We start from the raw sequence: 72,089 nt of genomic DNA, 5'->3' as shown, positions 1-72,089 counted from the left end.
CACCAGTAATGCATATAATACAGAGAGCATCAGTGACACCATATAATACAGAGAGCATCAGTGACGCCATATAGTACAGAGAGCACCAGTGACGACTACATAATACAGAGAGCACCAGTGACGCATATAATAAAGAGAGCACCAGTGACGCCATATAGTACAGAGAGCACCAGTGATGCATATAATACAGAGAGCATCAGTGACACCATATAATACAGAGAGCATCAGTGACGCCATATAGTACAGAGAGCACCAGTGACGACTACATAATACAGAGAGCACCAGTGACGCATATAATAAAGAGAGCACCAGTGACGCCATATAGTACAGAGAGCACCAGTGATGCATATAATACAGAGAGCATCAGTGACACCATATAATACAGAGAGCATCAGTGACGCCATATAGTACAGAGAGCACCAGTGACGCCATATAATAAAAAGAGCACCAGTGACGCCATATAGTACAGAGAGCACCAGTGACGCCATATAATAAAAAAAGCACCAGTGACGCCATATAGTACAGAGAGCACCAGTGACGCCATATAGTACAGAGAGCACCAGTGACGCCATATAATAAAGAGAGCACCAGTGACGCCATATAGTACAGAGAGCACCAGTGACGCTATATAGTACAGAGAGCACCAGTGACGCCATATAATAAAGAGAGCACCAGTGACGCCATATAGTAGAGCGTCAGTGACGCCATATAATAAAGAAAGCACCAGTGACGCCATATAGTACAGACAGCACCAGTGACGCCATATAATACAGAGAGCACCAGTGACGCCATATAATAAAGAGAGCACCAGTGACGCCATATAGTAGAGCGTCAGTGACGCCATATAATAAAGAAAGCACCAGTGATGCCATATAGTACAGAGAGCACCAGTGACGCCATATAATACAGAGAGCACCAGTGACGCCATATAATAAAGAGAGCACCAGTGACGCCATATAGTAGAGCGTCAGTGACGCATATAATACAGAGAGCACCAGTGACGCCATATAGTAGAGCGTCAGTGACGCCATATAATACAGAGAGCACCAGTTCTAACCATAATTAACTAACCCCATTATTCCCAATAGCATTTCCCTTATTATACTTCTCCCTCTACCCCCAGGCTCTCACAAACTGCTGTTTTTTTCTATTCCTTTCCCCTCACCTGTTGAAGAGCATGTGAATCCTATTAGGGGGGCCATCATGAGGAGGTAGGGGCTATGTGTGCAACACGGCCTCTGCAAGTCCCCAGCGTAGAGCATTTTTTTAAAAAACAATAAAATAAACTTTATCAAATCAGCTGCAGTACAGTACAGAGTTCAAAAGACGTGTCAGTGTCCTCTCTACACTCTGCACCGATACTCACAGCGCAGACTTGAAACCATCACGCCGCTGCTAAAATCATCCTTCGTTCACCCTGGCTTCCCCCGCTAGCTCCGCCCCCGGGGTGGAACCTATGTGACGTCATGCGGTGCAGGAAGGATTGTGAAGCTCTTCACTGCACCGCTATTTTAATGCCAGGGACCCTGCTTCATGGCAATGTAGGTTTTCTCCCGGGCAGGTAGGGGAGGTGGTGGCTCTGCAGGGTTTGCAAGGTGGCCTGGGAGGACGTTCGCTGGCAGCTTGTGATAGGAAAACATTTTTCCTATCAACGCTGCCAGTCTCCTGTGGGCCTATTTTCATGGGGAGGCCTGGAGCTGCAGCTCCATCCGCCCCATTGTTAATCCGGCCCTGCCAAGCAGTCTCCCATCCATGTATTATCAGATTCTTTAGGTGTTTTTAAACTACCAACACCCTTTTCTTGGTACATTTAATTTTTACACGTATTCTTTTATGTACCAGAAGTTAGAAGTAGAAAAGCTCTAACAGAAACCACCAGCTCATCTACAGCCACAGCACACTGGATTTGCCCAATCTCTCCTGATCATGGAAGCTGAGCAGTGTTGGTCCTGGTTTTAGTACTTGGATGGGAGACCACCAGGAAATACCAGGAGCTGTGTGTATTTTTACAATACCAACACCGTTCTCTTGATGCATTCCATTTTGAAACATTGGGGCAGATCTATTAAGCCTGGTGAACTGATAAAGTGCAAGGTGATAAAGTACCAGCCAGTCAGCTCCTAACTGTCATTTTTCAAACCCAGCCTGTGACATGGCAATTAGGAGCTGATTGGCTGGTACTTTATCACCATGCAAATTATCATTCCACCAGGTTTAATAAATCGGCCGCTTATTCATTTATGTACTAGTAGTTAGAAGTAGAAGAACTCTAACAGAAACCACTAAGCTCATCTACAGCCACACCACACTGTATATGCCCAATATCACCTGATCTTAGGCCTGGTTTGTTCTTGGATGTGAGACCACCTGGGAATACCAGGTGCTGTAGGTAGTTTTATACTACCAACACCGTTCTCTTGATGCATTCTATTTTGAAACTTATTCATTGATGTAGAAGTTAGAAACAGCAAAAATCATCTACAGCCGCATCACACTGGATATGTCCAATCTCATCTGATGTTGGAAGCTAAGCAGTGTTGTGCCTGGTTAGTTTTTGGATTTCAGGTCCTGCCTTCTGGTTTGGCCACGGCACCTCGGAAATTCACCAAGGTCATGGCCGTGATGACGACCCTTCACCATCGGTGGACCAGGGAGGAATCTCTCCTCCCGATAAACATTCTGGAATTGCGGGCAGTGTTCAATTCATTGATACTGGCCCTGCCTCTAGTACAGAACAGGCCTGTTCAAGTACAATCGGACAACGCCACCACGGTAGTGTACACAAATCATCAAGACGGCACTCGAAACTGCATGGCAAAGCTGGAAGTATAAAAAAATCCTCAGTTGGGTAGAACGTCATCTGCCAGCAATATCGGCAGTGTTCATTCCCGGAGTCCTCAACTGGGAAGCGGATTTCCTCAGTCGTCAGGACGTTCACGCTGGAGAGTGGAGAGGCTGCAGCAGAAATATCTGCACTGGTGTCAGTAGGTGACTGAGGCAGGGATGACTGGGAGATAGTGGGTGACTGAAGCATGTATGAGTGGGATATAGTGGGTGACTGAAGCCGGGGTGACTGGGAGATAGTGGGTGACTGATGCAGGGGTGACAGTGATAGTGGGTGACTTAGGCAGGGGTGACAGGGAGATAGTGGGTTACTGAGGGAGGGGTGATAGGAAGGGGTTGGGTAAGTATGGGAAGAAAGTGGGTGACAGGGATAATAAATGAATAAGGCAGGGATGATAGGGAGATAGTGGATGACTGTGGCAGGGGTGACAGGGACAGTAAGAGACTGAGGCAGGGTTGACAGGGATAGTGGGTGACTGAAGCAGGGGTGATAGAGTGACAGTGGGTGACTGAGGCAGGGGTGACAGGGATAGTGGGTGACTGAGGCAGGGGTCGCAGGTATAGTGGTTGACTGAGGCAGCGGTGACTGGGAGATAGTGGGTAACTGAGGCAGGGGTGACAGGGAAAGTGTGTGACTCAGGCAGGGGTGATAGGGAGATAGTGGACAGCATATCTCTGCCTCACTGCAGCAGCACATTCCTGCTTCACTGACAGCAGCACATCCCTGCAAAGTTGACAGCAACACATCCCTGCAACATTGACGGCAGCACATCCCTGCCTCATTGACGGCAGCACATCCCTGCCTCACTTATAGCAGCACATCCCTGCCTCGCTGACAGCAGCACATCACTGCTTCACTGACAGCAGCACATCACTGCTTCACTGACAGCAGCACATCACTGCTTCACTGACAGCAGAACATCCCTGCCTCACTGGCAGCAGCACATCCCTGCTTTACTGACAGCTGTATATAGGGCCTAATTAAGACCTGATCCCTGCTGTGCATATTCACACAACAGGAGATCAGGTCTGAAGTGCGTGTGTGCTGGTGCCACAGTGCACCGGCACATGCCAGAGATGCGATCAGCATCTCTGCCCAGTGAGCGCCTCTGCCTGATTGACAGGTAGAGGCGGTCACTGGGCAGGAGGAGTCGGGCCAGCGGCGTTGTGCCGCCATTTTGTGGGCACAGTCAGGACAACGCAGACATGACCGGACCGTATGGGGGCGGGGGCCGTGACGGCTGTGTGACCCGGACAGCAACGGGCCTTATTTACTAAAATCTCAGATAAATTTTATGGCATTTATGTGCAGTCTAGTTTGCACAGTTGATAGAGTGTTGATCTTGCACTATCAATGTAAGCCTCACATAGGTTTGATACACATGTAAGTTTGTTTTTATTTTACTACATTGTGGTTTGTGGCTCTATACCATGTAATGCATGTCTTTTAACAGTAGTCAAGTCTTCCAATGTGCTTGTTAGTGAAACCCAATACATAGCTTTATTTTATTTTGTTTCTTCAAATATTACATAGTAACATAGTATCTGAGGTTGAAAAAAGACAATTGTCCATCGAGTTCAACCTATTTGTGGTGTCCTATGCATGATGATTTTGCTAAAATTTCTGACTGATGCTGCGGTCAGCCATTGCATTTTATCCCTATTTATAGTAACTATAATGCATGACTATGCACCATACCCCTGGATATCCTTATCCAATAGGAATTTATCTAACCCATTCTTAAAGGTGTTGACAGATTCCGCCATTACAACTCCCTCGGGCAGGGAATTCCAAACACGTATTGTCCTTACCGTGAAAAAGCCTTTACGCTGTATTGTGCGGAATCTCCTCTCCTCTAACCTGAGCGAGTGTCCACGAGTCCTCTGTGTTGATCTAACCAGAAACAGGTCCCGCGCAAGCTCTGTGTATTGTCCCCTTATATATTTGTAGATGTTGATCATATCCCCTCTTAGTCTCCGCTTTTCCAATGTAAACATGCCTAGTCTTTCAAGCCTTTCCTTGTATTCCATCATCTCCATGCCCTTAATTAGTTTGGTCGCCCTCCTCTGTACCTTTTCAAGCTCCAGGATATCCTTTTTGTAGTACGGTGCCCAGAACTGTACACAGTATTCAAGGTGTGGCCTCACTAGTGATTTATATAACGGGAGTATAATACTCTCGTCCCTAGCATCAATACCCCGTTTTAAGCATGCTAATATCTTATTAGCCTTCTTTGCTGCAGTCCTACTTTGGGTACTACTGCTTAGCTTGCTATCTATGAGGACACCTAAGTCCTTTTCCAGTACAAAATCCCCTAATTTTACCCCATTTAGTAGGTAGGCATATGTCTTATAACTTTTTTTTTCAATATATAAACATTTTTATTATAAGATTTTCAATGACACAAGTACATCCAAGTTGCAGATTATGGATTGTGAAGGACAAATCAACCATATAAACAATTTAAGCAATTTAAATTGCATGCAGGTAGTAGAATATCAAACTCCTTGGATGAAAGTTGGTCGTAATAAACTAGGATAGAAAAGAATAAAGTAGAAAATAAGATTTTAAACCTACCGGTAAATATTTTTCTCGTAGTCCGTAGAGGATGCTGGGGACTCCGTAAGGACCATGGGGATAGACGGGCTCCGCAGGAGACATGGGCACTTTAAGAAAGACTTTAGTTCTGGGTGTGCACTGGCTCCTCCCTCTATGCCACAGTTAGAGAAACTGTGCCCAGAGGAGACTGACAGTATGAGGAAAGGATTTTGTTAATCCAGGGCAAGATTCATACCAGCCACACCAATAACACCGTATAACTTGTGATAAACTACCCAGTTATGAGTACGAAAAAACAACACACTGTAGCATCAGTGCAGGACCGATGCAACTATAACATAACCCTTATTGAAGCAATAACTATATACAAGTATTGCAGAAGTAGTCCGCAATTGGGACGGTCGCCCAGCATCCTCTACGGACTTCGAGAAAAAGATTTACCGGTAGGTTTAAAATCTTATTTTCTCTAACGTCCTAGAGGATGCTGGGGACTCCGTAAGGACCATGGGGATTATACCAAAGCTCCAAAACGGGCGGGAGAGTGCGGATGACTCTGCAGCACCGATTGAGCAAACATGAGTTCCTCCTCAGCCAGGGTATCAAACTTATAGTATTTTGAAAAGGTGTTTGAACCTGACCAAGTAGCAGTTCGACACAGCTGTAGTGCCGAGACCCCTTGGGCAGCCGCCCAAGAAGAGCCCACTTTCCTCGTGGAATGGGCCTAGACCGATTTCGGTAACTGCAATCCAGCCATAGAATGCGCTTGCTGAATCGTGTTACAAATCCAGCGAGCAATAGCCTGCTTTGAAGCAGGGGCACCAATCTTGTTGGTTGCATACAGGACAAACAGCGCTTCAGTTTTCCTGACTCTAGCCGTCCTGGCCACGTAAATTTTCAAAGCCCTGACCCCATCAAGTAACTCGGAATCCTCCAAGTCACGCGTAGCCAAAGGCACCACAATAGGTTGGTTCATATGAAAAGATGAGACCACTTTTGGTAGGAATTGAGGACGGGTCCGCAATTCCGCTCTATCCACATGGTACACCAAATATGGGCTTTTATGTGACAAAGCCGCTAATTCCGACACTCGCCTAGCCGAAGCCAAGGCTAATAAAATATCTCACATGGAAGGTGGTCATGTTAACTCCACCGTTTTAAGTGGTTCAAACCAGTGTGATTTTAGAAAACTTAATACCACGTTAAGGTGCCACCGGAGGCACAAAAGGAGGCTGAATATGCAGCACTCCTTTTACAAAAGTCTGAACTTCTGGAAGAGAAACCAATTCTTTTTGAAAGAAAATGGATAAGGCCGAAATCTGGACCTTAATAGAGCCTAATCTTAGGCCCAAATTCACTCCAGTTTGTAGGAAGTGAAGGAAACGGCCCAGATGGAATTCTTCCGTAGGAGCATTCCTGGCCTCACACCAAGAAACATAATTTCGCCATATACGGTGTAATGTTTTGACGTTACATCCTTCCTAGCCTTTATCAGCGTAGGGATGACCTCAACCGGAATGCCTTTCACTGCTAGGATCCGGCATTCAACCGCCATGCCGTCAAACGCAGCCGCGGTAAGTCTTGGAACAGACAGGGCCCCTGATGCAACAGGTCCTGTCTTAGAGGAAGAGGCCACGGATCTTCTGTGAGCATTTCCTGCAGATCCGGATACCAGGTCCTCCGTGGCCAATCTGGAACAATGAGGATTGTTCTCACTCCTCTTTGTCTTATTATCCTTAACACCTTGGGTATGAGAGGAAGAGGAGGAAATACATAGACCGGCCGGAACACCCACGGTGTCACTAGGGTGTCTACAGCTACTGCCTGAGGGTCTTTTGACCTTGCGCAATACCTCTGTAGCTTTTTGTTGAGCCGGGACGCCATCATGTCTATCTGTGGCAGTTCCCACGACTTGTAATCTGTGCAAAGACTTCCTGATGAAGTCCCCACTCTCCCGGATGTAGGTCGTGTCTGCTGAGGAAGTCTGCTTCCCAGTTGTCCACTCAAAGAATGAACACTGCTGACAGTGCGCTTGCGTGATTCTCCACCCAGCGAAGAATTCTGGTGGCTTGTGCCATCGCCACTCTGCTCCTTGTGCCGCCTTGGCGGTTTACATGAGCCACTGCGGTGACGTTGTCTGACTGGATCAGAACCGGTTGGTCGCGAAGTAAGGTCTCCGCTTGACGTAGGGCATTGTATATGGCCCCTAGTTTCAGGATGTTGATGTGAAGACAAGTCTCTTGACTTGACCAAAGACCTTGGATATTTCTTCCCTGTGTGACTGCTCCCCAACCTTGGAGGCTTGCCTCTGTGGTCACCAGGATCCAGTCCTGAATGCCGAATCTGCATCACTCGAGAAGGTGAGCACTCTGCAGCCACCACAGGAGTGATACCCTGACCCTGGGGGACAGGGTGATCAACCAATGCATCTGCAAATGTGACCCAGACCACTTGTCCAGTAGGTCCCATTGGAAAGTCCTCGCATGGAACCTGCCGAATGGAATGGCTTCGTATGATGCCACCATCTTTCCCAGGACTCGAGTGCAGTAATGCACTGACACAAGTTTTGGTTTCAATAGGTTCCTGACAAGAGTCATGAGTTCCTGGGCCTTTCCTATCGGGAGATAAACTCTCTTCTGGTCTGTGTCCAGAATCATGCCCAAGAAAGACAGACGAGTCGTAGAAACCAACTGCGACTTTGGGATATTGAAAATCCAGCCGTGTTGCTGTAACACTTTCAGTGAAAGTGATACGCTGTTCAGCAACTGCTCTCTTGATCTCGCTTTTATGAGATCGCTCAAGTACGGGATAATTGTGACACCTTGCTTACGCAGGAGAACCATCATTTCCACCATTACCTTGGTGACAATTCTCTGGGCCGTGGAGAGACCAAACAGCAACGTCTGAAATTGGCAATGACAGTCCTGTACCGCAAATCTGAGGTACGCCTGATGAGATGGATAAATGGGGACATGAAGGTATTGATAAAGCTAAATATTTATCTTACTTAAAACCCTTTAAGAGGTCTAAGAACACTGTATGCTATTAACGTATGGAATACCGTAAGGGTACGCACGTTGCGTAACAATCGCTTAGCCGTAGTCGAGACGCTCAAGCGCCACGTTCGCTCACGGCCAAGTGATCACAGGCAGGCACGCTATTGGCTGCCGACTAACGTAATGATTCGCTATAGCGTAGCGGACGCTCGGGACCACGAGGAGATCACCAGCGGCGCAGACGCTCACAATGTTAAACCTTTATAACTATACCATAAAACAGTGTATTATACAGTAAACCTTGGTGTAGTAATAAGATGAGAATGCAACACTGTGTAAGCGGGTTTACACTAAAGCTGTTTGAGCGATAGAGACGCTCCTATTATCCACTGCAATATAATGAACACACAATTCCGGTCTACGGGTCTAACGCCTTTTAAGGAAATGGATGAACGTTCAAAAGAATAATACAATACAAGTCATACACTACCAATATAACATAGACTACCTAACCAGATAACTACACATGAAATACAATATCAGTACAATAACTATATAAGAGAAACAAGAGAGAAAGAGAAGAGAGAGTGAGATATGGCTCAGAATAACAAGAAAGACAATATGATTGCGGAGAAAACTTACGCACAAAGGGGAACGATCGCATGCGCCTCTGGATATCCAGCTCCCGATTATCAGCAATGAGAACCGTTGAAGAGTGAGAGCTGGATATGATCGGCTTATCTATTTATGCCCCACACACAATACAATTCAATGGTCCCTACAATCTCATTGTTCATTGGACACAGGAATTCGTCTTCGCATTATAACAAAAGGTCATAGGTTGATTCATACAGGTGGGCTGTGACTATTTCCAACTGCTCAGGTGGGTGGGAAACTAGGTTTCCCGCCGCATGGATAAGTAAGTGCAAATAATAGTAAAAGTACATAAACTTCTTATGTCCATAACTATTCGCACGAGCGATTAATCCGCTTCAAACCAACACCGGAATATTGCTAATTAAATACTCTTCCGATGGATACTAAACACCACTGTATGACTCATGTCTGACCCTTCGTACCAAACAAAGAGGGATCTCTATGTCCATGAACATGCTATATTAACTAAACTTTCAGAATCTATCAAAGGGACCATGATCTACAAAATACATTATATGGTTAAAATATATATTGATTGAGTCGCCCGCTAGACGCATACAAACTCTACCGTAAATCCGCATATCGTGCGCCTGCGGGTGCACGCGAAGGCGAGTATGCGCACGCACGGGAGAGCTCTTGCACGCGCAGCGGGAGCTCGCATGAGGTGCAAATATGGCAGTGTGCATAGTGATATTTTTCTGACTTTGACAGTCCACCCTTTGGCAGTCAACAATAACTGCCACTTCCTAAAACATTTCAAAACGAGAAAAATATATGTCAAGTGTAAATACATTTCCATGATTGGGTAAGGGAGGAGAGGAGAAGGTAGGAAAAGGGTATGACCTAGTGAGATAGCAGAAGCATGTGTGTATGAATCCATGTTTGGGGGGGGTCATGTATCATCGTGCCGTACGTGTTTTAAATCAAGCTTCGAGGTATTGCGAAGTATACATTTGAATTCCTTCTTATCCCGTATTAAGGGTCTGTGGATGGGCTGCCAAACTCTACCGAGCTCTTTTCGGCTGTGGTTGTACAAAATGGGGAAGCACATTTTAGTTGATGATACATGAATGGGGGAATATGTGATTGCTGATATCTGTGCTGGTATTCCCTATCGACTATGTGTGTCATTACCTGAAGGTTGTAGAGATGAAGATAAGACACAATTATGGTAAATGCAGTGGTATTCTATGTCAGGTTAATAAACATTTGTCGGTTGAAGTCTTGTTCGGTGTCTGTTGAATGCAGTCTTCTTTGGGCTTTTGCCATTAGGTGTGAGCAAAAGCTTTGTCAATGTCCATAGACTTACAAAAGTGTTGGGCTAGCGTAATTTTAAAATTTCTAGGGAAACTGGGGGTCTATGGCATAGTTCATCAAATATCTGTGTATAAGGTTGTCAAAACTTCTTCTTTAATCCATCAGTTGTCTGTATACAGGGTCATCAAATTCCTCGTCCAAGTGGGTCTTTTTACCTTGGAGAAAACGGAAAAACAGGTGAAAGAAACGGACCGTATAATCGCATTTTCATCACATCATTGTCTCTACCGTTGGGTCATATATCAAATCCATTGGAATTACAATTTCCTCACTCCTTAAACTCATCACCCTAGTACTTCGTTTACACTTCGTTAAAGCCTGACCGCATCTAAATATCAAGCCAATCGATATGACAACACCTAAGATACATAGGAGAAACTTCCCTACATCCATTATGACTCCTTGAGCCCATTCTCCTAAACCAGAGAACCAATTTCACGGGTTCAACCATGACACCCAACCAGTCAGCTCATTACCCACAGCAGCAAGGGTGAGATTGTGTCTCCTGCGAAATTCCCACTTTAATTGGAGAATGTCGTCCATCTTTTGGTCTATGACCTCGACCGGATCCTCGGTACTATTCGTTATATATGTGCAGCATTTCACGCCGTACTGAGTTGCCAGTGTGACACAATATCCACCTGTCACTGCCGTGAGATAATTGAGAACCATTCTATGCTGAACCAGTTCTGTTTTATAAGCTTGAAGCTCTCTTCCAGTATACCTAAAAGTGTCATCATACATTTCTGTGATATTGTCTAACAAATTTGCGAGCGCAGATATGTATTTATAATTCAGCACGCCTCTGGCGGTGCGAGTGATGTCTAACGCGAGTAGAACCTGAATCCCGGTGGATTCATGGATCATGTCAGAGGCCGGATGCTCTGTTCTTTCTATCAGGTGCCGTTTAACTACGTGTTCGTAATGAGTGTGAGTATAAGGAGCTTGGGCAACACGGTGTATATCTTTCATTTTGGCATGTGATACAGTCATTACCTCAGGCAGTACTTTTCCAATATAACACAATCCTTCAGAGTTTGGGGCAAGCCACTTATACGCCTTCCTCCCGCATATGAAATATGCATCATCGGGGAGAACATATGGGACGGAATAGGACATAACCATATTACACATCTTCCATGTGAAATCTCCTAACCCTAATTCTCCCATCTGTCTAGTACACGTATCAGTTTGTACGATATGTGCACAGTATCCTGGTGATACCTCTCCAACTCTCATAATCCTACTTCCTAGGGTATACCTATATCGGAAAGATTTTTCTCTACTGGCTATGTGGCGTATAAGCTCTGTATCTGTCGGCATTCTATCTGCTCTATATGAAAAGGTCATGGTTTGGTTACTCCATGACACTTCCCAATTTCCCGGCTTTCGGGGATTGGAAATGTTAAAACATATTAGGGATCTATCCACATGATATTGGTGGAGCTTCAAACTAGGAGGACTGGAGATATTAAACCTCCTGTCCACCGGCCTCCCACCACTTAGCTCAAGTACCTCCCCTATCGTTAAAGGAAACGGTACTAAGCCTGATTTACTATGGCCTTGAGGTACTTGAGAGCATACCCAACAATCTGTCTGATTTAACACATTACCCACTAAGGAGTGATAGTCACTCAATGGATGCCGGTCCATGTGGATATTAAAACTGGATTGGCATTTCTTGATGCACCCATCCTCAATTATATTGTCACAATGCCTACAGATACAGTTTTCTTCAGCTAACAATCCTTCACAATATTTACAAATAACATGGCTGCTAGATCGTTTCCGGTACTCGCCTTTGCTTGGTCGTTGTGTTGCTATTGGAAATTTACACCTCCGTCTCAGTCATCAGAACCTTTCTGGATCCTTTCTCGACCTCACTGGTACTCTCGCCGGAACAGACTGCTCTGGTCAACATCATGGTCAACAGGAAAATCCGTATCACAGTCTCTTGGGGCAAGTCCATCTTACAGGAGGAGAAAAGGAGAAATTTGTAATGGGGGTACAGAAAAACAGTTTGAGGGGGAGAGAAACTTGTTACGATAATTAGTTCTCTAGTCTTGTTGTTCTTCTTGTTCTGCTGTCATCTCAAAGGTGCTGTCTCTCAGTCTTCCAACCGAACATTCTGGTGATACAATATTCCTTCCAAATCAGCGATCTTTCTGTAAGGAGCAAAAATCTTGCATTACCATTTGTCTAACTGATGTGTGACATACCATCTTTAAAACATGAAAACATGAGTGAGAAGAGAGAAAACAAAAAAAAACAAAAAGAGAGAGAGAACAATTTATCTATATATATATATATATATATATATATATATATAACATAACACATCAATAAACAACAACAGGAAAAAAAAAATTTCAAACATTTTAAAACATTTTCAGATCATCAGGCTGTCATATCTACATGTCCAATGGTTTCCTTGCGCAGTCCCTCCCCCCAGCACCTCCATACTCCACCCTCTGTATCTGGCCAGGATACATTGATGCGGATAGGTCATGCTGGGGTTTGGTAGACTTCTGCAAAGACCAAGCAGACATGCAATGTTTGAGTCCTACCAATAATCGTCAGAGATGGGGAGAGAAAAAGAAACATTCCACAGATACATTTACAACGTTTCACCCGGTCATTCCTGTGTCTTCAGGGAATGACCTCCCAATTTATTAACTATAACCTCAGGCTTACCATCAGTCCTAATGATCACCTTTTATAATTTGGTGTGTCATATTCATGCTCATATTCATGTCTAGGGGGTCTGACTTTATGTGGGCTGTTGCAGTTACTGGCATAATGCCCTTCTCTTTTGCAAAGATCACAAACCCTGGGCTTCCTCCAAGTGTCAGTGACCTGAGGTCTTGGTTGATTTGATGCCTCCTCAAACGCTCGGATGCTCATCACCATCAACCGTTTTCCCTGTACTTCCCTGATTCTTTGGATACCATGATTATGTCGTTGTCTAGGGGGCTGATGTGACTTTTGTCTACTTCCTGATCTACAATCTCTTGCAAAATGACCTTCCTTCTGGCAATTGTAACAGACTTCCACATTTGAATTTCTCGCAGGGGTTTGGGGCTTATGCTGGAGTGGTCTTGTGGTTAGGGCCTGTATACTTGCGGCCATTAACTTATCACTTTGTGACTCCCTGTGTCTGGTGATATTTCGATCATGATCAATAGCGGCCTCTCTTAATGCGGCCACCGAGATATTTCTCCAGTTTGGGTTGGTGGTCTGTACCCTTGTTCTCAATACCTCCTTTAAACCATTCATTAATACCTTAACCGCTATTTCTCTATGCTGTGCGCATGTTTTGATGTCTGTGATCCCAGTGTTCCTAGCCATTACTTGCAGTGCTCAATTGAAATAATTGGAAATACTTTCCCTTTCGTTTTGTCTTATGGAGAAAATTTCATTCCACTTGACAACGGCAGGGAAATATACCTCCAACTGTCGGTTAATCTGCTTAATACATTCCTGATTGTGTTCCTCCGTTTGAGGTACTTCCGTGTCTAATTTACAATCAGCAATAAATTTCGCAGGGTCAACACTGGAGGGCAAACATGCCCTCAGCACTGTCCGCCAATCTTTGTTGGTGGGTTCTGTTGAGTTTCCTAGTTCTTTAATGAACCTTTGACATGCGACTAGATTTTTCCTAGGATTAGGAAATTCAGACATGATTGATCTCAATTCGGTCCGGGACCAGGGACAGCGCATTGCACTGTCCTGGACGGGAATGGTTCCCTGATCATCAGTCTTCCCATTGGGGACTGTGATCACCCTGACAGGACTAAACTCAATTACATCACCTTGTTTTGGTCTTTCAGTATGGGGTACATTTGTTTGTGCGTGATATAAAACATTGTACGTACCTGTGGACACGACCTCACCTGACCCTCCGTTAGGGGGTTTGATTATTGCCTTTACCGATTTGGTCGCGTCCACCTGGATGTCTTGTGTGATGGCTGCTGGAAGAGGTGCCGACATCGTGCTGGGCTCACTTTCTTGTTTGTATTCCTGAGGGAAGTTTGACATGGGGTGCGACTTGCACGGGTTAATAGTTGTACATTTAACAGTATTACAATTATCATTGTTATGTTTATTACACTTATTCTTATCATCTATAATACAGTTGCTAAGTGCGTTTTTATTGTTCAACATTGTGCCTTTCTCCGCAACCATAATCCTCTCCATTGCCATATCTCTCCTCCCAAGATGAGAGTCAGATATGTCAGTTAACTCTCTTTGCATTTCACTTTCCTGTTGCCATAATTTTAAACAATCATAATGTTTGATCCGTCTCTTTGCTGGTTTAATAAGACCTATCCTTCTCCTTAGATTTTGTAACACTTCTGGGCTAAAGCTGCCTACTCTTGGGAACTTCTCCCCGTCATGTACCGTCATTCTCTCCCATTCATCACATAAAACCTCTGTGTGTGAACCGTATTTTTCACACATTACATACCTTGCCGACCCGATTGGTCGGTTTACTAAATCAACCCGAACCGAGGTTGATCGCCCCCTACCTGAACAACTGGCCCCCATAACTTGCAGGTGTTGCTTTTCTTCAGCGAACCCTTACAAAAACCAAGATGTCCGGGGCAGGCCGGCGGCGAAGTTTACCGAGTACTCCACTCACTCCTCGCCCACGTTGGCCAGTACTGCAATCACTGTATCCAGAGCTGTTGTACCCAACCTAGGGCCCCTGTGAACCTTTATTTACTGGGGCGTGTTTCCCAGCAAGTATCGGTTGTTGGATAGTTCCTGAGTGACCAGCGAACCTCCCTTTAGAAAATAAAAAATTACACAAATCACGTCAGAATGTACAAATAGTGTTTATGACCCGTTTTGTACACAAATGGTACTGGTCAGATTAACTAATGCACACAATTACGTGCGGTACAATCAGTCTGCACATAAGCAACTAATCTTATGTGCAGAGCGACCAGTGGAATCGAAAATTGCGGCTGCGAATTCCTTCAGCATGAGCTTTATGGCCTATATGGGTTCCGCCCCAACCCTTCTTGGTGTTGGGCTACTTGACTCTATAGCGGACTTCCTTGTCTGCTGTACTTGGACCTCCTGGTCTGTTATGCGACCTCCTGGTCTGACCTCCTGGTCTGCTACAGTATGACCTCCTGGTCTGCTACACTCTAATGCTCTTTATATGTTTAACAAGGGATGCCTCCCTAGCCACCATGTATGTCACTTACACGTATGTACTTCACGAGAACTCAATGATTTCTGTGGTTCAATCCCCAAAATTGTAAAAACTTATATAATTGCAAACACTCACTCACCACATGTACACTTTTGTTTCTATTTCTGCGCAGAAATTTCTTTCCTTTAGACCAGATGTGTTGTAAATTGGAGAAGTATCTATTAGCTTAAATTTCGGACACTGAAATAGACTTGCGCTATTTATCGCGTTGCCACCTCTTCGCCTGCTAAAATAACACTTATCGTGTGATTTGAGTTACGTGGGCGTACCCGGACACTCCGTTGCGTAATATACGCTGCGTGCGTCGGCCTTTGAGTTGCGTGCGCGAGTCTCAGCCTTTTGTTAGAGACACGTGTACGCAATGCAGATATCCACCGTAACACAACTAACACGTTAAACAATGTAGATGATCCTTGATCATCTACCGAGCACCACACCAATCTCTCCTTGTATCTTTAGGCAGAGCTGCGTGCGTGCTTTGCAATTTATCCCTTAATGTATTACTTTTACACTTTAACTATGAAATAGCGACAAATCTCTCTTAGCACGTTTATCAATTATAAAATGGCAAACAGGAGAGTGATATATGAAAATACACGAATGAAAAGAAATGCAGATATGCGTGTGTGCGTACGCAAGATAGAAATAAACAGTTTTAAAAGACACTAGCGTGTTGTTCTTACCTCCGGTTCCGGATTCCCTCAGCACCCTTTACTAAGCGAAGCAGACGCTTATCCAGACAGCACTGCGAGGAATATGATCTCCCGCCCTTTGCTGATGGATAATGTCTGCTGGAATTACCTAGCAGAGATATGTGAAGGACGGACGAGCCGCCAATTGATAAAGCTAAATATTTATCTTACTTAAAACCCTTTAAGAGGTCTAAGAACACTGTACGCTATTAACGTATGGAATACCGTAAGGGTACGCACGTTGCGTAACAATCGCTTAGCCGTAGTCGAGACGCTCAAGCGCCACGTTCGCTCACTGCCAAGTGATCACAGGCAGGCACGCTATTGGCTGCCGACTAACGTAATGATTCGCTATAGCGTAGCGGACGCTCGGGACCACGAGGAGATCACCAGCGGCGCAGACGCTCACAATGTTAAACCTTTATAACTATACCATAAAACAGTGTATTATACAGTAAACCTTGGTGTAGTGATAAGATGAGAATGCAACACTGTGTAAGCGGGTTTACACTAAAGCTGTTTGAGCGATAGAGACGCTCCTATTATCCACTGCAATATAATGAACACACAATTCCGGTCTAAGGGTCTAACGCCTTTTAAGGAAATGGATGAACGTTCAAAAGAATAATACAATACAAGTCATACACTACCAATATAACATAGACTACCTAACCAGATAACTACACATGAAATACAATATCAGTACAATAACTATATAAGAGAAGAGAGAGAGAGAGAGAGAGAGAGAGAGAGAGAGAGAGAGAGAGAGAGAGAGAGAGAGATATGGCTCAGAATAACAAGAAAGACAATATGATTGCGGAGAAAACTTACGCACAAAGGGGAACGATCGCATGCGCCTCTGGATATCCAGCTCCCGATTATCAGCAATGAGAACCGTTGAAGAGTGAGAGCTGGATATGATCGGCTTGTCTATTTATGCCCCACACACAATACAATTCAATGGTCCCTACAATCTCATTGTTCATTGGACACAGGAATTCGTCTTCGCATTATAACAAAAGGTCATAGGTTGATTCATACAGGTGGGCTGTGACTATTTCCAACTGCTCAGGTGGGTGGGAAACTAGGTTTTCCGCCGCATGGATAAGTAAGTGCAAATAATAGTAAAAGTACATAAACTTCTTATGTCCATAACTATTCGCACGAGCGATTAATCCGCTTCAAACCAACACCGGAATATTGCTAATTAAATACTCTTCCGATGGATACTAAACACCACTGTATGACTCATGTCTGACCCTTCGTACCAAACAAAGAGGGATCTCTATGTCCATGAACATGCTATATTAACTAAACTTTCAGAATCTATCAAAGGGACCATGATCTACAAAATACATTATATGGTTAAAATATATATTGATTGAGTCGCCCGCTAGACGCATACAAACTCTACCGTAAATCCGCATATCGTGCGCCTGCGGGTGCACGCGAAGGCGAGTATGCGCACGCACGGGAGAGCTCTTGCACGCGCAGCGGGAGCTCGCATGAGGTGCAAATATGGCAGTGTGCATAGTGATATTTTTCTGACTTTGACAGTATGCATCCTGTACACAAATGCGGACAACAGGTGTCAAGCCGTGTGTTGCCTTTGTCAAGCTGTAATAAGTAGGGGTAAGGACGTTAACCACCTCAGAACATCCTCCCTTATACGTCACCTGCAGCGCATTAATCATAAGTCAGTGACAAGTTCAAAAACTTTGGATGACAGCGGAAGCAGTCCACTGACCACTAAATCCCTTCCTCTTGTAACCAAGCTCCTGCAAACCACACCACCAACTCCCTCAGTGTCAATTTCCTCCTTAGACAGGAAAGCCAATAGACCTGCAGGCCATGTCACTGGCAAGTCTGACGAGTCCTCTCCTGCCTGGGATTCCTCCGATGCATCCTTGAGTGTAACGCCTACTGCTGCTGGCGCTGCTGTTGTTGCTGCTGGGAGTCGATCGTCATCCCAGAGGGGAAGTCGGAAGACCACTTGTACTACTTCCAGTAGGCAATTGACTGTCCAACAGTCCTTTGCGAGGAAGATGAAATATCACAGCAGTCATCCTGCTGCAAAGCGGATAACTCAGGTCTTGTCAGCCTGGGTGGTGAGAAACGTGGTTCCGGTATCCATCGTTAATTCAGAGGCAACTAGAGACTTGATTGAGGTACTGTGTCCCCGGTACCAAATGCCATCTAGGTTCCATTTCTCTAGGCAGGCGATACCGAAAATGTACACAGACCTCAGAAAAAGAGTCACCAGTGTCCTAAAAAATGCAGTTGTACCCAAGGTCCACTAGTCGACATGTCCGTGGTTAAGTGGAGCAGGGCAGACTCAGGACTATATGACTGTGACAGCCCACTGGGTATATCTATTGCCTCCCGCAGCAAGAACAGCAGCGGCGGCACCAGTAGCAGCATCTCGCAAATGCCAACTCGTTCCTAGGCAGACTACGCTTTGTATCACCGCTTTCCATAAGAGGCACACAGCTGACAACCTCTTACGGAAACTGAGGAACATCATCGCAGAATGGCTTACCCCAATTGGACTCTCCTGGGGATTTGTGACATCGGACAATGCCACCAATATTGTGCGTGCATTACATCTGGGCAAATTCCAGCACGTCCCATGTTTTGCACATACATTGAATTTGGTGGTACAGAATTATTTAAAAAAACGACAGGGGCGTGCAAGAGATGCTGTCGGTGGCCCGAAGAATTGCGGGCCACTTTCTGCATTCAGCCACCGCGTGCCGAAGACTGGAGCACCTCCAAACATTCCTGAACCTGCCCTGCCATCCTCTGAAGCAAGAGGTGGTAACGAGGTGGAATTCAACCCTCTATATGCTTCAGAGGATGGAGGAGCAGCAAAAGGCCATTCAAGCCTATACATCTACCCACGATATAGACAAAGGAGGGGGAATGCACCTGACTCAAGCGCAGTGGAGAATGATTTCAACGTTGTGTAAGGTTCTGCAACCCTTTGAACTTGCCACACGTGAAGTCAGTTCAGACACTGCCAGCCTGAGTCAGGTCATTCCCCTCATCAGGCTTTTGCAGAAGAAGCTGGAGACATTGAAGGAGGAGCTAAAACAGAGCGATTCCGCTAGGCATGTGGGACTTGTGGATGGAGCCCTTAATTCGCTTAACCAGGATTCAATCTGTTGAAATCAGAGCAATACATTTTGGCCACCGTGCTCGATCCTAGATTTAAAACCTACATTGTATCTCTCTTTCCGGCAGACACAAGTCTGCAGAGGTTCAAAGACCTGCTGGTGAGAAAATTGTCAAGTCAAGCGGAACGTGACCCGTCAACAGCTCCTCCTTCACATTCTCCCGCAACTGGGGGTGCAAGGAAAAGGCTAAGAATTCCGAGCCCACCCGCTGGCGGTGATGCAGGGCAGTTTGGAGTGAGTGCTGACATCTGGTCCGGACTGAAGGACCTGGCAACGATTACTGACATGTCGTCTACTGTCACTACATATGATTCTGTCACCTTTGAAAGAATGGTGGAGGATTATATGAGTGACCGCATCCAGGAAGGCACGTCAGACAGTCCGTATGTATACTGGCAGGAAAAAGAGGCAATTTGGAGGCCCTTGCACAAACTGGCTTTATTCTATCTAAGTTGCCCTCCCTCCAGTGTGTACTCCAAAAGAGTGTTTAGTGCAGCCGCTCACCTTGTCAGCAATCGGCGTACGAGGTTACTTCCAGAAAATGTGGAGAAGATGATGATCATCAAAATGAATTATAATCAATTCCTCCGTGGAGACATTTACCAGCAATTGCCTCCAGAAAGTAAACAGGGATCTGAGATGGTGGATTCCAGTGGGGACGAATTAATAATATGTGAGGGGGGCGATGTACACAGTGAAAGGGGTGAGGAATCGGAGGATGATGAGGTGGACATCTTGCCTCTGTAGAGCCAGTTTGTGCAAGGAGAGATTGATTGCTTCTTTTTTGGTGGGGGCCCAAACCAACCAGTCATTTCAGTCAGCCGTGTGGCAGACCCTGTTGCTGAAATGATGGTTCGTCAATGTTTTTCTTTTCAATCTAAGCCCCTGCAGTTTTCTGTAAGAATCTGCTTTGCTATGATGATCAACAAGTCACAAGGGCAAACACTCAGGGCTGGAGGCGTAGATATTAGGACCAGCTGCTACAAGCATGGCAAAGGTGTCACTATCATTGGTGACACCCAGAGAGGCAGCGAGGGAGATTGTAATGCAGTGCGCGCAGATAAGCAGCGCAATGGTAAAAAGGAGGCATGGTCTCATAGGTAGGGGTGTGGCCTGTTTTCCTGAATCTCCATTTTGTTGCTCCGGGTATCCCGGGGGTTGAGTGCTGCACCCGGGGACTAGTGTGTGAGTGGTGCTGGCTCCTGCACAGTGACAGAAACTGGGTGTTGCACGTAATGTTACAGTGAAACACCCATATTCTGTCACTGAAGAGGAGCCGGCACTTTGGTGTCACCCCCCTTGGCGGGTGACACTCGGGTGTGGGCCGCAACCCCGTTGTGATGCCACTGACCCATGGGAAGCTTTACGTGGCTTACCCATGTGTTAGTAGCCCCAAGCATCTTTTGTGTTAGTCCCTGAAGAAAAACTTCAAATATTTACAAATACATTTTGTAATCAATGGGCCTAATTCAGTAAGGATTGCAAATTCTGCTAAGTAACAGAATTTGCAATCCTTTGGTTCGCATGCTGGGGCCACCCAGCATGCCGCCTCCCTTCTTGACCACGCTGAAATTGCAGTCTCAGTGCAGTTCAGCGTGATCATAAAAAATGGGTTAGCCTCCTGTTGGTGCAGACTGTATGTGTGCGCAGGAAGCCGCCACCATTTTTGTGATCGCAGCTGCTGCATGTGATGTCATGCAGCAGCTCTGACCACGCCTCCTGTTTCTCCGTTGCCGACCCCATTTTGTAGCCCTGCCCATGCACCGCTCCATCTCCGACTTGGAAATGGATTGTTGCTGACCCCCCCCCCCCCAGCACCAATTGACAGTCAGAAGCGATCGCATTATCTGCGGGGTGCCGCAGAAAATGCAGGTGCATGCGTATGCAGTTGGATTGCTTATTGCGATTGCAATCCAACCTGAATCAGGCTCTATTACCTATCACAATGCACTGCGGGTAGTACAAAATGGGGTTAATATAAGAGAAACCCCCCCCAGAGCTGTGCTCCTTAACTGTCCCTGGTGGCTAGTGGAGCGGCTGCCCAGTAATCAGTGTCCACGCCAGTGCGCACATGGCCCACTCCCTACAGCCACGCTGGATCACGGTATAGTGTGGGCACAGAAGTCCCTTACCTCCCTTTCATCAGCGACCTCGTGATCCCGGAGGGCGGTGTGTGTGTGACTGACCTTAGGAAGAAACCGGAGCCTCCACTGCAGTGACCCAGCAACCAGGGCACGGGAGTATACTGCGCCGCTGGGAGTGATGGAGCTGCAGTAAAGATGTCTATTAGACCTAACCTGCTGCAGCCCTTGTAGATTCTTATAAAAAAAGTTCTTCTTTTCTTGTCAAAATTAATAGCTAAGAATAGGCTGCCTGAGGCAGCCCCCTGTTAAGTGGCCTGCTACTGAAGGCACCAACTACAAACTGAGCTCCCTGTTCATGGAAGCGAGGTTATAGAGCAGGGGGCGCTGAGCATCTTGGGAACAGTCAAAAGCTTTGAGCCTGTTGGTGCCTCAGATCAAGATCCTACTCTACACCCCAATGTGAATCCTTGTGGAGTCCAGTGTACCCCACAGAAGAAATGAATGTGTCACACCCATTGGCAGCAACATTAGAATAGCTGCTGATGGGCACAATTGAGAAAGGAAGGGGGGAAAACATTTGAATCCAGCACATATATGTAATTTGAATATGTAATTTGTACCTTCCTACTTTAAAATGTAATGGATGAACCTCACCCTGTGAGAACTATCTTTATGATCAAGAGATCTCATACGCAAGAAAAGCATGTGTTGGGATAGGGCTGTGGAGGGCGACTGCTCGAGCACACCCCCGTCAAGTTAAGGAGATTCAACTGAGGAAGCACAAGGGAACTTTTGTCTGGGGACAACAACTGCAGGGAGACCACATCTTTTCAGAAGAAAATGAGAGGGCAGAAGGCTGCCTAATACTGAAGCACCCTCAAACATCAAACCATATGCAACAACTAGTACAAGCATTCCTGGGGAAAGGTCTGCAGCAGACGGATTTGCATACGGTGATGTCATCCAAGCAGTGGGCCAAAGTTGGCTGGAACCCTCATCTGCATATGAAAAGAGAAAAGGGGCGCTTGGATGACCCCTAGTTCGCATTGAACACCCCCCACCCTCCTTTGGTGTGGGGCTCATGTTGGCCATGCCCCAGCCCCTGAAGCATTCAAGCTGATTTCTTGCAGCAGCTGGGCACTGTAACAGCTCCAGAGCTGCTCTGTAAGGCAAAAAAAAGGGTGTGGGCCCTGCAACACCACCTGTAGTTCGCATTGTGCGTTGGAAGGCACAAAGTAAGCAGACGGGAGAAGTCAGTATAGTGCGCAAGGGCATAGAAGGGAGGGGCTCAAGAAAAGAGAAGTGGAAACAGACAGCAAACTAGGCTGGAGAGAGACCTGAGACAATGAGATCTAAATTATACCAGAGCCAACCAGGGGAAAGCACAAATGCAGTCCCCCCCCTACCACAAATTATGCAGTCGAGATTCCCACATTTGGGGAAATCACAGAGGTCAGCATACCCAGAATGCAATGAATGAACCTCACCCTGGGAAAACAATCTTCATGACCATGGTATCACCTAAGCAAAATAAGTATGATTTGAGATAGGGCTGGGGAGGGCCGCTGCTCAGGCACACCTCCGTCAAGTAAAGGAGATTCAACTGAGGCAGCACAAGGGAACTCTCATCTGGGGACAACAACTGCAGGGAGAACACATTTTCAGACGAATGTGTGAGGGCAGAAGGCTGCCTAATACTGAAGCACCCCCCAAACAACAAACCAAATGCAACAACTAGTGCAAGCATTCCTGGGGGAAGGCCTGCAGCAGATGGATTCGCATATGGTGATGTCATCCAAGCAATGGGTATAGTTGGCTGCAACCCTCGTCTGCATATGAAAAGAGAAAATGGTCACGCAGGGCATGGCGGCCTTTGTGGGGTTGCGCTTGGATGACCCCTAGATCGCTTTATACACCCCCATCAGTGTGGGGCTCATGTTGACCATGCCCCAGCCCCTGAAGCATTCAAGCTGATTTCTTGCAGAAGCTGGACCCAGTAACAGCTCCAGAGTTGCTCTACAAGACAAGCAAAAGGGTGTGAGCCATGCAGCACCACCTGTAGTTTGCATACACACATATATAGGACATCATCTCTTATATGCCCCAGGGGCAATAAAATAGTATCCTTATCTAGGGTATCCATCCATGCCGCTACAGCACTACACATACACACCCAGGCCGACGCAATTGCCGGTCTGAGTAAGGTACCTGAATGTGTATAAATGGACTTCAGGGTAATCTCCTGTTTGCGGTCAGCAGACTCTTTGAGGGTAGCCGTATCCTGGGACGGGAGGGCTAACTTCTTGGATAAGCGTGTTAATGCTTTGTCCACCCAAGGGGAGGATTCTCATCGTAACCTATCCGTTGATGGGAAAGGATACGCCATAAGAATCCTTTTGGAAATCTGCAGGAGATTCCCAAGCTTTTTCACATAACTCGTTCAGCTCGTGTGAGGGGAAAAGGTTACCTCAGGCTTCTTTCCCTTGTACATATGTACCCTCTTGTCAGGGATAGGGGGCTCCTCTGTGATGTGCAAAACATCTTTTATTGCCATAATCATATATCAAATGTATTTTGCCAATTTTGGCTGTAACTTTGCATCATCGTAATCGACACTGGAGTCAGAATCCGTGTCGGTATCTGTGTCAACAATCTGGATAGTGGGCACTTATGAGACCCTGACAGTCCCTGCGACATAGGATCAGGCATGGGTTGAGACCCTGACTGTCCCAAAGCTTCAGCCTTGTCTAATCTTTTGTGCACTGAGTTTACACTAGCATTTAAAACATTCCACATATCCATCCAATCAGGTGTCGGCGGAGACACCACATTCATTTGCTCCCGCTCCTCTCTAATATAGCCTTCTTCCTCAGACATGTCGACACACGCGTACCGACACACCACACACACAGGGAATGCTTTTACTGAAGACATTTCCCCCACAAGGCCCTTTGGCAGAGCTGGCCCTAACCAATATGATGCCCTAGGCAAGATTTTGCCTGGTGCCCCCTAGCACCACCGCTGGTTCCGCCTCTGACCTTGCACCTCTTTCCCAGCACCATCAACCCTCACCCATACCAGTACTTATTTTGGTGTTTGTACCCCCTATATTTTAAACAGGAACAGTTCGCACATATGGCGCACAGTCCAAAAAGGGGTGTGTTTTTGCTGGCAATGGGCATGTCCACACAATAGTACCCCCAATTAAAATTCCGCCACACAGTACTGCAATTTTATTCACATTTGATCACGCGATAGTGTCCATAATTCACATTACATCCCACAGTAGTATCACTTTACCTTATAAACGTTACTTCTCACAGTAGTGCTCCTTATTCACATTACATCACACTGAATTGCTCCTTATTTACATTACACCACACCACACCCTATTGCTCTTTATTCACATTAGACGACACAGTAAATGCCCTTTCTATACGCAACGCTACATATTAGAGCACCTTATACACATAATGCCACACATTAGTAATGCATTTATACACATAATTCCACACAGTAATGCCCCTTACACATATGAGACACATCATTAATGTCCTTATAAACATAATGTGTAAGACGCATTATGACAACCTTTATTAATGCCCTTTTACACATAATGGCCCTCATTCCGAGTTGTTAGCTCGCAAGCTGCTTTTAGCAGCATTGCACACGTTAAGCCGCCGCCTACTGGGAGTGAATCTTAGCTTATCAAAATTGCGAACGAAAGATTAGCAGAATTGCGAATAGACACTTCTTAGCAGTTTCTGAGTAGCTCCAGACTTACTCGACAACTGTGATCAGTTCAGTCAGTTTCGTTCCTGGTTTGACGTCACAAACACACCCAGCGTTCGCCCAGACACTCCCCCGTTTCTTCAGACACTCCCGCGTTTTACCCAGAAACTGCAGCGTTTTTTCACACACACCCATAAAACGGCCAGTTTCCGCCCAGAAACACCCACTTCCTGTCAATCACACTACGATCAGCAGAACAAAGAAAAAACCTCGTAATGCCGTGAGTAAAATACCTAACTGCATAGCAAATTTACTTTGCGCAGTCGCAGAGCGAACATTGCGCATGCGCAATTAGCGGAAAATCGCTGCGATGCGAAGAAAATTACAGAGCGAACAACTCGGAATGACCACCAATGTCCCTTACACATATGCCGCACATTATTAATGCCCTTATACACATAATGACACACATAGTGCCCCTTACACATATGTTGCACATTATTAATGCATTTTTACATGACACACATAATGCTCCTTACTCATATTCCGAACACTACTGCACAATCAACCCACTCACATGCACACAGCACTCACACTGCCACTAACACTGTGACCTCTGCCTCTGCTTGGATACAGATGTGTCCTCATAAATCTTGCCTCAATGCTAACGTTGGGGCACCTTTTTTTTATTAAAATGCATCTTATTTGCATTGCTATGTTGTTAGGATGCACACGCAGCTTCTGCTGATTAAAATGATATGCAGCACGCCTATATACTGTGTGAGACTGTGGCTGTATCTGCATATGAAATGCTACACACAGAATATAGGCATGCGGCATATCATTTTAATCAGCAGAAGTTGCTGATGCCCCTAGGCATATCAAATGCCCTAGGCAATTGCCTAGTTTGCCTATGCCTATGGCCGGCTCTGCCCTTTGGAGAGACAGAGAGAGAGTATGCCAGCACATACCCCAGCGCTATATAACCCAGGAATAGCACAGTAACTTAATGTTTGCACAGTAGCGCTGCTGTATGTAATTTGCGCCAAATTATGTGCCCCCCCCTCTCTTTTCAACCCTCTTGTCTACCGTGGTATAAGCAGGGGAGAGTCCGGGGAGCTTCCTCTCAGCGGTGCTGTGGAGAAAAATTGGCGCTGGTGAGTGCTGAGGGAGAAGCCCCGCCCCCTCGGCGGCGGGCTTCTGTCCCGCTTAAACTGTACAATTGGCGGGGGCTCATACATATATACAGTGCCCAGCTGTATATATGTTATATTTCTGCCAAAAAGAGGTTTATATTGCAGCCCAGGGCGCCCCCCCTGCGCCCTGCACCCTTACAGTGACCAGAGTATGTGAGGTGTATGGGAGCAATGGCGCACAGCTGCAGTGCTGTGCGTTACCTCAATGAAGATCATGAAGTCCTCTGCCGCCTCTGAAGTCTTCTTTTCTTCTCATACTCACCCGGCTTCTATCTTCCGGCTCTGCGAGGGGGACGGCGGCGCGGCTCTGGGACGGACGGCGAGGGTGAGATCCTGCGTACCAATCCCTTTGGAGCTAATCCCTTTGGAGCTAATGGTGTCCAGTAGCTTAAGAAGCAGGACCTTGCAACTCGGAGAGTAGGGCTGCTTCTCTCCCCTCAGTCCCTCGATGCAGGGAGTCTGTTGCCAGCAGTGCTCCCTGAAAATTAAAAACCTAACAAAATACTTTGTCAGAAAGCTCAGGAGAGCTCCTGAAAAGCACCCAGTCTCCACTGGGCACAGTATAAAACTGAGGTATGGAGGAGGGGCATAGAGGGAGGAGCCAGTGCACACCCAGAACTAAAGTCTTTCTTAAAGTGCCCATGTCTCCTGCGGAGCCGTCTATCCCCATGGTCCTTACGGAGTCCCCAGCATCCTCTAGGACGTTAGAGAAAATAGGATTTTAATACCTACCGGTAAATCCTTTTCTCTTAGTCCGTAGAGGATGCTGGGCACCCGTCCCAGTGCGTACTGTGTCTGCAGTTATTAAATGGCCCTTAACTCCAGAACATTTATGTGGAGACAACTTTCCCGACTTGACCATCTTCCTTGGACGTTTTCCCCCTGTGTGACTGCTCCCCAGCCTCGGAGGGTTGCATCCATGGTCCCTAGGATCCAGTCCTGGATCCCGAACCTTCGCCCCTCTAGGAGGTGAGAACTGTGCAGCCACCAATGGAGTGAGATTCTGGTCTTGGAAGACAGGATTATCCTCCGGTGCGTGTGTAGGTGGGATCCGGACCACTTGTCCAACAGGTCCCACTGGAACACTCTGGCATGGAACCAGCCAAACTGAATGGGCTCGTAGGCCGCAACCATCTTACCCAGCAACCAAATGCATTGATGGATTAACACTCTTGCTGGTTTCAGAATTTGTTGGACCAGACTCTGGATCTCCAGAGCCTTTCCACTGGAAGAAAACCTCTTCTGTGTCCAGTATCACTCCCAAAAACAACAACCGCGTCATTGGGACCAACTGCGATTTTGGCAAGTTTAGGAGCCAACTATGTTGTTGAAGAACTGTCAGGGAGAGTGCAATGTTTTGCACTAACTGGTCCCTGGATTTCGCCTTTATCAAAAGATCATCCAAGTACGGGATAATTGTTACTCCTTGCTTGCGATCACCCTGGTGAAAATCCTTGGAGCCGTGGACAGACCAAACGGCAATGTCTGAAATTGGTAATGACAATACTGAATTGCAAACCTCAGGTAGCTTGATGCAGAGGCTAAATTGGAACATGTAAGTAGGCATCCTTTATGTCTACCAAAACCATGAAATCTCCTTCCTCCAGACTGGAGATCACTGCACTGAGAGATTCCATCTTGAAATTTAATTTCCTTAGGTAGAAATTGAGGGATTTCAGATTTCAGATTGGTCTGACTGAGCTGTCCGGCTTAGGGACCACGAAGAGGCTTGAATAAAAACCTTCTCCCTGCTGACTAAAGCCGATTTGAACAATCGGTGAGGGGGAACGTCTTGAAACCCCAGTTTGTACCCTTTGGACACTATTTGTAAAACACACGAGTCCATGTCCGAATGAATCCAGAACTGACTGAAGAGTTTTAGACGTGCCCCCACTGGTGCGGGCTCCTGCAAGAGAGCCCCAGCGTCATGCGGTGGATTTGGCAGAAGCAGAGGATGATCTCTGCTCCTGCGATCTTGAAGAGGATGCAGACCTCTTCCCTCTTCTCCTTCCTCTACCTGCAAAGAAAGGGGAATCTTAACTTCTTGCATATCTATTGGGCCGAAATGACTGCATCAGATAATGATGCGTCTTCATCCGTTGGGAGGGAACATAGGGCAAGAAGGTTGACTTACCTGCGGGAGCTGCCGAGATCAAATTAACTAGGCAGTCACCAAACAACGCTTCACCTTCATAGGGAAGAGACTCCCTTTCTTCTTGGAGTCAGCATCAGCATTCTCTTGGTGAATCCACAATGCCCTCCTATCCGAGACTGCCATGAAATTGGCCCGTGAACTCAAGAGTCCTATATCCCTTGCAGTCTCACGTAAGTATGCTGCAGTGTCCTTGATATGATACAACGTAAGGAGTATCCCATCTCTCCAAGGTATCTATATCGGATGACAAGGTATTCGACCAATTCTTGAATACTACTACTCACCCATGCACATGTAATGGCAGGTCTAAGTAATGTACCCTTGGTTACATAACTAGAAATAATGTAGCTTCCTGCATACGATCCGCTGGATTTGTGACAGGGCCCCGTGCAGAACAGGGGGTGACTCCCACTTTATTCTGGCCGCGGCGGGAAATGAATAAACAACCAGAATCCTTTTGGGGATTTGAAACCATCTTGTCGAGCTGGCCCAGACTTTCTCAAACAGAGATGGAGGAACGTTACATCAGCTTTCATTATATATCTATATATACATACATATAGACCCCTTTGTCAGGAACAGCAGGGTCTTCAGTGATTTTAATATGTCCTTAATATCCACAATCATGTACTGAATGCTCCTTGCCAATATTGGATCTAATCAGGAAACATTATGGTCGACATAGGAATCAGTATCCGTGTCAGTATCAGTGTGTAGTAACTGGGCAAAATAACATTTTTGCGACCCCGCGGGGCCTGAGGGAAAAGAAACATAGCCATGAACATCACATCTATTCTCTACGTCTGTGTCTGGGACACAGATTTATCCAACCTTACTCTGATATTACTGAAACTTTTACCCAGTCAGTTATTGGTGGTGCCAACAGGGCCACCATCATATGTCTGCATTCCTAATATAGTTTCCTCTTGGGAAAAACATTCAGCCACCGACATGTTGACACACATGTACCAAGTACCCACAGACACATCGGCTTATGGGGGACAGACCGTCAGTAAATCTGTCAGAGGGACACAGAGGATTTTTCAGCTCACAATCCAGCGCCAAAAGTACACAGTCTGGGAAATAATAAACTCTATAGTGATAGACTTGTTACGCTCTAATGATGTTCTGGTGAGGTGAGGAAGAAGCCCCGCTACTGTAATGGCGCGTATCTGTCCCGCTCAGAAATAATTAATTACGCTAGCGGGGTAAGGACAGTGCCCAGGCACTAATGTCCACTTTTTCCAGCCTTTTGTGAGGAATTTATGCTGCCCAGGGTGCCCCCCCCCCCGTGCCCTGCACCCTGCAGTGCCTGTGTTTGTGTGGGAGCATGGCGCGCAGCGTTCAGCTCGCTGCTCGGTACCTCAGAATGCCATCACTGGAGAAGAAGTCTTCTGTTCTTCTGCTACTCACCTGTCTTCTGGCTCTGTAAGGGGGTGACGGCAGGCTGCGGGAGTGTGCATCTAGGCGTACCCAGCGATCAGCACCCTCAGGAGCTAATGGTGTCCTGTCAGCCTGAAGCAGAGCCATTGAACTCACTAGAAGTTGGTCATACTTCTCTCCCCTAAGTCCCACGAAGCAGGGAGACTGTTGCCAGCAGCCTCCCTGAAAATAAAAAAAACTAACAAGTCTTTTCAGAGAAACTCAGTAGAGCTCCCCTGTAGTGCATCCAGTATCACTGCGCACAATACTAAAACTGGAGTCTGGAGGAGGGGCATAGAGGGAGGAGACAGTTCACACCCTTTGAAAGTCTTAAAGTGCCCATGTCTCCTGCGGATCCCGTCTATACCCCATGGTTCTTAATGTGACCCCAGCATCATCTAGGACGTATGAGAAAACAAATAACGCACACATGAGGAGGAGAGAACTAAGGAAGCTATAAGGAGAAGAGGGGAGGGAGGGGGGGTTGAAAGGTAAGGTAGTAAAGGCATATTGGATAAACTACAACCTTATACATATTCATTAATGTACCAGTAGTTAGAAGTAGAAGAGCTCTAACAGAAACCACAAAGCTTATCTAAAGCCACACCACACTGGATATGCCCAATCTCATTTGATTTTTGAAGCAAAGCAGTATTGGACTTTGTTAATACATGGATGGGAGACTGCTTGGTAGTATCAGATTCTTTAGGTGTTTTTAAACTACCAACACCATTTTCTTGGTACATTTAATTTTTACATGTATTCTTTTATGTACCAGAAGTTAGAAGTAGAAGAGCTGTAATAAAAACCACCAGCTCATCTACAGCCACAGCACACTGGATTTGCCCAATCTCTCCTGATCATGGAAGCTGAGCAGTGTTGGTCCTGGTTTTAGTACTTGGATGGGAGACCACCAGGAAATACCAGGAGCTGTGTGTATTTTTACAATACTAACACCGTTCTCTTGATGCATTCCATTTTGAAACATTGGGGCAGATCTATTAAGCCTGGTGAACTGATAAAGTGCAAGGTGATAAAGTACCAGCCAGTCAGCTCCTAACTGTCATTTTTCAAACCCAGCCTGTGACATGGCAATTAGGAGCTGATTGGCTGGTACTTTATCACCATGCAAATTATCATTTCACCAGGTTTAATAAATCGTCCGCTTACTCATTTATGTACGAGTAGTTAGAAGTAGAAGAACACTAACAGAAACCACTAAGCTCATCTACAGCCACACCACACTGTATATGCCCAATATCACCTGATTTTAGGCCTGGTTTGTTCTTGGATGTGAGACCACCTGGGAATACCAGGTGCTGTAGGTAGTTTTATACTACCAACACCGTTCTCTTGATGCATTCTATTTTGAAACTTATTCATTGATGTACCAGTAGTTAGAAGTAGAAGTTAGAAACAGCAAAAATCATCTACAGCCGCATCACACTGGATATGTCCAATCTCATCTGATGTTGGAAGCTAAGCAGTGTTGTGCCTGGTTAGTTTTTGGATTTCAGGTCCTGCCTTGTGGTTTGGCCACGGCACCTCGGAAATTCACCAAGGTCATGGCCGTGATGACGACCCTTCACCATCGGTGGACCAGGGAGGAATCTCTCCTCCCGATAAACATTCTGGAATTGCAGGCAGTGTTCAATTCATTGACACTGGCCCTGCCTCTAGTACAGAACAGGCCTGTTCAAGTACAATTGGACAACGCCACCACGGTAGTGTACACAAATCATCAAGGCGGCACTCGAAATTGCATAGCAAAGCTGGAAGTATCAAAAATCCTCAGTTGGGTAGAACGTCATCTGCCAGCAATATCGTCAGTGTTCATTCCCGGGGTCATCAACTGGGAAGCGGATTTCCTCAGTCGTCAGGACGTTCACGCTGGAGAGTGGAGAGGCCGCAGCAGAAATGTCTGCACTGGTGTCAGTAGGTGACTGAGGCAGGAATGACTGGGAGATAGTGGGTGACTGAAGCATGTATGAGTGGGAGATAGTGGGTGACTAAGGCAGGGGTGATAGGGATATAGTGGATGACTGTGGCAGGGGTGACAGGGACAGTAGGAGACTGAGGCAGGGGTGACAGGGATAGTGGGTGACTGAGGCAGGGGTGACTGGTATAGTGGGTGACTGAGGCAGGGGTCGCAGGTATAGTGGTTAACTGAGGCAGCGGTGACTGGGAGATAGTGGGTAACTGGGGCAGGGGTGACAGGGAAAGTGTGTGACTCAGGCAGGGGTGATAGGGAGATAGTGGGCAGCAGATCACTGCCTTGCTGACAGCAGCACATCCCTGCCTCATTGACAGCAGCACATACCTGCCTCACTTATAGCAGCACATCCCTGCCTTACTGACAGCAGCAGATCACTGATTCACTGACAGCAGCAGATCCCTGCCTAACTGGCAGCAGCAGATCCCTGCCTCACTGGCAGCAGCAGATCCCTGCCTTACTGACAGCTGTATATAGGGCCTAATTCAGACCTGATCTCTGCTGTGCATATTCACACAACAGGAGATCAGGTCTGAAGTGTGTGTGTGTGCTGGTGCCGCAGTGCACCGGCACATGCCAGAGATGCGATCAACATCTCTGCCCAGTGAGCGCCTCTGCCAACACATACTTATCTTGCATATGAGATCTCTTAATCATAAAGATAGTTCTCACAGGGTGAGGTTCATCCATTACATTTTAAAGTAGGAAGGTACAAATTACATATTCAAATTACATATATGTGCTGGATTCAAATGTTTTCCCCCCTTCCTTTCTCAAATGTGCCCATCAGCAGCTATTCTAATGTTGCTGCCAATGGATGTGACACATTCATTTCTTCTGTGGGGTACACTGGACTCCACAAGGATTCACATTGGGGTGTAGAGTAGGATCTTGATCTGAGGCACCAACAGGCTCAAAGCTTTTGACTGTTCCCAAGATGCTCAGCGCCTCCTGCTCTATAACCTCGCTTCCATGAACAGGGAGCTCAGTTTGTAGTTGGTGCCTTCAGTAGCAGGCCACTTAACAGGGGGCTGCCTCAGGCAGCCTATTCTTAGCTATTAATTTTGACAAGAAAAGAAGAACTTTTTTTATAAGAATCTACAAGGGCTGCAGCAGGCTAGGTCTAATAGACATCTTTACTGCAGCTCCATCACTCCCAGCGGCGCAGTATACTTCCGTGCCCTGGTTGCTGGGTCACTGCAGCGGAGGCTCCGGTTTCTTCCTAAGGTCAGTCACACACACACCGCCCTCCGGGATCACGAGGCCGCTGATGAAAGGGAGGTAAGGGGCTTCTGTGCCCACACTATACCGAGATCCAGCGTGGCTGTAGGGGGCGGGCCGTGTGTGCACTGGCGTGGACACTGATTACTGGGCAGCCGCTCCACTAGCCACCAGGGACAGTTAAGGAGCACAGCTCTGGGGGGTTTTCTCCTATATTAACCCCATTTTGTACTACCTGCAGTGCATTGTGATAGGTAATAGAGCCTGATTCAGGTTGGATTGTAATCGCAATAAGCAATCCAACTGCAAAAATTGCTAAGAGCATACGCATGCGCCTGCATTTTCTGTGGCACCCCGCAGATAATGCGATCACCTCTGACTGTCAATCGGTGCGGGGGGGGGTCAGCAACAATCCATTTCAAAGTCGGAGATGGAGCGGTGCAGGGACAGGGCTACAAAATGGGGTCGGCAACGGAGAAACAGGAGGCGTGGTCAGAGCGGCTGCATGACATCACATGCAGCCGCTGCGATCACAAAAATGGTGGCTGCTTCCTGCGCACACGTACAGTCTGCACCAACAGGAGGCTAACCCATTTTTTATGATCACGCTGAACTGCACTGAGACTGCAATTTCAGCGTGGTCAAGAAGGGAGGCGGCATGCTGGGTGGCCATGCCCTGTGATGGGTGGCCCCAGCATGCGAACCAAAGGATTGCAAATTCTGTTACTTAGCAGAATTTGCAATCCTTACTGAATTAGGCCCATTGATTACAAAATTGTAAACAATATTTGAAGTTTTTCTTCAGGGACTAACACAAAAGATGCTTGGGGCTACTAACACATGGGTAAGCCACGTAAAGCTTCCCATGGGTCAGTGGCATCACAACAGGGTTGCGGCACACACCCGAGTGTTACCCGCCAAGTGGGGTGACACCAAAGTGCCGGCTCTTCTTCAGTGACAGAATATGGGTGTTTCACTGTGACATTACGTGCAACACCCAGTTTCTGTCACTGTGCAGGAGCCAGCACCACTCACACACTAGTCCCCGGGTGCAGCCCCCAACCCCCGGGATACCCGGAGCAACAAAATGGTGATTCAGGCCACACCCCTACCTATGAGACCATGCCTCCTTTTTACCATTGCGCTGCTTATCTGCGCGCACTGCATTACAATCTCCTTCGCCACCTCTCTGGGTGTCACCAGTGATAGTGACACCTCTGCCATGCTTGTAGCAGCTGGTCCTAAGATCTACGCCTCCAGCCCTGAGTGTTTGCCCATGTGACTTGTTGATCATCATAGCGAAGCAGATGCTTACAGAAAACTGCAGGGGCTTAGATTGAAAAGAAAAACATTGATGAACCCATCATTTCAGCGACAGGGTCTGCCACACGACTGACTGAAATGACTGGTTGGTTTGTGCCCCCACCAAAAAAGAATCAATCAATCAATCTCTCCTTGCACAAACTGGCTCTACAGAGGCAAGATGTCCACCTCATCATCCTCCGATTCCTCACCCCTTTCACTGTGTACATCCCCCTCCTCACAGATTATTAATTCGTCCCCACTGGAATCCACCATCTCAGATCCCTGTGTACTTTCTGGAGGCAATTGCTGGTGAATGTCTCCACGGAGGAATTGATTATAATTCATTTTGATGATCATCATCTTCTCCACATTTTCTGGAAGTAACCTCGTACGCCGATTGCTGACAAGGTGAGCGGCTGCACTAAACACTCTTTTGGAGTACACACTGGAGGGAGGGCAACTTAGGTAGAATAAAGCCAGTTTGTGCAAGGGCCTCCAAATTGCCTCTTTTTCCTGCCAGTATATATACTGACGTGCCTACCTGGATGCAGTCACTCATATAATTCTCCACCATTCTTTCAAAGGTGACAGAATCATATGCAGTGACAGTAGACGACATGTCAGTAATCGTTGCCAGGTCCTTCAGTCCGGACCAGATGTCAGCACTCACTCCAGACTGCCCTGCATCACCGCCAGCGGGTGGGCTCGGAATTCTTAGCCTTTTCCTCGCACCCTAAGTTGCGGGAGAATGTGAAGGAGGAGCTGTTGACGGGTCACGTTCCGCTTGACTTGACAATTTTCTCACCAGCAGGTCTTTGAACCTCTGCAGACTTGTGTCTGCCGGAAAGAGAGATACAATGTAGGTTTTAAATCTAGGATCGAGCACGGTGGCCAAAATGTAGTGCTCTGATTTCAACAGATTGAATCCTGGTTAAGTGAATTAAGGGCTCCATCCACAAGTCCCACATGCCTAGTGGAATCGCTCTGTTTTAGCTCCTCCTTCAATGTCTCCAGCTTCTTCTGCAAAAGCCTGATGAGGGGAATGACCTGACTCAGGCTGGCAGTGTCTGAACCGACTTCACGTGTGGCAAGTTCAAAGGGTTGCAGAACCTTGCACAACGTTGAAATCATTCTCCACTGCGCTTGAGTCAGGTGCATTCCCCCTCCTTTGCCTATTTAGTGGGCAGATGTATAGGCTTGAATGGCCTTTTGCTGCTCCTCCATCCTCTGAAGCATATAGATGGTTGAATTCCACCTCGTTACCACCTCTTGCTTCAGATGATGGCAGGACAGGTTCAGGAATGTTTGGTGGTGCTCCAGTCTTCGACATGCGGTGGCTGAAGGCAGAAAGTGGCCCGCAATTCTTCGGGCCACCGACAGCATCTCTTGCACGCCCCTGTCGTTTTTTAAATAATTCTGCACCACCAAATTAAATGTATGTGCAAAACAAGGGACGTGCTGGAATTTGCCCAGATGTAATGCACGCACAATATTGGTGGCGTTGTCCGATGTCACAAATCCCCAGGAGAGTCCAATTGGGGTAAGCCATTCTGCGATGATGTTCCTCAGTTTCCGTAAGAGGTTGTCAGCTGTGTGCCTCTTATGGAAAGCGGTGATACAAAGCGTAGCCTGCCTAGGAACGAGTTGGCAATTGCGAGATGCTGCTACTGGTGCCGCCGCTGCTGTTCTTGCTGCGGGGGGCAATACATCTACCCAGTGGGCTGTCACAGTCATATAGTCCTGAGTCTGCCCTGCTCCACTTAACCACAGACAAGTGGACATTGGGTACAACTGCATTTTTTAGGACACTGGTGACTCTTTTTCTGAGGTCTGTGTACATTTTCGGTATCGCCTGCCTAGAGAAATGGAACCTAGAGGGTATTTGGTACCGGGGACACAGTACCTCAATCAAGTCTCTAGTTGCCTCTAAATTAACGATGGATACCGGAACCACGTTTCTCACCACCCAGGCTGACAAGACCTGAGTTATCCGCTTTGCAGCAGGATGACTGCTGTGATATTTCATCTTCCTCGCAAAGGACTGTTGGACAGTCAATTGCTTACTGGAAGTAGTACAAGTGGTCTTCCGACTTCCCCTCTGGGATGACGATCGACTCCCAGCAGCATCAACAGCAGCGCCAGCAGCAGTAGGCGTTACACTCAAGGATGCATCGGAGGAATCCCAGGCAGGAGAGGACTCGTCAGACTTGCCAGTGACATGGCCTGCAGGACTATTGGCTCTCCTGTCTAAGGAGGAAATTGACACTGAGGGAGTTGGTGGTGTGGTTTGCAGGAGCTTGGTTACAAGAGGAAGGGATTTAGTGGTCAGTGGACTGCTTCCGCTGTCATCCAAAGTTTTTGAACTTGTCACTGACTTATGATGAATGCGCTGCAGGTGTCGTATAAGGGAGGATGTTCTGAGGTGGTTAACGTCCTTATCCCTACTTATTACAGCTTGACAAAGGCAATACACGGCTTGACACCTGTTGTCCGCATTTGTGTACAGGATGCATACCTTCATGTCCCCATTTATCCACCTCATCAGGCGTACCTCAGATTTGCGGTACAGGACTGTCATTGCCAATTTCAGACGTTGCTGTTTGGTCTCTCCATGGCCCTGAGAATTTTCACCAAGGTAATGGCGGAAATGATGGTGCTCCTGTGCAAGCAAGGTGTCACAATTATCCCGTACTTGGGCGATCTCATAAAAGCGAGATCAAGAGAGCAGTTGCTGAACAGCGTATCACTTTCACTGAAAGTGTTACAGCAACACGGCTGGATTCTCAATATCCCGAAGTCGCAGTTGATTCCTACTACTCGTCTGTCTTTCTTGGGCATGATTCTGGACACGGACCAGAAGAGGGTTTATCTCCTGATAGAAAAGGCCCAGGAACTCATGACTCTTGTCAGGAACCTATTGAAACCAAAACTTGTGTCAGTGCATCACTGCACTCGAGTCCTGGGAAAGATGGTGGCATCATACGAGGCCATTCCATTCGGCAGGTTCCATGCGAGGACTTTCCAAAGGGACCTACTGGACAAGTGGTCCGGGTCACATTTACAGATGCATTGGTTGATCACCCTGTCCCCCAGGGTCAGGGTATCACTCCTGTGGTGGCTGCAGAGTGCTCACCTTCTTGAGGGACGCAGATTCAGCATTCAGGGCTGGATCCTGGTGACCACAGACGCAAGCCTCCAAGGTTGGGGAGCAGTCACACAGGGAAGAAATTTCCAAGGTCTTTGGTCAAGTCAAGAGACTTGTCTTCACATCAACATATACAATGCCCTACGTCAAGCGGAGACCTTACTTTGCGACCAACCGGTTCTGATCCAGTCAGACGTCGTCACCGCAGTGGCTCATGTAAACCGCCAAGGCGGCACAAGGAGCAGAGTGGCGATGGCACAAGCCACCAGAATTCTTCGCTGGGTGGAGAATAACGCAAGCGCACTGTCAGCAGTGTTCATTCCGGGAGTGGACAACTAGGAAGCAGACTTCCTCAGCAGACACGACCTACATCCGGGAGAGTGGGGACTTCATCAGGAAGTCTTTGCACAGATTACAAGTCGGTGGGAACTGCCACAGATAGACATGATGCCGTCCCTGCTCAACAAAAAGCTACAGAGGTATTGCGCAAGGTCAAGAGACCCTCAGGCAGTAGCTGTAGACGCCCTAGTGACACCGTGGGTGTTCCGGTCGGTCTATGTATTTCCTCCTCTTCCTCTCATACCCAAGGTGTTGAGGATAATAAGACAAAGAAAAGTGAGAACAATCCTCATTGTTCCAGATTGGCCACGGAGGACCTGGTATCCGGATCTGCAGGAAATGCTCACAGAAGATCTGTGGCCTCTCCCTCTAAGACAGGACCTGTTGCATCAGGGGCCCGGTCTGTTCCAAGACTTACCGCGGCTGCGTTTGACGGCATGGCGGTTGAATGCCGGATCCTAGCATTCCGGTTGAGGTCATCCCTACGCTGATAAAGGCTAGGAAGGATGTAACGTTAAAACATTACACCGTATATGGCAAAATTATGTTTCTTGGTGTGAGGCCAGGAATGCTCCTACGGAAGAATTCCATCTGGGCCGTTTCCTTCACTTCCTACAAACTGGAGTGAATTTGGGCCTACAATTAGGCTCTATTAAGGTCCAGATTTCGGCCTTATCCATTTTCTTTCAAAAAAGAATTGGCTTCTCCTCCAGAAGTTCAGACTTTTGTAAAAGGAGTGCTGCATATTCAGCCTCCTTTTGTGCCTCCGGTGGCACCTTGGGACCTTAACGTGGTGTTAAGTTTTCTAAAATCACACTGGTTTGAACCACTTAAAACAGTGGAGTTAAAATATCTCACGTGGAAGGTGGTCATGTTATTAACCTTGGCTGCGGCTAGGCGAGTGTCGGAATTAGCGGATTTGTCACATAAAAGCCCATATTTGGTATTCCATGTGGATAGAGCGGAATTGCGGACCCGTCCTCAATTCCTACCAAAAAGTGGTCTCATCTTTTCATATGAACCAACCTATTGTGGTGCCTGTGGCTACGCGTGACTTGGAGGATTCCGAGTTACTTGATGTGGTCAGGGCTTTGAAAATTTACGTGGCCAGGACGGCTAGAGTCAGGAAAACTGAAGCGCTGTTTGTCCTGTATGCAACCAACAAGATTGGTGCCCCTGCTTCAAAGCAGGCTATTGCCCGCCGGATTTGTAACACGATTCAGCAAGCGCATTCTATGGCTGGATTGCAGTTACTAAAATCGGTCAAGGCCCATTCCACGAGGAAAGTGGGCTCTTCTTGGGCGGCTGCCCGAGGGGTCTCGGCACTACAGCTGTGTCAAGCTGCTACTTGGTCGGGTTCAAACACCTTTGCAAAATACTATAAGTTTGATACCCTGGCTGAGGAGGAACTCATGTTTGCTCAATCGGTGCTGCAGAGTCATCCGCACTCTCCCGCCCGTTTTGGAGCATTGGTATAATCCCCATGGTCCTTACGGAGTCCCCAGCATCCTCTAGGACGTTAGAGAAAATAAGATTTTAAACCTACCGGTAAATCTTTTTCTCGTAGTCCGTAGAGGATGCTGGGCGCCCGTCCCAAGTGCGGACTACTTCTGCAATACTTGTATATAGTTATTGCTTCAATAAGGGTTATGTTATAGTTGCATCGGTCCTGCACTGATGCTATGTTGTTTTTTCATACTGATAACTGGGTAGTTTATCACAAGTTATACGGTGTGATTGGTGTGGCTGGTATGAATCTTGCCCTGGATTAACAAAATCCTTTCCTCATACTGTCCGTCTCCTCTGGGCACAGTTTCTCTAACTGTGGCATAGAGGGAGGAGCCAGTGCACACCCAGAACTAAAGTCTTTCTTAAAGTGCCCATGTCTCCTGTGGAGCCCGTCTATCCCCATGGTCCTTACGGAGTCCCCAGCATCCTCTACGGACTACGAGAAAAAGATTTACCGGTAGGTTTAAAATCTTATTTTCTACTGTATTCTTTTCTATCCTAGTTTATTACGACCAACTCTCATCCAAGGATTTTGATATTCTACTACCTGCATGCAATTTAAATTGCTTAAATTGTTTATATGGTTGATTTGTCCTTCACAATCCATAATCTGCAACTTGGATGGTTTTGTGTCATTGAAAATCTTATAATAAAAATGTATATATATATATATATATATATATTAAAAAAAAAAAAAGTTATAAGACATATGCATTCAATATTTGAAGAAACAAAATAAAATAAAGCTATCTATTGGGTTTCACTAACAAGCACATTGGAAGACTTGACTACTGTTAAAAGACATGCATTACATGGTATAGAGCCACAAACCACAATGTAGTAAAATAAAAACAAACTTACATGTGTATCAAACCTATGTGAGGCTTACATTGATAGTGCAAGATCAACACTATCAACTGTGCAAACTAGACTGCACATAAATGCCATAAAATTTATCTGAGATTTTAGTAAATAAGGCCCGTTGCTGTCCGGGTCACGCAGCCGTCACGGCCCGCCCCCATACGGTCCGGTCATGTCTGCGTTGTCCGGACTGTGCCCCCAAAATGGCGGCACAACGCCGCTGGCCCGACTCCTCCTGCCCAGTGACCGCCTATGCCTGTCAATCAGGCAGAGGCGCTCACTGGGCAGAGATGCTGATCGCATCTCTGGCATGTGCCGGTGCACTGCGGCACCAGCACACACGCACTTCAGACCTGATCTCCTGTTGTGTGAATATGCACAGCAGGGATCAGGTCTGAATTAGGCCCTATATACAGCTGTCAGTAAGGCAGGGATGTGCTGCTGCCAGTGAGGCAGGGATGTGCTGCTGGTAGTGAAGCAGTGATGTGCTGCTGTCAGCGAAGCAGTGCTGTGCTGCTGTCAGCGAGGCAGAAATGTGCTGCTGTCAGCGAGGCAGGGATGTGCTGCTGTCAGCGAGGCAGGGATGTGCTGCTGTCAGCGAGGCAGGGATGTGCTGCTGTCAGCGAGGCAGGGATGTGCTGCTGTCAGCGAGGCAGGGATGTGCTGCTGCAGTGAGGCAGAGATATGCTGCCCACTATCTCCCTGTCACCCCTGCCTGAGTCACACACTTTCCCTGTCACCCCTGCCTCAGTTACCCACTATCTCCCAGTCACCGCTGCCTCAGTCAACCACTATACCTGCGATCCCTGCCTCAGTCACCCACTATACCAGTCACCCCTGCTTTAGTCACCCACTGTCACCCTATCACCCCTGCTTCAGTCACCCACTATCCCTGTCAACCCTGCCTCAGTCACCCACTATCCCTGTCACCCCTGCCTCAGTCACCCACTATCCCTGTCACCCCTGCCTCAGTCTCTTACTGTCCCTGTCACCCCTGCCACAATCATCCACTATCTCCCTATCACCCCTGCCTTAGTCATTTATTATCCCTGTCACCCACTTTCTTCCCATACTTACCCAACCCCTTCCTATCACCCCTCCCTCAGTAACCCACTATCTCCCTGTCACCCACTATCTCCCAGTCACCCCGGCCTCAGTCACCCACTATCTCCCACTCATACATGCTTCAGTCACCCACTATCTCCCAGTCATCCCTGCCTCAGTCACCTACTGACACCAGTGCAGACATTTCTGCTGCGGCCTCTCCACTCTCCAGCGTGAACGTCCTGACGACTGAGGAAATCCGCTTCCCAGTTGAGGACTCCGGGAATGAACACTGCCGATATTGCTGTCAGATGACATTCTACCCAATGGAGGATTTTTGATACTTCCAGCTTTGCCATGCAGTTTCGAGTGCCGCCTTGATGATTTGTGTACACTACTGTGGTGGCGTTGGCAGATTGTACTTGAACAGGCCTGTTCTGTACTAGAGGCAGGGCCAGTGTCAATTAATTGAACACTGCCTGCAATTCCAGAATGTATATCAGGAGGAGAGATTCCTTCCTGGTTCACCGACCCTGGAGAAAGTGTTGCTCCAACACCGTGGCCCAGCCCAAAAGACTGGCATTCATTGTCAGGAGGACACAGTTGGAGATCCAGAAGGGATGGCCCCTGCTCAACTGTTGGTCCTGTAGCCACCAGCTCAGTGTCAGACGAACCTCCGGAGTCAAGGAGATCATTTGAGACATTATCCGATGAGGCAGGCCGTCCCACTTGGAGAGGATTAACCTCTGCAGAGGGCGGTAATGAAATTGAGCGTACTCTACCATATCGAAAGCCGACACCATGAGGTCTAGTACTTGCATCGCCGTGTGTATCAACACTCTTGGGCGAGAGAGAAAGATACTGTCCTGAATTTTCAGGACTTTCTCTGGAGACAGAAACAATTGTTGGCTGTGTGTGTCCAGCAGTGCCCCTAGGTGCACCATGTTCCGAGCAGGGACCAGCGAGGACTTTTTTCAGTTGATGAGCCACCCGTGGACTTGTAGGAATTGGACCGCCAGTTCCAGATAACTGTGGAGAACCTCTTGGGAGTTCACCAGGATCAGCAAGTCGTCCAGATTTGGCAGGATCCTGATTCTCTGATGGTGAAGGGTCGTCATCACGGCCATGACCTTGGTGAATATCCAAGGTGCCGTGGCCAAACCAGAAGGCAGGACTTGAAATCCAAAAACAAACCAGGCACAACACTGCTTAGCTTCCATCATCAGATGAGATTGGACATATCCAGTGTGATGCGGCTGTAGATGATTTTTGCTGTTTCTAACTTCAACATCAATGAATAAGTTTCAAAATAGAATGCATCAAGAGAACGGTGTTGGTAGTATAAAACTACCTACAGCACCTGGTATTCCCAGGTGGTCTCACATCCAAGAACAAACCAGGCCTAAAATCAGGTAATATTGGGCATATACAATGTGGTGTGGCTGTAGATGAGCTTACTGGTTTCTGTTAGAGTTCTTCTACTTCTAACTACTCGTACATAAATGAATAAGCGGACGATTTATTAAACCTGGTGAAATGATAATTTGCATGGTGATAAAGTACCAGCCAATCAGCTCCTAATTGCCATGTCACAGGCTGGGTTTGAAAAATGACAGTTAGGAGCAGACTGGCTTGTACTTTATCACCTTGCACTTTATCAGTTCACTGAACTAATCTCCTCTTGCGCTATAAATAGTATGATATGGCTCAAAGTTCAATAAAAACAAATAAATAATTTCATATATTCTATATTTTTTATTACATATATATATATATATATATATATATATATATATATATATATATATATATATATATATATATATATATATATATATATATATATATATATATATATATATACATACACACACACTTTACAATAAACTATTAGACCGGTCAAATAAAATCACTAACAATATATTTGCATAGCTATAGGAGGTGGATCTTAGATAAACTCTGTGCACAGAGAAATTTTCAAAAATAAAAATCAGTCCATATATTGGATTAAAAAATCAATTTACCAGCTGTAATTCGCACCCATGTAGTAGATAACATATTTATAAGTTGTTATATATTGGAATTCCTCAATATGCTGCCACTTGGCAAAGGAGATGATATTGTGCAAAATAACCGCTCCACACTGGAGCCTTACGTGTAGCTTGCACCAGTTGTTATAACACGGGAGAGTCATTGGACCCTTATACCAGCCTTATTTGCACCCCCAAAATATACCATCATCTAGCGGTAATATCCGTGGACTAAACGGAGATCGGGAGAACACAACCGTGACTGTGGTGTCTGCATACGGCACTTGGAGGCGTGGACTCAGAGCTTGGAAGTCGGGTAATTATTCAGCACAGCAGGCGCCAGTGAAGCGCCGTTCCCGCAGCCTGAGACCGTCTCTTCTGTCATTGGACTCTCCCGTGTTATAACAACTGGTGCAAGCTACACGTAAGGCTCCAGTGTGGAGCGGTTATTTTGCACAATATCATCTCCTTTGCCAAGTGGCAGCATATTGAGGAATTCCAATATATAACAACTTATAAATATGTTATCTACTACATGGGTGCGAATTACAGCTGGTAAATTGATTTTTTAATCCAATATATGGACTGATTTTTATTTTTGAAAATTTCTCTGTGCACAGAGTTTATCTAAGATCCACCTCCTATAGCTATGCAAATATATTGTTAGTGATTTTATTTGACCGGTCTAATAGTTTATTGTAAAGTATATATATATATATATATATATATATATATATATATTTATATGTAATAAAAAAATAGGATTTTGGTACTTACCAGGTAAATCCTTTTCTTTGAATCCATAGGGGGCACTGGAGTACTCTTGGGATATGGACGGCTTCCACCGGAAGAAGGCACTGAATAAATTAATTTTTGAGACTACTCCTCCCCTCCATATCCTCGAGCACTTCAGTGTTTTTTACTGAGCCGAACAGGATCGATAGAGAGATTGACAAAAGGAGAATTACCTATAATCTCACGTACAACAATAAAGTTGACACAAAACGTAACAGACAACTAAACAGTTGACACCCTAACTGATTAACCTTTGTTAAATTTAAACCAGTCGTGAAAGTGTGTTACCATAAGAACCACTGAACTTCCTAAAACAGATAAACTGCTCTGGGTGGGCGTCCAGTGCCCCCTATGGATTCAAAGAAAAGGATTTACCTGGTAAGTACCAAAATCCTATTTTCTTTTTCATCCACTAGGGGTCACTGGAGTACTCTTGGGATGTACCAAAGTTTCCTCTGTGGCGGGAGAGCTGTTTGGCACTTGTAACACTAAACGGCCAAAGCTAGATGCTGATGCCGCGAACGTATCAAACTTGTAAAAGCGCACAAACGTGTGCACTGAAGACCAAGTAGCCGCACGGCAAAGCTGTGTCGTAGAAGCCCCACGACTCGCTGCCCATGACGTTCCCACAGAACGTGTGGAATGAGCTGTTACTGATGTAGGTGGCTGTAACCTAGCATGAAGGTAAGCCTGACGTATGGTCAGTTTGATCCATCTGGATAAGGTCTGCTTAGAGGCTGGCCAACCCCTCTTAGCCGCATCATAGAGAACAAACAACGTATCCGTCTTACGAACCGTAGACGTTCGGGATACATAGACGCGTAATGCGCGAACCACATCCAACGTTTCAGCATTCTCTGTTAATACCGGAACTACTATTGGTTGATTGATGTGAAAAGACGACACTACCTTTGGTAGAAAAGCGGGATTCGTCCGAAGTTCCGCTCTGTCATCATGAAAAACTAAATACGGTGACTTGCACGACAAGGCACCCAGATCTGAAACACGCCTAGCCGAAGCTAAGGCTAAAAGAAAAATCGTTTTCCAAGTGAGAAATTTAATATCCACTTGTTGTAAGGGTTCAAAGTAATCGGACTGTAAGAAATCTAAAACCAGATTCAAGTCCCATGGTGCTGTAGGTGGAATGAAAGGAGGCTGTATCCTCATTACACCCTGTAGAAACGTATGTATTGACGGCAACGAGGCCAATTTCCTTTGAAAGTAAATTGACAACGCAGATACCTGCACCTTTAGTGTGGAAAGACGTAGTCCTCCATCTAACCCCATCTGTAAAAATAACAAAAGACGGGATAAATTAAAAGATGATGTCGGAAACTTCCGAGCTTCACACCAACCTATATAAGTACGCCAGATTCTGTAATAATGAGCTGCCGTAACCGGCTTCCTAGCTCGTACCATGGTTGGTATAACAGACTCCGGAATGCCCTCTCTTCTCAAGATGGCCTTTTCAACAGCCACCCCGTCAAACGCAGCCGCGCTAAATCGGGGTAAAGGAACGGACCTTGTTGTAACAGGTCCGGACGTAGTGGGAGTGGCCACGGATCGTCTGCGAGTAAACCGAGGAGATCCGAGAACCAAGTTCTCCGAGACCAATGAGGCGCTATTAGTATGACTGTGACGGACCCTCTCTTGATCCGTTTTAGCAACAGCGGGAGCAGCGGAAACGGTGGAAACAGATACACGAGGCTGTACGGCCACGCGGCTGTGAGAGCATCCACCGCCACTGCCCTTGGATCTCTTGTTCTGGACACATATCGTGACACCTGATGATTGTGGCGGGATGCCATCAGATCCACCTGAGGGTAACCCCACCTCTGGATCAACATCTGAAACACTTCTGGATTTAATGCCCACTCTCCTGGATGAAAATCCCGACGACTGAGAAAATCTGCCTCCCAGTTGTCCACTCCCGGAATGAACACTGCCGACAATATCACCTGGTGATATTCGGCCCATCTGAGGATCCGAGCTACTTCCCGCATTGCCATGCGGCTTCTCGTTCCTCCTTGTTTGTTTATGTATGCGACTGCAGTCGCATTGTCTGACTGCACCTGAACAGTCTGAAAACGAAACATGTACACTGCTTGTCTTAGAGCATTGTAAATCGCCCTGAGTTCCAGAACATTTATGGATAGCGATCTTTCGTGATCTGCCCAGAGGCCCTGGAGCCGATAACTCTGAACTACAGCTCCCCAACCTCTGAGACTTGCGTCTGTTGACAGAATTATCCAATTCACGACGCCGAATCGTCTCCCTGCAGATAGATTGTGTATTTTTAACCACCAGAGAAGAGACACCCTGACTTGTGGCGACATCTCACCCTGTGGTGCATCTGCAGATGTGATCCCGACCATTGCGCTAACACCTCCAGTTGAAACGGACGTGAGTGAAATCTTCCGAACTGAAGTGCTTCGAAAGCCGCCACCATTGTGCCTAAAAGGCGAAAGCACAAATGTACTGAGACTGTGCGTGGCTTGAGCACTAATTGCACCAGATGACGAATGACCTGTACTTTCTGTTGTGGCAGGTAAACCTTTTGATTTACTGTATCGAGAATCATCCCTAGGAATTGAAGTCGTTGACACGGAATTAGATGTGATTTCTTTAAACTGACTATCCAACCGTGCTGAACTAGTACATTGTACGTTAGCAAAGCATGCTGGAGAAGCAATTGTTGAGACGGAGCCTTTATGAGTAGATCGTCCAAATACGGAACAATTATTACTCCTAGGGACCTGAGATGAGCTATCATCACGGACATTACCTTGGTGAATACCCGAGGCGCTGATGAGAGGCCAAACGGCAGAGCCTAAAACTGGTAATGGTCTCGCCTTATTGCAAACCTTAAGAAACTCTGGTGAGGTGGCCAAATCGGAATGTGTAAGTACGCATCTTTGAGATCCAGTGCAATCATGAATTCCTGTGGCTCTAACCCTGCAATTACTGACCTGAGAGATTCCATCTTGAATCTGTGGTAAGTGACGTAATGATTGAGACCTTTTAGGTTCAATATTGGCCTGACTGAGCCATCTGGTTTTGGTACCAGAAACAGACTGGAATAATAACCCTGCCCCTGTTCCTGCACGGGGACCGGAATTACAACTGCAGCATTCAGCAGAGACTGAATGGCAACCTGCAGAACTGCTTTCTTGTCGTCCGACACAGGCAGTCCTGTCGTGAAAAATCTTCCTGTCGGAAGATAATCGAACTCTATTTTGTAACCCTCTAATACTAAATTGCGGATCCACCCATCTGTGGACGTCTGCAGCCACGCCCCCTGAAAGCTCTGAAGGCGTGCTCCCACAATTGGAGATCCGAGATGGGCTGGGAGCCCGTCATGCCACTGGTTTGTTAGTGGTCTTAGTGTCTTGACGACGTGCATTGGATTGTCGGGCACTACGTCCCCGACCTCTTCTACCAGGCATGACTGCTCCTGTGCCCTGCCCACGAAAGGGCTGAGTTCTAAAGGATTTGAACGCCGGACCAGAATATTTCCGTTTAGGTATAGTTGTAGGCGATGGAAGAAACACAGACTTTCCTCCAGTAGCCTCAGAAATCCATTTGTCCAATTCAGGACCGAAAAGCTTCTCGCCATCCTAAGGCAATGCCTCTATACCTTTTTTAACCTCCGTCTCCCCCTGCCAAGAACGCAGCCAAAGTGCTCGTCGAACTATGACTAGCGATGAGGACAGGCGAGAAGTAAGCTGACAGACGTCAGTAGAAGCTGTACATAGATATTCAGCAGCTTCCCAGATCTGATCCGCGAGAAGTATAAGATGGTCATCTTGCAGAGCAGACTTGAGCTCTTTTATCCATACCATTAATGCTTTAGTAACCCAAATGCCAACCAACCCAGGTCTCAGCAGCACTCCAGCTGCTGTATACATGGACCTTAGCATAGCCTCTATTTTACGATCTGCAGGGTCTTTAAGCGTAGTAGCAGTTGGTACTGGTATGGTTAACTTCCTTGTAAGTTTAGATACGGATGAATCCACCGATGGTGGGTTCTCCCATGTAGCTGTCATGGACTCTGGAAACGGGTAACTCGATTTAAATCTACGAGGTATAGAAAACCGTTTATCCGGATTCTTCCGTGTTTCCAGTAACATTTTATTAAGAGATTCCGAAATAGGGAAACACATCGGAGATCTCTGTCGTTTAGTAAAGACTACCTCATCATTCGTCAGGGGCTCCTCAGTTTCCGTAAACTCCAGCGACTGACGTACTGCTCTGATGAGATTATCAATACCTGGGCTGTCAAAATCGTCACTATCTGACTGTTGGTCTATTTCGCCCTCCTCATACTCATGTTCAGTGAGGTCTAGTATCCCAGAGACTGGAAAATTATTAGGAAAAGGAAACTTATCTTTTCCACTCAAGGTGGACCTCTGACCAGATTGAGACTCCCCTGGTAACTCAAATGGTCTCATTTTAAACTCAGATCTTGCCGCCTCTCTTTCTTCACGAGAGGCGGCCAGCTCTGATTGTAAACCAACTAATACATCCGCAAGTAAAGCCCATGGAGGGTCCAGAGATGCTGGCTTTACTTCTGTGGAAATCGTATTTGTGGCTGTATTAACAACACATGCTGTACATGTGGTGGATCCATCAGGCAACACACTCTTACAGACATGACATGAAAAATGTTTCTTAGATTTTGCTGGTGTCTTACTCATTATAAAGACAGACAATACAAACTACACACAGACAGTCTGCACGACTCAGTAATAACACCAAAGTTCCTTGTATATATCAGGCAAGTGCAGTGCCTGCCAGCAATAAGAAAACTGACCCCCAAATTCCCCTAGTACCACTCTTAAGCCGAGATGTAATATAGGAATCCTGGAACAGACAGGAGAACATTAAACATGTTAAGTACCAAGTTTTTCTACAAAGCTTAACACTGCCAATACTGCTAATGTCTCCCCCCACCCCCACGACCTCCGTGTACAGCACCGGGTCGGGGCCTGCGGAACTTTGCATAGGGCCGTGTGAGCGGCCTGTACCTGTATGCCAAGGCAGCGGGGAACTCCTCGGCTGCTGCGGGCGGTCAGCGGGAGCAGAGAGAGTACTGCATAGAGCCGTGGAGCGGCCTATGCACACGCGCTCCCGGCCCGCCACACACAGCATAGAGTGGAGTGGCCTCCTGTGTAGCCAGGCAGCGGGGAACATATCGGCTGCTGCGGCGCAGGGAGCAGCGGTCTGCTAGGTAACTTAAGATGCTGGGAGCGGCGGAGAGTGAGAGCGCGCTGCATAGAGCCGTGAAGCGGCCTATGCACACGCGCTCCGGGCAGCGGTCGTTAGTGAGTGAAACATGCCCAATACAATCCCCAACAGTGGGGCGGCAGCATAAGCTGACCGCCCCTACCCAACATACCTGGACCGTAACAAAAGTCTATGACGGGGCTTCTCATCCAAGCTCCGTCCAGCTTTTTGCAGGCAGCCTGCAGGTGGAGTGAGGGAGCTCTTTACAGAGAGGTCCGACACTCACGGCTGTTCTCAGCCGCTTCCACTGTCCCTGACCCACGCCTGTTAGAAGGGGGGAAAGGACGTGGAAATCCTTGAAAGGAAAAAAAAAAAAAAACTTAGAAAAAATTCCAATACTTTGTGGACGAGCTCCACTATGCCTTCTAACTGTGTCGAGCACAGAAAAAACACTGAAGTGCTCGAGGATATGGAGGGGAGGAGTAGTCTCAAAAATTAATTTATTCAGTGCCTTCTTCCGGTGGAAGCCGTCCATATCCCAAGAGTACTCCAGTGACCCCTAGTGGATGAAAAAGAAATATAGAATATATGAAATTATTTATTTGTTTTTATTGAACTTTGAGCCATATCATACTATTTATAGCGCAAGAGGAGATTAGTTCAGTGTTCCAGTGTTACCGGAGACTTTAAAGTGCCGGTTCTTTTTTACTTGATTTACCCCAAGTCAAGCTCTCTCCTGCAGCTTAAGTATACATTAATTGCAGTATTATTTGTACATAATTTTTAATACCAGTAATTTGATCACCAGAATATGGTGATGATGTATTAGCGCCTGGTTATATTCTTTTGTATTTTTTTACTTTATCAGTTCACCAGGCTTAATAGATCTGCCCCAATGTTTCAAAATGGAATGCATCAAGAGAACGGTGTTGGTATTGTAAAAATACACACAGCTCCTGGTATTTCCTGGTGGTCTCCCATCCAAGTACTAAAACCAGGACCAACACTGCTCAGCTTCCATGATCAGGAGAGATTGGGCAAATCCAGTGTGCTGTGGCTGTAGATGAGCTCGTGGTTTCTGTTAGAGCTCTTCTACTTCTAACTTCTGGTACATAAAAGAATATGTGTAAAAATTAAATGTACACTACCAAGAAAAGGGTGTTGGTAGTTTAAAAACACCTAAATAATCTGATAATACATGGATGGGAGACTGCTTGGTAGTAAAAGTCCAATACTGCTTTGCTTCAAAGATCAAATGAGATTGGGCATATCCAGTGTGGTGTGGCTTTAGATAAGCTTTGTGGTTTCTGTTAGAGCTCTTCTACTTCTAACTACTGGTACATTAATGAATATGTATAAGGTTGTAGTTTATCCAATATCCCTTTACTACCTTACCTTCCCCCCCCCCCCTCACCTCCCCTCCCCTCCTTATAGCTTCCTTTGTTCTCTCCTCCTCGTGTGTGCGTTATTTGTTTTCTCATACATCCTAGAGGATGCTGGGATCACATTAAGAACCATGGGGTATAGACGGGATCCGCAGGAGACATGGGCACTTTAAGACTTTCAAAGGGTGTGAACTGTCTCCTCCCTCTATGCCCCTCCTCAGGGCCGAAACTAGGACTAACGGCACCCGGGGCAAGACAGAAATTTTTGCGCCCCCCCCCCCCCCCCCAAATAAATAATATATATATATATATATATATATATATATATGTGGCTGTGTACATATATACACGTGTGTGTGTGTGTGTGTGTGTGTGTTTGTGTGTGTGTGATAGATATAGATATATATATATATATATATCATGTGTGTATTACTGGTGTCTGCTGGTCTGAGGGATATCTGTGTTGAATTTGTTTGTTTCTTATTTTTTTTATTTTTATTTTTCTATTTTATTATATATATATATCTGTATATATATATATATATATATATATATATCTGTAGCTGTCACAGTGGTGAAAATGAGCAGTAGTTTGAATGAGCTGCAGGGGTTAACACCAGTCACAGTGAATATGTGTGTGTGTTTTACCTCCGTCTCTCGCTGTCCTGCTTCCATCCATCACTGTGCTGTCGGGCTGAATGCAATGCTGTGTGGGGCCAGAAAAAGGTCAGTAGCTGACCACATTCGTAGCTCGTGCGGGCGGGCAGTATACTTTTTTGGGCTTGCCGCCGCTGCTTAGGAAGGGAAACTAGACGTTACCCTGACTCCCTAGCTCCAGCAGCCGTGGCCAGCTTTCTGCAATGCCTCATGGGATTTGTAGTCTCTATGCTACTGCATAAAGTCTAAGCAGTAGCACACATGACTACAAATCCCATTTTTCTTCAATAGATTCTCTGCTGTGTCAGACCCAGCTGATCCCAGCGCCCTATCAAATCCCGCGCCCGGGTCACATGCCCCCCCTAGCTCCTCCCTAGTTTCGGCTCTGCCCTCCTCCAGACTCCAGTTTAAGAATTGTGCCCAGTGAGACTGGATGCACTACAGGGGAGCTCTACTGAGTTTCTCTGAAAAGACTTATGTTAGTTTTTCTTATTTTCAGGGAGGCTGCTGGCAACAGTCTCCCTGCTTCGTGGAACTTAGGGGAGAGAAGTATGACCAACTTCTAGTGAGTTCAATGGCTATGCTTCTGGCTGACAGGACACCATTAGCTCCTGAGGGTGCTGATCGCTAGGTACGCCTAGATGCCCACTCCCGTAGCCTGCCATCACCCCCTTACAGAGCCAGAAGTCAGAAGACAGGAGAGTAGCAGAAGAACAGAAGACTTCTTCTCCAGTGACGGCATTCTGAGGTACCACGCAGCGAGCGGAATGCTGTGCGCCATGCTCCCACACAAACACAGGCACTGCAGGGTGCAGGGCGTGTGGGTGGGGAAGGGGGGCACCCTGGGCAGCATAAATTCCTCACAAAAGGCTGGCAAAAGTGGACATTAGGGCATGGGCACTGTACTTACCCCGCCAGCGTAATTAATTATTTGTTTCTGAGCGGGACAGAAGCGTGCCATTACAGCGGCGGGGCTTCTTTCTCACCTCACCAGCACATCTATAGAGCGTAACAAGTCTATCACTATAGAGTTTATTATTTCCCAGACTGTGTACTTTTGGCGCTGGATTGTGAGCTGAAAAATCCTCTCTGTCCCTCTGACAGATTTACTGTAGGTCTATCCCCCATAAGCCGATGTGTCTGTGGGTACTTGGTACATGTGTGTCAACATGTCGGTGGCTGAATGTTTTTCCCAAGAGGAAACTATATTAGGAATGCAGACATATGATGGTGGCCCTGTTGGCACCACCAATAACTGACTGGGTGAAAGTTTCAGTAATATCAGAGTGAGGTTGGATAAATCTGTGTCCCAGACACAGACGTAGAGAAAAGATGTGATGTTCATGGCTATGCTTCTTTTCACTCAGGCCCGCAAAAATGTTACTACACATCGATACGGACTCGGATACTGATTCCTATGTCGGCCATAATATTTCCTGATTAGATCCAATATTGGCAAGGAGCATTCAGTACATGATTGTGGATATTAAGGACATATTAACATCACTGAGGACCCTGCTGTTCCTGACAAAGGGGTCTATATGTATGTATATATAGATATATAATGAAAGCTGATGTAACGTTCCTCCATCTCTGTTTGAGAAAGTCTGGGCCAGCTCGACAAGATGGTTTCAAATCCCCAAAAGGTTTCCGGTTGTTTATTCATTTCCTGCTGCGGACAGAATAAAGTGGGAGTCACCCCCTCTTCTGCACGGGGCCCTGTCACAAATCCAGCGGTTCGTATGCAGGAAGCTACATTATTTCTAGTTATGTAACCACGGGTACATTACTTAGACCTGCCATTACATGCGCATGGGTGAGTAGTAGTATTCAAGAATTGGTCGAATACCTCGTCATCCGATATAGATATCTTGGAGAGATGGGATACTCCTTACGTTGGATCATATCAAGGACACTGCAGCATACTTACGACTGCAAGGGATATAGGACTCTTGAGTTCACGGGCAAATTTCATGGCAGTCTCGGATAGGAGGGCATTGTGGATTCACCAAGGGAATGCTGATGCTGACTCCAAGAAGAAAGGGAGTCTCTTCCCTATGAAGGTGAAGCCTTGTTTGGTGACTGCCTAGTTAATTTGATCTCGGCAGCTCCCGCAGGTAAGTCAACCTTCTTGCCCTATGTTCCCTCTCAACGGATGAAGACGCATCATTGTCTAACGCAGTCATTTTGGCCCAATAGATATGCAAGAAGTTAAAGATTCCCCTTTCTTTGCAGGTAGAGGAAGGAAAAGAGGGAAGAGGTCTGTAGCCTCTTCAAGATCGCAGGAGCAGAGATCGTCCTCTGCTTCTGCCAAATCCACTGCATGACGCTAGGGCTTTCTTGCAGGAGCCCGCACCAGTGGGGGCACGTCTAAAACACTTCAGTCAGTTCTGGATTAATTTAGACCTGGACTCGTGGGTTTTACAAATAGTGTCACAAGGGTACAAACTGGGGATTGTTCAAATCGGCCTTAGTCAGCAGGGAGAAGGTTTTTATTCAAGCCTCTTCGTGGTCCCGATGCCGGACGGCTCAGTCAGACAAATCTTAAATCTGAAATCCCTCAATTTCTACCTAAAGAAATTCAATTTCAAGATGGAATCTCTCAGGGTAGGGATCTCCAGTCCGGAGGAAGGAGATTTCATGGTTTTGGTAGACATAAGGATGCCTACTTACATGTTCCCGTTTAGCCACTGCATAAAGCTACCTGAGGTTTGCAATTCAGGATTGTCATTACCAATTTCAGACGTTGCCGTTTGGTCTGTCCACGGCTCCGAGGATTTTCACCAGGGTGATGGCGGAAATGATGGTTCTCCTTCGCAAGCAAGGAGTCACAATTATCCCGTACTTGGATGATCTCCTGATAAAGGCGAGATCCAGGGACCAGTTGGTGCAAAACATCTACTCTCCCTGACAGTTCTTCAACAACATGGTTGGCTCCTAAACTTGCCAAAATCGCAGTTGGTCCCAATGACGCGGTTGTTGTTTTTGGGAGTCATACTGGACACAGAAGAGGCTTTCTTCCAGTGGAAAGGCTATGGAGATCCAGAGTCTGGTCAAACAAATTCTAAAACCAGCAAGAGTGTTAATCCATCAATGCATTCTGTTGCTGGGGAAGATGGTTGCGGCCTACGAGGCCATTCAGTTTGGCAGGTTCCATGCCAGAGTGTTCCAGTGGGACCTGTTGGACAAGTGGTCCGGACCTCACCTACACATGCACCGGAGGATAATCCTGTCTTCCAAGACCAGAATCTCACTCCATTGGTGGCTGCACAGTTCTCACCTCCTAGAGGGGCGATGGTTCGGGATCCAGGACTGGATCCTAGGGACCACGGATGCAACCCTCCGAGGCTGGGGAGCAGTCACACAGGGGGAAAACATCCAAGGAAGATGGTTAAGTCAGGAAAGTTGTCTCCACATAAATATTCTGGAGTTAAGGGCCATTTAATAACTGCAGACACAGTACGCACTGGGACGGGTGCCCAGCATCCTCTACGGACTAAGAGAAAAGGATTTACCGGTAGGTATTAAAATCCTATTTTCTCTAACGTCCTAGAGGATGCTGGGGACTCCGTAAGGACCATGGGGATAGACAGGCTCCGCAGGAGACATGGGTACTTTAAGAAAGACTTTAGTTCTGGGTGTACACTGGCTCCTCCCTCTATGCCCCTCCTCCAGACCTCAGTTTGATACTGTGCCCAGTGGAGACTGGGTGCTTTTCAGGAGCTCTCCTGAGCTTTCTGACAGAAAGTATTTTGTTAGGTTTTTAATTTTCAGGGAGCACTGCTGGCAACAGACTCCCTCATCGAGGGACTGAGGGGAGAGAAGCAGCCCTACTCTCCGAGTTGCAAGGTCCTGCTTCTTAGGCTACTGGACACCATTAGCTCCAGAGGGATTGGTACGCAGGATCTCACCATCGCCGTCCGTCCCAGAGCCGCGCCTCCGTCCCCCTTGTAGAGCCGGAAGATAGAAGCCGGGTGAGTATGAGAAGAAAAGAAGACTTCAGAGGTGGCAAAAGACTTCATGATCTTCACTGAAGTAACGCACAGCACTGCAGCTGTGCGCCATTGCTCCCATACACCTCACACACTCCAGTCACTGTAAGGGTGCAGGGCGCAGGGGGGGGGGGGGGGGGGGGGCACCTGGGCAGCAATATAAACCTCTTTTTGGCAAAACTATAACACATATACAGCTGGGCACTGTATATATGTATGAGCCCCCACCAATTTTACAGTTTAAGCGGGACAGAAGCCCGCCGCCGAGGGTGCGGGGCTTCTCCCTCAGCACTCACCAGCACCATTTTTTCTTCACAGCACCGCTGAGAGGAAGCTCCCCGGACTCTCCCCTGCTTATACCATAGTAGACAAGAGAGTTGAAAAGAGGGGGGGGGGGGGGCACATAATTCGGCGCAAATTACATACAGCAGTACTACTGGGCAAACATTAAGTTACTGTGTATTCCTGGGTTATATAGCGCTGGGGTGTGTGCTGGCATACTCTCTCTCTGTCTCTCCAAAGGGCCTTGTGGGAAACGGTCTTCAGAAAAAGCATTCCCTGTGTTTGTGGTGTGTCGGTACACGTGTGTCGACATGTCTGAGGAAGAAGGCTATATTAGAGAGGAGCAGGAGCAAATGAATGTGGTGTCTCCACCGACAGCTGATTGGATGGATATGTGGAATGTTTTAAATGCTAGTGTAAACTCATTGCACAAAAGATTAGACAAGGCTGAAGCTTTGGGACAGTCAGGGTCTCAACCCATGCCTGATCCTATGTTGCAGGGACTGTCAGGGTCTCATAAGCGCCCACTATCCCAGATTGTTGACACAGATACCGACACGGATTCTGACTCCAGTGTCGATTACGATGATGCAAAGTTACAGCCAAAATTGGCAAAATCCATTCGATATATGATTATGGCAATAAAATATGTTTTGCACATCAGAGAGGAACCCCCTGTCCCTGACAAGAGGGTACACATGTACAAGGGAAAAAAGCCTGAGGTAACCTTTGAGGGGGTCACACGAGCTGAACGAGTTATGTGAAAAAGCTTGGGAATCTCCAGATAAAAGACTGCAGATTTCCAAAAGGATTCTTATGGCGTATCCTTTCCCATCAATGGATAGGTTACGATGGGAATCCTCCCCTAGGGTGGACAAAGCATTAACACGCTTATCCAAGAAGGTAGCCCTCCCGTCCCAGTATACGGCTACCCTCAAAGAGTCTGCTGACCGCAAACAGGAGATTACCCTGAAGTCCATTTATACACATTCAGGTACCTTACTCAGACCGGCAATTGCGTCGGCCTGGGTGTGTAGTGCTGTAGCGGCATGGACGGTTACCTTATCTGAGGGGATGGATACCATAGATAAGGATACTATTTTATTGACCCTGGGGCATATAAGAGATGCTGTCCTATATATGTGTGTATGCAAACTACAGGTGGTGCTGCAGGGCTCACACCCTTTTACTTGTCTTGTAGAGTAACTCTGGAGCTGTTACTGGGTCCAGCTGCTGCAAGAAATCAGCTTGAATGCTTCAGGGGCTGGGGCATGGCCAACATGAGCCCACACTGATGGGGGGTGGGGGTGTATAAAGCGATTTAGGTGTCATCCAAGCGCAACCCCACAAAGGCCGCCATGCCCTGCGTGACCCTTTTCTCTTTTCATATGCAGACGAGGGTTGCAGCCAACTATGCCCACTGCTTGGATGACATCACCATATGCAAATCCATCTGCTGCAGGCCTTCCCCCAGGAATGCTTGCACTAGTTGTTGCATTTGGTTTGTTGTTTGGTGGTGCTTCAGTATTAGGCAGCCTTCTGCCCTCCCACATTCGTCTGAAAATGTGTTCTCCCTGCAGTTGTTGTCCCCAGATGAGAGTTCCCTTGTGCTGCCTCAGTTGAATCTCCTTAACTTGACAGGGGTGTGCCCGAGCAGCCGCCCTCCACAGCCCTATCCCAACACATACTTATCTTGCATATGAGATCTCTTGATCATGAAGATAGTTCTCACAGGGTGAGGTTCATCCATTACATTTTAAAGTAGGAAGGTACAAATTACATATTCAAATTACATATATGTGCTGGATTCAAATGTTTTCCCCCCTTCCTTTCTCAATTGTGCCCATCAGCAGCTATTCTAATGTTGCTGCCAATGGGTGTGACACATTCATTTCTTCTGTGGGGTACACTGGACTCCACAAGGATTCACATTGGGGTGTAGAGTAGGATCTTGATCTGAGGCACCAACAGGCTCAAAGCTTTTGACTGTTCCCAAGATGCTCAGCGCCCCCTCCTCTATAACCTCGCTTCCATGAACAGGGAGCTCAGTTTGTAGTTGGTGCCTTCAGTAGCAGGCCACTTAACAGGGGGCTGCCTCAGGCAGCCTATTCTTAGCTATTAATTTTGGCAAGAAAAGAAGAACTTTTTTTATAAGAATCTACAAGGGCTGCAGCAGGCTAGGTCTAATAGACTTCATTACTGCAGCTCCATCACTCCCAGTGGCGCAGTATACTCCCGTGCCCCGGTTGCTGGGTCACTGCAGCGGAGGCTCCGGTTTCTTCCTAAGGTCAGTCACACACACACCACCCTCCGGGATCACGAGGCCGCTGATGGGGGCGGGCCGTGTGCGCACTGGCGTTGACACTGATTACTGGGCAGCCGCTCCACTAGCCACCAGGGACAGTTAAGGAGCACAGCTCTGGGGTTTTTTCTCCTATATTAACCCCATTTTGTACTACCCGCAGTGCATTGTGATAGGTAATGGGGCCTGATTCAGGTTGGATCGCAATCCAACTGCAAAAACTGCTAAGAGCATACGCATCCGCCTGCATTTTCTGCGGCAACCCGCAGATAATGCGATCGCCTCTGCCTGTGAATCGGTGAAGGGGGGGGGGGGGGGGGGAGGGGGGTCAACAACACTCCATTTCCAAGTCGGAGATGGAGCGGTGCGGGGGCACGGTTTCAAAATGGGGTCGGCAACGGAGAAACAGGAGGTGTGGTCAGAGCAGCTGCATGACATCACATGGGCCGGACTCTGCCAGTGGAGCCCCAGCGTCATGAGGTAGATTTTGTAGAGGCCGGGGAGGACTTCTGTTCCTGGGAACTAGCTGTGTTGTGCAGCTTTATTCCTCTGCCCCTACCTCTGGCAAGAAAGGACGCACCTCGCACTTTCTTGTTTCTTTGTGACCGAAAGGACTGCATTTGATAATGCGGAGCTTTCTTATGCTGTGAGGGAACATAAGGTAAAAATTTGATTTTCCAACTGTAGCTGTACGTGTTAATGCTTTGTCCATCCTAGGGGAGGATTTCCATCGTAACCTATCCGTTGATGGAAAAGGATACGCTATAAGAATCCTTTTGGAAATCTGCAGTCTTTTATCTGGAGATTCCCAAGCTTTTTCACATAACTCGTTCAGCTCGTGTGACCCCCTCAAAAGTTACCTCAGGCTTCTTTCCCTTGTACATATGTACCCTCTTGTCAGGGACAGGGGGTTCCTCTGTGATGTGCAAAACATCTTTTATTGCCATAATCATATATCGAATGGATTTTGCCAATTTTGGCTGTAACTTTGCATCATCGTAATCGACACTGGAGTCAGAATCCATGTCGGTATCTGTGTCAACAATCTGGGATAGTGGGCGCTTATGAGACCCTGACAGTCCCTGCAACATAGGATCAGGCATGGGTTGAGACCCTGACTGTCCCAAAGCTTCAGCCTTGTCTAATCTTTTGTACAATGAGTTTACACTAGCATTTAAAGCATTCCACATATCCATCCAATCAGGTGTCAGCGGAGACACCACATTCATTTGCTCCCGCTCCTCTCTAATATAGCCTTCTTCCTCAGACATGTCGACACACGTGTACCGACACACCACACACACAGGGAATGCTTTTTCTGAAGACAGTTTCCCCACAAGGCCCTTTGGAGAGACAGAGAGAGAGTATGCCAGCACACACCCCAGCGCTATATAACCCAGGAAAAACACAGTAACTTAATGTTTGTCCAGTAGCGCTGCTGTATGTAATTTGCGCCGAATTTTGTGCCCCCCCCCCCCTCTTTTCAACCATCTTCTCTACCGTGGTATAAGCAGGGGAGAGTCCGGGGAGCTTCCTCTCAGCGGTGCTGTGGAGAAAAAATGGCGCTGGTGAGTGCTGAGGGAGAAGCCCCGCCCCCTCGGCGGCGGGCTTCTGTCCCGCTTAAACTGTAAAATTGGCGGGGGCTCATACATATATACAGTGCCCAGCTGTATATATATGTTATATTTTTGCCAAAAAGAGGTTTATATTGCAGCCCAGGGTGCCCCCCCTGCGCCCTGCACCCTTACAGTGACCGGAGTATGTGAGGTGTATGGGAGCAATGGCGCACAGCTGCAGTGCTGTGCGTTACCTCAGTGAAGATCATGAACTCTGCGGAGCCCGTCTATCCCCATGGTCCTTACGGAGTCCCCAGCATCCTCTAGGACGTTAGAGAAACTAGGATTTTAATACCTACCGGTAAATCCTTTTCTCTTAGTCTGTAGAGGATGCTGGGCACCCGTCCCAGTGTGTACTGTGTCTGCAGTTATTAAATGGCCCTTAACTCCAGAACATTTATGTGGAGACAACTTTCCTGACTTGACCATCTTCCTTGGACGTTTTCCCCCTGTGTGACTGCTCCCCAGCCTCGGAGGGTTGCATCTGTGGTCCCTAGGATCCAGTGCTGGATCCCGAACCATCGCCCCTCTAGGAGGTGAGAACTGTGCAGCCACCAATGGAGTGAGATTCTGGTCTTGGAAGACAGGATTATCCTCCGGTGCATGTGTAGGTGGGATCCGGACCACTTGTCCAACAGGTCCCACTGGAACACTCTGGCATGGAACCTGCCAAACTGAATGGCCTCGTAGGCCACAACCATCTTCCCCAGCAACCGAATGCATTGATGGATTAACACTCTTGCTGGTTTCAGAATTTGTTTGACCAGACTCTGGATCTCCATAGCCTTTCCCCTGGAAGAAAACCTCTTCTGTGTCCAGCATGACTCCCAAAAACAACTACCGCGTCATTGGGACCAACTGCGATTTTGGCAAGTGTAGGAGCCAACCATGTTGTTGAAGAACTGTCAGGGAGAGTGCAATGTTTTGCACCAACTGGTCCCTGGATCTCGCCTTTATCAGGAGATCATCCAAGTACAGGATAATTGTGACTCCTTGCTTGCGAAGGAGAACCATCATTTCCGCCATCACCCTGGTGAAAATCCTCGGAGCCGTGGACAGACCAAACGGCAATGTCTGAAATTGGTAATGACAATCCTGAATTGCAAACCTTAGGTAGCTTGATGCAGTGGCTAAATGGGAACATGTAAGTAGGCATCCTTTATGTCTACCAAAACCATGAAATCTCTTTCCTCCGGACTGGAGATCACTACCCTGAGAGATTCCATCTTGAAATTGAATTTCTTTAGGAAGAAATTGAGGGATTTCAGATTTTAGATTGGTCTGACTGAGCCGTCCGGCTTCGGGACCACGAAGAGGCTTGAATAAAAACCTTCTCCCTGCTGACTAAGGCCAATTTGAACAATCGGTGAGGGGGAACGTCTTGAAACCCCAGTTTGTACCCTTGGGACACTATTTGTAAAACCCACGAGTCCAGGTCCGAATGACTCCAGAACTGACTGAAAAGTTTTAGACGTGCCCCCACTGGTGTGGGCTCCTGCAAGAAAGCCCCAGCGTCATGCAGTGGATTTGGCAGAAGCAGAGGACAATCTCTGCTCCTGCGATCTTGAAGAGGCTACAGACCTCTTCCTTCTCCTTCCTCTACCTGCAAAGAAAGGGGAATCTTAACTTCTTGCATATCTATTGGGCCAAAATGACTGCGGTAGATAATGATGCGTCTTCTTCCGTTGAGAGGGAACATAGGGCAAGAAGGTTGACTTACCTGCGGGAGCTGCCGAGATCAAATTAACTAGGCCGTCGCCAAACAAGGCTTCACCTTCATAGGGAAGAGACTCCCTTTCTTCTTGGAGTCAGCATCAGCATTCCCTTGGTGAATCCACAATGCCCTCCTATCCGAGACTGCCATGAAATTGGCCCGTGAACTCAAGAGTCCTATATCCCTTGCAGTCGTAAGTATGCTGCAGTGTCAACAGGCCAACTAAACCCTCCCCCCTCCTTTTACCCCATCACTTTGTCCAGTCCCTGTGGTCCACACTGTATTGCCATTATTATGCATGTTGCTGTGCTGGCCCTTTTCTGAATGTCCCTGCCACCGCCACCGAAGAGCTGGATAGCCCAGTATGAAAACCACCTGCCGGCCTCACTGACGGTCCGAGTCAAAGGCTCCATTTTTTTTTTTAAAGATCCCTCTACCAAGTTAAGGGGGGCTTAAGGGGGCCCCAGAGATATCAGTGTACTGGGGCCCAAGATTTCTGTTGCTGGCCCTGACCCTCAGGGGCGTATCTACCCCTTGGCCAGGATGTCACTTGCCAGGAGCACCATCCAGGTTTCAGTTGGGGGATTAGAGTTCATACAGTAATTAAATGTTTTCATATTGAGAACTACATCTCCCAGCATATACAGTGTGCTGGGGATGCTAACAAGCTTTATTTAAAAGTTTAAAAAACATTGCTTTTATAATTGCAATGGTTAAAAAGGGAGAGCTATAAATCAATTTATCAGTGAATGATCGCAGTTTGAGCCGTTACATTTTACTGAACCACCTATCCCTCCACACTCACTACCTGTCCTCAGGATACATTTACCATCCTGGCAGACGGTATACCGGCGGTCATTTGACCGATGTTGGAATCCTGACACCACTTGGGAGACTGGTGCCGGCACACAGACAGCCAACATCCCGAAGGTGAGTATTGGAGGGAGGGTTAGGAGTCGGACCAGGGGAGGTGGTGTAAGGGAAGGCACTAGGAGGGGGGGGGGAGGTAGCCCTAGCTGCCACCCCCTGAGGGTTAGCCCTATCCGCCACCCCCCCAGAGGGTTAGTATTAGGATTGGGGATCATGTGACCTCTGGAATCCCGAGCGCCGGATGCCATACCCAACCCCCTTTACTTTTTCAGGCATTTCTATCTCTCCTCTCTCTATGGTGTTCCAATTGCCCACTTTCCCTTGTGCTTTACTCTCTCTCTCCTTTGTTTAGAGCATCAGTTTCTGTAGTCCACTTATACCCTTATTTTTTCCAGTGTTTCACTAACTCTCTGATGTAATGAGGATGTATGGTCTAGAGGTATCAGTAATGCATTGTACTGTATAGAAGCGTCAGGGATGTAGCGTAGGGAATAGAGGCGTCAGGGATGTGGCGTAGGGAATAGAGGCGTCAGGGATGTGGCGTAGGGAATAGAGGCGTCAGGGATGTGGCGTAGGGAATAGAGGCGTCAGGGATGTGGCGTAGGGAATAGAGGCGTCAGGGATGTGGCGTAGGGAATAGAGGTGTCAGGGATGTGGCGTAGGGAATAGAGGTGTCAGGGATGTGGCGTAGGGAATAGAGGTGTCAGGGATGTAGCGTAGGGAATATAGGCATCAGGGATGTACTAGCAGGTATATAGAGGTCAGTGTACTGTAAAGAGGGGTCAGTAATGCAGTGATGGTTATAGAAAGGTCAGTGATGTAGTGTAGGGTATAGAGGGGTCAGTTATGTAGTATGGGGTAAAGAGGGGTCAGTAAAGATACTAAGCTGAAGTACTTAGAACACTTCTTGAATTAAGACACAACCTGCAAGAAAAAGTATGCAATATGGGTGAAAAGGCAAATGTCAGAGGTCTGATACAAGTGACCAGCTCCATACCTTGCACCACATAGCGTTATGTTAAACTGGGATATGTTCTTTTTTGGTGTGTGGGTGGGTGTGGGTGTGGGTGTGGGTGCCAAAGGCTGCCTGCCTTATTGCTCCTCCCCCATCCGGCTCCCAAGCACCTCTGCTGCCCAGTGATCCAGGAGCCTGCTGCTAGGAAGAAGTGGCCGAGCTTCAGCAAGCGAGTCTGGAAACTGGCGGAGGAAGTCATGATAACCAGATAATGGGGAGTGGAGAGCCAGTTCCAAGGTAATACTTTATACAGCTGGTTGAGATCCTGGTCGGTGGATATGGATTCCAAGAAAACCCTGGAGGTGCTTCCTTTCAAGGGAGACACTCTTTGGAGAAGACCTCAATAAGATTGTAGCTGATCTGGCTACTGCTAAAACAACTTGCCTACATAGTATGACTCCTACCACGCAGAAGGCTAAAAGTACTTTTCCTGGGCCCTTTCATCCTCCAGGTAAAGCGTACCCATGGTCAGGCATACCCAAAGCAAGCTCATGCTTCCAGACCTGCCAAGCCCAGACTGAAGCAAGCCTGGGCTGCCCGTCAGCCTGCTTCCAAAACGGACAAGCCTGCCGCATGACGGGGCGGGCCTCCCTCTGGGGGATCCCAGGGTGGGGGGCCCGACTTCTAGGTTTGGCATAGAAAGGTATAATTGTAAGATAGAGAATTCTATTTGGAGCTCACCTTGTACTTTGTGAAGAAATAATCAGCATTGTGGCTGAGCAGATACATGTAGTGTGTGGCTGCAAACTGCATGGATCTGCTGCGTTGCAATGCTGATACTTTTTTTTTTCAAAGTACCAATAGCTTCATATAATGTTCACAATTTTTATGCAGGATCAAATAGCTCAATGGGTAGGGTGTTTGATTAGAATTCAACAGGTTATAGGTTTGAATCCTGGGTATTGTAGTTTGAGAGGTGTTATTTAATAAATCATGTTATTCTGACTGCCGGCATCCTATCACCTGGGATATCATACTAAATAAATGGAGTTGATCAATTTTTTTAATTTTTTTTATTAAACTAGGGACAATTTCCAGATACTCTTCTTTATAACTGAGATTGCCCCCTGGAACTTCACATCAGTTGACAACTATGCATGAGTGGGCAGTGCTTGCCTTGGATCTGCCCACCCATTTGTGTGCCATCATAAAAGAAAGCATAACTGACAGTTATCCTGGGCGTACACTACACAATTATCTGTCAGGCTATCTATCCAGTCTGGATGGATGGAATAAAAATCTGGTAATGTATAGGAGCAAATGTCGATTAACCATTTGCTCCCAAACACTAGAAAAGTGGTCAAAAATGGTCATTACACAAATTGGTTAAACCCAAAATTTAACCAATTTGTTTAGGGGACCATTTTTGTCCATTTTCTAGTGTTTGAGAGTAAATCGTTGATGGTCATTTGCTCACATAGATAACCGGATTTCTATTCCAATCAGCCAGTGTTGGAGAGATGGTCTGCCAGATTACATAATGCATACCAGAGCCATAACTAGACTTTTTAGTGCCCTGTGACAGAGAATTATATGCCCCCCCCCCCCACTATTTTTGCAATATGGACAAAAGGCGCATGCCTCGTGGGGAAGGGGCATAACAAGATTGGTCTCAGAGAAAGCACATGAGATATGAAGATATATCTAGTATACTTGACACTCAATGGTTTGTGGTATTGCCGGGGGGCCCTCCTTAAATGCATATACAGTCACACATGGCTTGCTTGTGCAAATGGCATATCAGCAGTCAGCACTAACTGGTGACATGCCATTTGTACAAGTAAGCCATGTGTGACTAATATATAAACACACTTTATTAAATAACACCTCAAACTACCATACCCAGGATTCAAACCTATAACCTGTTGAATTCTAATCAAACACCCTACCCATTGAGCTACTTGATCCTGCATAAAAATTGTGAACATTATATGAAGCTATTGGTACTTTGCAAAAAAATATTATTAGCATTGCAACTCAGCAGATCAATGCAGTGTGCAGCCACACACTCCATATATCTGCTCAGCCACAATGCTGATTATTTCTTCACAAAGTACAAGGTGAGCTCCAAATAGAATTCTCTAGCTTAGATTATACCTTTCTATGCAAGGGTAAATAGCTCAATTGTTTGACTGCAATGCCACAGGAAATGGTTTGGATCCAAGACAGTGTGACTGAATAATAAAGAAACCTTAAGATGAGTTCATGAATGTTGTATAAGTATTAGTGAGAGAAGGGGTCAGGAGCATGCTAGGCTGCAAAAAATAAGGTAGGCTGCAAGTGAAAGTAATGATCTCCTATATATTTTCCCAGATCTGTCACTCTGTGTGGCTAACTCTGGGGGAAGTCACAGCAATGGGCGGAGACGGCATCTGCAGGACGATACACCAGTGCCAGCAGCAGACCGTAACAAAGTGACAGATTAGGGAGAATATATAGGAGGTAGGGAGGTGGCCATGGTACATGGCTGACCAAGGGACACTAGCTCATGTACCCCTTTACCACTGAGGCTAGCCACCAAGGATGGACCTGTCACCAGTGCACATGCAATAACCTCTTCTGCTGCCCTCTTTGCAACTCAGATTGCCCAGTGCTCCCCTTCGCTAACAGTCCACAAAGTTTCCCCATCTCACGATCTGCCTCCTCACCGCCACTTTCATCTCTACAGCACACGCGCATATCATACAAGATCCCATCATGCGTACGTAGGTCTGAAATGCCAGAGGGAGGTTGGGGGGAGATTGGCATGCGCCAGCAACACCACACAGCTCACTGTGACCACAGTGGAGAGGCGCTGCAACAGGACAATACACCAACCTCGGAGCAAGGAACTGCGTCGGTCAGGAGGAGAACTATTTCAATAGCATAAAAAGGTTAGTGCGTCCCACCCTATGAACACCAGACTCATCAAGTCACTGTTGCCAGAGTCTCATACAATGACTCTGAACCTCTAAGCACACTATTTGACTGTCCACACCCTGCTGTGCCTATTACCCATCTCCTCCACCACCCTCAACACTGACCCACACATCATTCACCCACAAAGATACAATAAAGGTAGTTTGGATAAATTAGCTAAATGAAATGGATTTAACCAATTTATCTAAATGACCATTTTTGGATGTTTTCCAGTGTTTGTGAGCAAATGGTCAATTGTCATTTGCTGCCACATATTAGCATAATTTTGTTTCAACTAGAAAAAAAAAATTGGACAGATAATCTAAGTGTGGATCCAGTTTAAAGGTCCGTATTCACGGCCCGATTTTGGGGAGAGATGTGTGCTGAGCGAAGTGCTCAGCACACATCTCTCCCCCCGCTCAGCACAGCGTGATGTGTACTGAGCGTACGGGGGGTGGGGGGCGCTCATTTCACCCCCTGTGTAGGGCATTCTGTGTGTATCCAGCTTAACAGGTGTGAGCATCATACAACTACTGACTTGCGAGTAACTATACAGCAGCTCCATACCTTGTGACTTGAAGAAACACCAGTTAACCCCGGGAATGCTGCAGTCAAAGCAACAATTCCTCTTCTTACATTCCGCTGCACTTATTGTGGGGTAGCCGCAATCACTTCTGCTGTACGGTTCCACATTACATTGTTTCTTGTCACTTCCTGTTGATGCAGTAAGGAAACATCCAGGAATTACAGCAGCTTAGTTTTTTTTTTGTACTGTATACTCTACCTGTGTTTTTAAGGTAAAAACACCATTTAACCCCAGTGACACTTGAATTAAAGCAGCAGCCTCTATAATAGCATTCTTTAGCATTAATCCCAGGAAATCTGCAATCTTCACGCTCTTTGATAGCCACGCTACATTGCTGTTTACTTGGATGGAGCAGAGAGCACAACATCAGGACATAGGAAATATTACAATGCATGATAAGAAAGGTGTGAGCTCTACAGCAAGGCATCTAACCCTTTGCCAGTGCCAAATACATAGGGCTTAACTCAGATCTGATCACAGCAGCAAATTTATTAGCTAAAACAATGTACACTGCAGGGGGGGGGGGTGTATAATATGTGCAGAGAGAGTTAGATTTTGGTGCGGTGTGTTCAAACTGAAATCTAAATTGCAGTGTAAAAACAAAACAGCCAGTATTTACCCTGCACACAAACAATATAACCCACCTAAATCTCTCTGCAAATGTTATATCTGCCCCCCCCCCCCCCCCATCCCTGCAGTGCACATGGTTTTGCCCACTAGCTAACAAATTTGCTGCATCTGGGAATTACAGCATCTTAATATTTCTTTTTACAGAAGGTTCAGCAAATTAAATTATTTAGTGAAATACTGTAATCATAACAGTTACAGGGATATTGTAGGTAGATTTATTGTCAGTGGATAAATGTAAAAATTAAACCCTTAGGCATAGTTCCCAAATGCTGTCATTGCAATCCAGGTTTTAAGGATATCATGCTTGAGCACAGGTGACTTAATTAGAACTTCGGTCAATGTGAATTAGGGTTCACTACGGGTGGCCGGCGGTCGGGCTCCCGGCGACCAACATCCCGGCGCCGGGAGCCCGACCGCCGGCTTACCGACAGCTTGGCGAGCGCAAATGAGCCCCTTGCGGGCTCGCTGCGCTCGCCACGCTACGGGCACGGTGGCGCGCTACGCGCGCCACACTATTTTATTCTCCCTCTATGGGGGTCGTGGACCCCCACGAGGGAAAATAAGTGTCGGTAAGCCGGCGGTCGGGCTCCCGGCGCCGGTATACTGAGCGCCGGGAGCCCGACCGCCGGCAAACAGAAGACCACCCGTGAATTAACCATTGGACTCAACCATGGTTATCCTTAAAACCCAGGGGTCTATTTAAGATCGATCTTAATCGATGTTGGGCTTCCAGGTTGAAAAAAAAACACACATTTACTAACATTTTAAAATTTATATAAAAAATCATCTGTTCGTAAATGCAGTGCACATGGTTTTGCCCAACTGCTAACAAAAATCCTGCTGCGATCAACTCAGAATTACCCCCCATGGCCCTCATTCCGAGTTGTTCGCTCGCAAGCTGCTTTTAGCAGCATTGCACACGCTAAGCCGCCGCCTACTGGGAGTGAATCTTAGCATCTTAAAATTGCGAACGAAAGATTTGCAATATTGCGATAAGACATCTCTGTGCAGTTTCTGAGTAGCTCGAGACTTACTCTGCCAGTGCGATCAGTTCAGTGCTTGTCGTTCCTGGTTTGACGTCACAAACACACCCAGCGTTCGCCCAGACACTCCTCCATTTCTCCAGCCATTACCGCGTTTTTCCCAGAAACGGTAGCATTTTTTCCCACACGCCCCTAAAACGGTCTGTTTCCGCCCAGAAACACCCACTTCCTGTCAATCACAATACGATCACCAGAACGATGAAAAAACCGTGAGTAATATTCCTAACTGCATAGCAAATTTACTTGGCGCAGTCGCAGTGCGAACATTGCGCATGCGCATTAAGCGGAAAATCGCTGCGATGCGAAGAAAATTACCGAGCGAACAACTCGGAATGACCACCTATGTGCACTGCAGGGAAGGCAGATTTAACATGTGCAGAGAGAGTTAGATTTGGGTGTGGTGTGTTCAATCTGCAATCTAATTTGCAGTGTAAAAATAAAGCAGTCAGTATTTACCCTGCACAGAAACAAAATAACTCACCCAAATCTAACTCTTTCTGCACATGTTATATCTGCCTCCCCTGCAGTACACATGGTTTTGCCCAACTGCAAACAAAATTCCTGCTGCGATCAACTTGGAATTACCCCCATCTAATTACCCCCATTTTCACACTGCTCGTGTATATAAGACATAGTTTGGATCGTAATACGCGTTCCAACCGCAAAAACTATGAAGAGGATGGGGGCATATACGCAGGGTCCATCCTGTGCGTGTGCCTACATTTTCTCCGGGTGCCCCGCAGAAAATGCGAATGCCTCTGCCTGTCAATCAGTAGAGGGCGTACCTTCGCAGGTATATCGCGATCATGAGCCATGTCTCCCATTTTTGTCATTATAGGTGCTCTGTGAGCTGCTGGCCATGCCCCAGCCCCTCTGTCTCCCGTGAATAGACATTGAGGCTTATTCAGACCAGATCGCTTCAATTTATTTTCACCCAGCGGGCAATCAGGTCTGCACTGCACATGCGTATGCGCCACAATGCGTAAGTGCGACGGTCCGGAGATCACAAGAAGATTGACAAGAAGAGGGTGTTTGTGTGGGTGGCAACTGAATGTTTCTAGGGAGTGTCCGGAAAAACACTGGAGGGACCCGGCGTTTTGTGGGAGGATTTGTGACGTCACCTCAATGGCTGAGTAAGTGCTGAGCTGTGCAGCTCTTGTGCACATGTGATCACACACCTGCACAGCAAATTTTCCCTTCCGCTGTAGGCGGCAACTACCTGATTACAGGGATGCAAAAAACACACCCTAGCGATCAGGTCTGAATTACCCACAATGTGCATATTTGCAGAGCAACAAGCTACAGGGAGCCTTCCACCCCCCCCCCCCCCCTTCCCCATGACTATGGGACACTGCGGCCCCCACAGGGGGGGGGGGGGGGGTTGTTTGGGTTAGCTGGACATTCCCAAAAAAAGTGTCCTGCAAAAATTGGTATAGTTGGGAGGTATGTTCAAATACATTTATTGTTTTGCATGCAGGGTAAATACTGGCTTCTTTGACATTTAGCCACAAATGCTGCACAGCTGAATTACAGTATTACACTGCAATTAACAGTTGTGCTAGGACATTCCCCCTCCAAAATCTACCTCTCTCTGCATGTTACATCTGTCCCACAGTGGCGTGCGGTGAGGTCAGTGGCTAGTGAGGCACTACAGCCATAATTTCCGCCGAATCCTGCCGATGACCCTTAGCCAATGCCCGCTACTGCCTCTGAGCCGATACCCGCTGCCACCGCCAATGGCTTACAAACTCTCCCACAATCAACTGACCCAGCCCTCCACCACTAATTTCTATCTCAGTCCGATGCCGCCAATGCCCGCTGCCTGCCTGCTCATTGTTCTTGTTATGTATTATACATTTTTAAAGAAAAAAAAAATGAGTGTTTGGGACTGGGAAGGGTGAGGGAGGAGGACATGAATGCAATTTTGTTGTCCAGGGCTTCCATTAACTTAAAGGAGAAGGGTCTGAATGGGTTAAAAAAAAATGCGTGAGGTCCCCCCTCCTTAGTATAACCAGCCTCGGGCTCTTTGAGCCGGTCCTGGTTATTTAAATACTGGGGGAAAAATTGGACAGGGGTTCCCCGTATTTAGACAACCAGCACCGGGCTCTTAGAACGGTCCAGGTTCCAAAAATACGTGGGACAAAAGATGTAGGGGTCCCCCATATTTTTAAAACCAGCACCGGGCTCCACTAGCCAGAGAGATAATGCCACAGCCGGGGGACACTTTTATGTAGGTCCCTGCGGCCCTGGCATTACCCCTCCAACTAGTCACCCCTGGCCGGGGTTCCCTGGAGGAGTGGGGACCCCTTAAATCAAGAGGTTCCTCCCCTCGAGGCACCCAAGGGCCAGAGGTGAAGCCCGAGGCTGTCCCCAGCACCCCTGGGTGGTGGGTGCCGGGCTGATAGCCATGTGTGTAAAAAAAGAATATTGTTTTTTTGTTGTGGAACTACAAGGCCCAGCAAGCCTCCCCCGCTTGCTGGTACTTGGAGAACCTCAAGTACCAGCAGGCGGGGAAATAACGGGCTTGCTGGTACCTGTAGTTCTACAACAACAAAAAATACCCAAATAAAAACACAAACACACACAGCGTGACAGTAAAATTATTGAGACAGGCTGTAGCATGTGGGTGCATGTAACCCTATAAAAGTGATGGATTGGGTGACTATTACAATACCCACTGTTGCTGTCTGAAAAATTATGGATTTATAGATTGCTCTGCCGAGACATGTTTTTTTCTAAAATGCACCACAGGTATGGATGGATAGTATACTTGACGACACAGAGGTAGGTAGAGCAGTGGCCTACTGTACAGTACTGCTATATATTATATTATTTATTATTATTATTATCCTTTATTTATATGGCGCCACAAGGGTTCCGCAGTGCCCAATTACAGAGTACATAAACAAATAATCAAACAGGAAAACAGCAACTTACAGTTGACGACAATATAGGACAAGTACAGGGTAAATAAACATAGCTACATCAGCAGATGACACTGGAATAAGTATAAGGTGGCAGAAGACTGCTGGATTTGGTGCAGCTGAAGATTATTAAAGTAAGAAAAGAGTAAGCACATGAGGGAAGAGGGCCCTGCTCGTGAGAGCTTACATTCTAAAAGGGAGGGGTAGACAGACAGGGGTGAGACAGATGGGGTACATAGAGAGCGTGGAACAGAGGTTTAGGATGAGATTTGGCTGGGTTTGGTGAAGAAGTGGGTCTTGAGAGCCCGTTTGAAGTTTTGTAGAGAGGTGGAGAGTCTGCGGGGGAGAGGCAGGGAATTCCAGAGAAGTGGTGCAGCACGTGAAAAATCTTGGAGGTAGGAGTGGGAGGAAGTAATCCATAGGCAGGAGTCGGTGTGCATTAGCAGAGCAAAGAGGACGGGTGGGAGTGTAAAGCGAGATAAGATCAGAGATGTAGATGGGAGAGGAGTGGGTGAGGGCTTTGTAAGCAAGTGTGAGAAGCTTGAAATGGATTCTGAAAGGGAAGGGGAGCCAGTGAAGGACTAGTAAGAGAGGAGAGGTGGACGTAGTGCGTTTGGTGAGGAAAATGAGCCGGGAAGCAGCATTGAAGATAGAT

The 72,089-nt window shown here is 46.9% G+C and overlaps 1 non-coding gene across 1 annotated transcript; it reads right to left on the bottom strand.

Moving 5' to 3' along the window:
- Window positions 1-22,920: 22,920 nt before the first annotated feature.
- On the bottom strand, window positions 22,921-23,085 carry LOC134950617 (U1 spliceosomal RNA). Its single transcript, XR_010183505.1, has one exon. It is a non-coding gene; the product is annotated as a U1 spliceosomal RNA (small nuclear RNA).
- Window positions 23,086-72,089: the final 49,004 nt, after the last annotated feature.

This window comes from Pseudophryne corroboree, chromosome 8, assembly GCF_028390025.1.
Source record: "Pseudophryne corroboree isolate aPseCor3 chromosome 8, aPseCor3.hap2, whole genome shotgun sequence".
In the NCBI taxonomy this organism is placed as follows: Eukaryota; Metazoa; Chordata; class Amphibia; order Anura; family Myobatrachidae; genus Pseudophryne; species Pseudophryne corroboree.
This window is presented reverse-complemented; position numbering and strand designations above follow the sequence as displayed.